The 72089-nt window shown below is 40.0% G+C and overlaps 3 protein-coding genes across 4 annotated transcripts; 2 read left to right on the plus strand and 1 right to left on the minus strand.

The window, feature by feature from the left end:
* The first annotated feature begins 1467 nt into the window (after nt 1–1467).
* LOC118209408 (serine-rich adhesin for platelets-like) lies at nt 1468–20003 on the plus strand. 2 transcript variants are annotated; one of them, XM_035384686.1, is made up of 12 exons: nt 1468–9170; nt 11313–15129; nt 15834–16094; nt 16494–16606; nt 16709–16925; nt 17080–17217; nt 17576–17623; nt 18058–18189; nt 18554–18634; nt 18862–18974; nt 19212–19410; nt 19695–20003. In XM_035384686.1, exons 1-12 carry the CDS (start codon nt 1533–1535, stop codon nt 19916–19918), a joined length of 12981 nt encoding a protein of 4326 aa, XP_035240577.1. In that variant the 5' UTR covers nt 1468–1532; the 3' UTR covers nt 19919–20003. The 2 variants fall into 2 exon arrangements, with proteins under 2 accessions (XP_035240577.1, XP_035240578.1); XM_035384687.1 differs by having other exon boundaries at nt 1468–7742.
* A 3758-nt stretch (nt 20004–23761) lies between these two features.
* Nucleotides 23762–32454, minus strand: LOC118208835 (microtubule-associated protein 6 homolog). Its single transcript, XM_035383759.1, has 3 exons — nt 31232–32454; nt 27372–27588; nt 23762–26452 (listed from the first exon to the last, which is right to left on the minus strand). Exons 1-3 carry the CDS (start codon nt 31972–31974, stop codon nt 26237–26239), a joined length of 1176 nt encoding a protein of 391 aa, XP_035239650.1. The 5' UTR covers nt 31975–32454; the 3' UTR covers nt 23762–26236.
* Nucleotides 32455–36111: 3657 nt separating this feature from the next.
* On the plus strand, nt 36112–44349 carry LOC118209231 (diacylglycerol O-acyltransferase 2-like). The gene is made up of 8 exons (XM_035384401.1): nt 36112–36313; nt 36991–37113; nt 37722–37829; nt 37955–38025; nt 40027–40231; nt 41227–41401; nt 42319–42521; nt 42972–44349. The coding sequence occupies exons 1-8, from the start codon at nt 36268–36270 to the stop codon at nt 43124–43126; spliced, it is 1086 nt and encodes a 361-aa protein (XP_035240292.1). The 5' UTR covers nt 36112–36267; the 3' UTR covers nt 43127–44349.
* Nucleotides 44350–72089: the final 27740 nt, after the last annotated feature.

Consider the following 72089-nt stretch of genomic DNA (forward strand, 5'->3'; position numbering starts at 1 on the left):
CAACTGCTGAACCATCACAATCAACATCCTTCAGTTCCACAAGCTCAAACAGCTACATCACAAGAGGAGAGTCAACATCATTTAGCACAGCAGAAACTATCAACATGGAGCCTGCAATAACAACAGGCGATTTATCAGAATCATCTTCAACCATAGACAAGACAATGCTTCCAACTTCACCTACATTTAGTTCCACTGCAGGCGTAGAAGAAACTTACAGTCATGCACCGAAAACCACCCCATCAGACTACACAGCCCTCCCAATACTAAAAGCTACAACTGACACTTCTGCAGAGTTATTAACAAAAGAGCCATCTTCTTCTATAACTGCCACAACTTTGGAAACAGCAGAAACAACTTCACAATCAGAACCAATGACGACGGTGGACTTTTCAAATGCAGTGCAGGAATCAACAGCTCTGTCATCCATGCCAACTGACCCACCTGACACAAGTGCTCAGTTTAGTATGTCAACCCAAGCTATGACTGAAACACAAAGAGAAACAAGAACGGAAACTGATTTTTCAACAATTAAGACTACAGACATTGATTCCACATCTGTAAATGACCCTTCATCGTCCATGCAAACACTGATTTCTCAGGCTTCAGCAACACTTTCAGTAACTTCAGATGTGGGAAAATCAACAGAAACATCAGAAGGAAGAACTTCAGCCCAATCAGACATAAATAATACAGACCTTCCTGCAATAATCTCAACTGCTGAACCATCACAATCAACAACCTTCAGTTCAACAAGCTCAAACAGCTACATCACAACAGGAGAGTCAACATCATTTAGCACAGCAGAAACTATCAACATGGAGCCTGCAATAACAACAGGCGATTTATCAGAATCATCTTCAACCATAGACAAGACAATGCTTCCAACTTCACCTACATTTAGTTCCACTGCAGGCGTAGAAGAAACTTACAGTCATGCACCGAAAACCACCCCATCAGACTACACAGCCCTCCCAATACAAAAAGCTACAACTGACACTTCTGCAGAGTTATTAACAAAAGAGCCATCTTCTTCTATAACTGCCACAACTTTGGAAACAGCAGAAACAACTTCACAATCAGAACCAATGACGACGGTGGACTTTTCAAATGCAGTGCAGGAATCAACAGCTCTGTCATCCATGCCAACTGACCCACCTGACACAAGTGCTCAGTTTAGTATGTCAACCCAAGCTATGACTGAAACACAAAGAGAAACAAGAACGGAAACTGATTTTTCAACAATTAAGACTACAGACATTGATTCCACATCTGTAAATGACCCTTCATCGTCCATGCAAACACTGATTTCTCAGGCTTCAGCAACACTTTCAGTAACTTCAGATGTGGGAAAATCAACAGAAACATCAGAAGGAAGAACTTCAGCCCAATCAGACATAAATAATACAGACCTTCCTGCAATAATCTCAACTGCTGAACCATCAATATCAACATCCTTCAGTTCCACAAGCTCAAACAGCTACATCACAAGAGGAGAGTCAACATCATTTAGCACAGCAGAAACTATCAACATGGAGCCTGCAATAACAACAGGCGATTTATCAGAATCATCTTCAACCATAGACAAGACAATGCTTCCAACTTCACCTACATTTAGTTCCACTGCAGGTGTAGAAGAAACTTACAGCCATGCACCAAAAACCACCCCATCAGAGTACACAGCCCTCCCAATAATAAAAGCTACAATTGACACTTCTGCAGAGTTATTAACAAAAGAGCCATCTTCTTCTATAACTGCCACAACTTTGGAAACAGCAGAAACAACTTCACAATCAGAACCAATGACGACGGTGGACTTTTCAAATGCAGTGCAGGAATCAACAGCTCTGTCATCCATGCCAACTGACCCACCTGACACAAGTGCTCAGTTTAGTATGTCAACCCAAGCTATGACTGAAACTCAAAGAGAAACAAGAACGGAAACTGATTTTTCAACAATTAAGACCACAGACATTGATTCCACAGCAGTAAATGACCCTTCATCGTCCATGCAAACACTGATTTCTCAGGCTTCAGCAACACTTTCAGTAACTTCAGATGTGGGAAAATCAACAGAAACATCAGAAGGAAGAACTTCAGCCCAATCAGACATAAATAATACAGACCTTCCTGCAATAATCTCAACTGCTGAACCATCAATATCAACATCCTTCAGTTCCACAAGCTCAAACAGCTACATCACAAGAGGAGAGTCAACATCATTTAGCACAGCAGAAACTATCAACATGGAGCCTGCAATAACAACAGGCGATTTATCAGAATCATCTTCAACCATAGACAAGACAATGCTTCCAACTTCACCTACATTTAGTTCCACTGCAGGTGTAGAAGAAACTTACAGCCATGCACCAAAAACCACCCCATCAGAGTACACAGCCCTCCCAATAATAAAAGCTACAATTGACACTTCTGCAGAGTTATTAACAAAAGAGCCATCTTCTTCTATAACTGCCACAACTTTGGAAACAGCAGAAACAACTTCACAATCAGAACCAATGACGACGGTGGACTTTTCTAATGCAGTGCAGGAATCAACAGCTCTGTCATCCATGCCAACTGACCCACCTGACACAAGTGCTCAGTTTAGTATGTCAACCCAAGCTATGACTGAAACTCAAAGAGAAACAAGAACGGAAACTGATTTTTCAACAATTAAGACTACAGACATTGATTCCACAGCAGTAAATGACCCTTCATCGTCCATGCAAACACTGATTTCTCAGGCTTCAGCAACACTTTCAGTAACTTCAGATGTGGGAAAATCAACAGAAACATCAGAAGGAAGAACTTCAGCCCAATCAGACATAAATAATACAGACCATCCTGCAATAATCTCAACTGCTGAACCATCACAATCAACAACCTTCAGTTCCACAAGCTCAAACAGCTACATCACAACAGGAGAGTCAACATCATTTAGCACAGCAGAAACTATCAACATGGAGCCTGCAATAACAACAGGCGATTTATCAGAATCATCTTCAACCATAGACAAGACAATGCTTCCAACTTCACCTACATTTAGTTCCACTGCAGGCGTAGAAGAAACTTACAGTCATGCACCGAAAACCACCCCATCAGACTACACAGCCCTCCCAATACAAAAAGCTACAACTGACACTTCTGCAGAGTTATTAACAAAAGAGCCATCTTCTTCTATGACTGCCACAACTTTGGAAACAGCAGAAACAACTTCACAATCAGAACCAATGACGACGGTGGACTTTTCAAATGCAATGCAGGAATCAACAGCTCTGTCATCCATGCCAACTGACCCACCTGACACAAGTGCTCAGTTTAGTATGTCAAGCCAAGCTATGACTGAAACACAAAGAGAAACAAGAACGGAAACTGATTTTTCAACAATTAAGACTACAGACATTGATTCCACAGCTGTAAATGACCCTTCATCGTCCATGCAAACACTGATTTCTCAGGCTTCAGCAACACTTTCAGTAACTTCAGATGTGGGAAAATCAACAGAAACATCAGAAGGAAGAACTTCAGCCCAATCAGACATAAATAATACAGACCTTCCTGCAATAATCTCAACTGCTGAACCATCACAATCAACATCCTTCAGTTCCACAAGCTCAAACAGCTACATCACAACAGGAGAGTCAACATCATTTAGCACAGCAGAAACTATCAACATGGAGCCTGCAATAACAACAGGCGATTTATCAGAATCATCTTCAACCATAGACAAGACAATGCTTCCAACTTCACCTACATTTAGTTCCACTGCAGGCGTAGAAGAAACTTACAGCCATGCATCAAAAACCACCCCATCAGAGTACACAGCCCTCCCAATAATAAAAGCTACAATTGACACTTCTGCAGAGTTATTAACAAAAGAGCCATCTTCTTCTATAACTGCCACAACTTTGGAAACAGCAGAAACAACTTCACAATCAGAACCAATGACGACGGTGGACTTTTCAAATGCAATGCAGGAATCAACAGCTCTGTCATCCATGCCAACTGACCCACCTGACACAAGTGCTCAGTTTAGTATGTCAAGCCAAGCTATGACTGAAACACAAAGAGAAACAAGAACGGAAACTGATTTTTCAACAATTAAGACTACAGACATTGATTCCACAGCTGTAAATGACCCTTCATCGTCCATGCAAACACTGATTTCTCAGGCTTCAGCAACACTTTCAGTAACTTCAGATGTGGGAAAATCAACAGAAACATCAGAAGGAAGAACTTCAGCCCAATCAGACATAAATAATACAGACCTTCCTGCAATAATCTCAACTGCTGAACCATCACAATCAACATCCTTCAGTTCCACAAGCTCAAACAGCTACATCACAACAGGAGAGTCAACATCATTTAGCACAGCAGAAACTATCAACATGGAGCCTGCAATAACAACAGGCGATTTATCAGAATCATCTTCAACCATAGACAAGACAATGCTTCCAACTTCACCTACATTTAGTTCCACTGCAGGCGTAGAAGAAACTTACAGTCATGCACCGAAAACCACCCCATCAGACTACACAGCCCTCCCAATACTAAAAGCTACAACTGACACTTCTGCAGAGTTATTAACAAAAGAGCCATCTTCTTCTATAACTGCCACAACTTTGGAAACAGCAGAAACAACTTCACAATCAGAACCAATGACGACGGTGGACTTTTCAAATGCAGTGCAGGAATCAACAGCTCTGTCATCCATGCCAACTGACCCACCTGACACAAGTGCTCAGTTTAGTATGTCAAGCCAAGCTATGACTGAAACACAAAGAGAAACAAGAACGGAAACTGATTTTTCAACAATTAAGACTACAGACATTGATTCCACAGCTGTAAATGACCCTTCATCGTCCATGCAAACACTGATTTCTCAGGCTTCAGCAACACTTTCAGTAACTTCAGATGTGGGAAAATCAACAGAAACATCAGAAGGAAGAACTTCAGCCCAATCAGACATAAATAATACAGACCTTCCTGCAATAATCTCAACTGCTGAACCATCACAATCAACATCCTTCAGTTCCACAAGCTCAAACAGCTACATCACAAGAGGAGAGTCAACATCATTTAGCACAGCAGAAACTATCAACATGGAGCCTGCAATAACAACAGGCGATTTATCAGAATCATCTTCAACCATAGACAAGACAATGCTTCCAACTTCACCTACATTTAGTTCCACTGCAGGCGTAGAAGAAACTTACAGCCATGCACCAAAAACCACCCCATCAGAGTACACAGCCCTCCCAATAATAAAAGCTACAATTGACACTTCTGCAGAGTTATTAACAAAAGAGCCATCTTCTTCTATAACTGCCACAACTTTGGAAACAGCAGAAACAACTTCACAATCAGAACCAATGACGACGGTGGACTTTTCTAATGCAGTGCAGGAATCAACAGCTCTGTCATCCATGCCAACTGACCCACCTGACACAAGTGCTCAGTTTAGTATGTCAACCCAAGCTATGACTGAAACTCAAAGAGAAACAAGAACGGAAACTGATTTTTCAACAATTAAGACTACAGACATTGATTCCACAGCAGTAAATGACCCTTCATCGTCCATGCAAACACTGATTTCTCAGGCTTCAGCAACACTTTCAGTAACTTCAGATGTGGGAAAATCAACAGAAACATCAGAAGGAAGAACTTCAGCCCAATCAGACATAAATAATACAGACCATCCTGCAATAATCTCAACTGCTGAACCATCACAATCAACAACCTTCAGTTCCACAAGCTCAAACAGCTACATCACAACAGGAGAGTCAACATCATTTAGCACAGCAGAAACTATCAACATGGAGCCTGCAATAACAACAGGCGATTTATCAGAATCATCTTCAACCATAGACAAGACAATGCTTCCAACTTCACCTACATTTAGTTCCACTGCAGGCGTAGAAGAAACTTACAGTCATGCACCGAAAACCACCCCATCAGACTACACAGCCCTCCCAATACAAAAAGCTACAACTGACACTTCTGCAGAGTTATTAACAAAAGAGCCATCTTCTTCTATAACTGCCACAACTTTGGAAACAGCAGAAACAACTTCACAATCAGAACCAATGACGACGGTGGACTTTTCAAATGCAGTGCAGGAATCAACAGCTCTGTCATCCATGCCAACTGACCCACCTGACACAAGTGCTCAGTTTAGTATGTCAAGCCAAGCTATGACTGAAACACAAAGAGAAACAAGAACGGAAACTGATTTTTCAACAATTAAGACTACAGACATTGATTCCACAGCTGTAAATGACCCTTCATCGTCCATGCAAACACTGATTTCTCAGGCTTCAGCAACACTTTCAGTAACTTCAGATGTGGGAAAATCAACAGAAACATCAGAAGGAAGAAGTTCAGCCCAATCAGACATAAATAATACAGACCTTCCTGCAATAATCTCAACTGCTGAACCATCACAATCAACATCCTTCAGTTCCACAAGCTCAAACAGCTACATCACAACAGGAGAGTCAACATCATTTAGCACAGCAGAAACTATCAACATGGAGCCTGCAATAACAACAGGCGATTTATCAGAATCATCTTCAACCATAGACAAGACAATGCTTCCAACTTCACCTACATTTAGTTCCACTGCAGGCGTAGAAGAAACTTACAGTCATGCACCGAAAACCACCCCATCAGACTACACAGCCCTCCCAATACAAAAAGCTACAACTGACACTTCTGCAGAGTTATTAACAAAAGAGCCATCTTCTTCTATAACTGCCACAACTTTGGAAACAGCAGAAACAACTTCACAATCAGAACCAATGACGACGGTGGACTTTTCAAATGCAGTGCAGGAATCAACAGCTCTGTCATCCATGCCAACTGACCCACCTGACACAAGTGCTCAGTTTAGTATGTCAACCCAAGCTATGACTGAAACACAAAGAGAAACAAGAACGGAAACTGATTTTTCAACAATTAAGACTACAGACATTGATTCCACAGCTGTAAATGACCCTTCATCGTCCATGCAAACACTGATTTCTCAGGCTTCAGCAACACTTTCAGTAACTTCAGATGTGGGAAAATCAACAGAAACATCAGAAGGAAGAACTTCAGCCCAATCAGACATAAATAATACAGACCTTCCTGCAATAATCTCAACTGCTGAACCATCACAATCAACATCCTTCAGTTCCACAAGCTCAAACAGCTACATCACAACAGGAGAGTCAACATCATTTAGCACAGCAGAAACTATCAACATGGAGCCTGCAATAACAACAGGCGATTTATCAGAATCATCTTCAACCATAGACAAGACAATGCTTCCAACTTCACCTACATTTAGTTCCACTGCAGGCGTAGAAGAAACTTACAGTCATGCACCGAAAACCACCCCATCAGACTACACAGCCCTCCCAATACAAAAAGCTACAACTGACACTTCTGCAGAGTTATTAACAAAAGAGCCATCTTCTTCTATAACTGCCACAACTTTGGAAACAGCAGAAACAACTTCACAATCAGAACCAATGACGACGGTGGACTTTTCAAATGCAGTGCAGGAATCAACAGCTCTGTCATCCATGCCAACTGACCCACCTGACACAAGTGCTCAGTTTAGTATGTCAACCCAAGCTATGACTGAAACACAAAGAGAAACAAGAACGGAAACTGATTTTTCAACAATTAAGACTACAGACATTGATTCCACATCTGTAAATGACCCTTCATCGTCCATGCAAACACTGATTTCTCAGGCTTCAGCAACACTTTCAGTAACTTCAGATGTGGGAAAATCAACAGAAACATCAGAAGGAAGAACTTCAGCCCAATCAGACATAAATAATACAGACCTTCCTGCAATAATCTCAACTGCTGAACCATCAATATCAACATCCTTCAGTTCCACAAGCTCAAACAGCTACATCACAAGAGGAGAGTCAACATCATTTAGCACAGCAGAAACTATCAACATGGAGCCTGCAATAACAACAGGCGATTTATCAGAATCATCTTCAACCATAGACAAGACAATGCTTCCAACTTCACCTACATTTAGTTCCACTGCAGGTGTAGAAGAAACTTACAGCCATGCACCAAAAACCACCCCATCAGAGTACACAGCCCTCCCAATAATAAAAGCTACAATTGACACTTCTGCAGAGTTATTAACAAAAGAGCCATCTTCTTCTATAACTGCCACAACTTTGGAAACAGCAGAAACAACTTCACAATCAGAACCAATGACGACGGTGGACTTTTCAAATGCAGTGCAGGAATCAACAGCTCTGTCATCCATGCCAACTGACCCACCTGACACAAGTGCTCAGTTTAGTATGTCAACCCAAGCTATGACTGAAACTCAAAGAGAAACAAGAACGGAAACTGATTTTTCAACAATTAAGACTACAGACATTGATTCCACAGCAGTAAATGACCCTTCATCGTCCATGCAAACACTGATTTCTCAGGCTTCAGCAACACTTTCAGTAACTTCAGATGTGGGAAAATCAACAGAAACATCAGAAGGAAGAACTTCAGCCCAATCAGACATAAATAATACAGACCATCCTGCAATAATCTCAACTGCTGAACCATCACAATCAACAACCTTCAGTTCCACAAGCTCAAACAGCTACATCACAACAGGAGAGTCAACATCATTTAGCACAGCAGAAACTATCAACATGGAGCCTGCAATAACAACAGGCGATTTATCAGAATCATCTTCAACCATAGACAAGACAATGCTTCCAACTTCACCTACATTTAGTTCCACTGCAGGCGTAGAAGAAACTTACAGTCATGCACCGAAAACCACCCCATCAGACTACACAGCCCTCCCAATACAAAAAGCTACAACTGACACTTCTGCAGAGTTATTAACAAAAGAGCCATCTTCTTCTATAACTGCCACAACTTTGGAAACAGCAGAAACAACTTCACAATCAGAACTAATGACGACGGTGGACTTTTCAAATGCAGTGCAGGAATCAACAGCTCTGTCATCCATGCCAACTGACCCACCTGACACAAGTGCTCAGTTTAGTATGTCAAGCCAAGCTATGACTGAAACACAAAGAGAAACAAGAACGGAAACTGATTTTTCAACAATTAAGACTACAGACATTGATTCCACAGCTGTAAATGACCCTTCATCGTCCATGCAAACACTGATTTCTCAGGCTTCAGCAACACTTTCAGTAACTTCAGATGTGGGAAAATCAACAGAAACATCAGAAGGAAGAACTTCAGCCCAATCAGACATAAATAATACAGACCTTCCTGCAATAATCTCAACTGCTGAACCATCACAATCAACATCCTTCAGTTCCACAAGCTCAAACAGCTACATCACAACAGGAGAGTCAACATCATTTAGCACAGCAGAAACTATCAACATGGAGCCTGCAATAACAACAGGCGATTTATCAGAATCATCTTCAACCATAGACAAGACAATGCTTCCAACTTCACCTACATTTAGTTCCACTGCAGGCGTAGAAGAAACTTACAGTCATGCACCGAAAACCACCCCATCCGACTACACAGCCCTCCCAATACAAAAAGCTACAACTGACACTTCTGCAGAATTATTAACAAAAGAGCCATCTTCTTCTATGACTGCCACAACTTTGGAAACAGCAGAAACAACTTCACAATCAGAACCAATGACGACGGTGGACTTTTCAAATGCAGTGCAGGAATCAACAGCTCTGTCATCCATGCCAACTGACCCACCTGACGTAAGTGCTCAGTTTAGTATGTCAACCCAAGCTGTGACTGAAACACAAAAAGAAACAAGAACGGAAACTGATTTTTCAACAATTAAGACTACAGACATTGATTCCACAGCTGTAAATGACCCTTCATCGTCCATGCAAACACTGATTTCTCAGGCTTCAGCAACACTTTCAGTAACTTCAGATGTAGGAAAATCAACAGAAACATCAGAAGGAAGAACTTCAGCCCAATCAGACATAAATAATACAGACCTTCCTGCAATAATCTCAACTGATGAACCATCACAATCAACAACCTTCAGTTCCACAAGCTCAAACAGCTACATCACAACAGGAGAGTCAACATCATTTAGCACAGCAGAAACTATCAACATGGAGCCTGCAATAACAACAGGCGATTTATCAGAATCATCTTCAACCATAGACAAGACAATGCTTCCAACTTCACCTACATTTAGTTCCACTGCAGGCGTAGAAGAAACTTACAGTCATGCACCGAAAACCACCCCATCAGACTACACAGCCCTCCCAATACTAAAAGCTACAACTGACACTTCTGCAGAGTTATTAACAAAAGAGCCATCTTCTTCTATGACTGCCACAACTTTGGAAATAGCAGAAACAACTTCACAATCAGAACAAATGACGACGGTGGACTTTTCAAATGCAGTGCAGGAATCAACAGCTCTGTCATCCATGCCAACTGACCCACCTGACGTAAGTGCTCAGTTTAGTATGTCAACCCAAGCTGTGACTGAAACACAAAAAGAAACAAGAACGGAAACTGATTTTTCAACAATTAAGACTACAGACATTGATTCCACAGCTGTAAATGACCCTTCATCGTCCATGCAAACACTGATTTCTCAGGCTTCAGCAACACTTTCAGTAACTTCAGATGTGGGAAAATCAACAGAAACATCAGAAGGAAGAACTTCAGCCCAATCAGACATAAATAATACAGACCTTCCTGCAATAATCTCAACTGCTGAACCATCACAATCAACAACCTTCAGTTCCACAAGCTCAAACAGCTACATCACAACAGGAGAGTCAACATCATTTAGCACAGCAGAAACTATCAACATGGAGCCTGCAATAACAACAGGCGATTTATCAGAATCATCTTCAACCATAGACAAGACAATGCTTCCAACTTCACCTACATTTAGTTCCACTGCAGGCGTAGAAGAAACTTACAGTCATGCACCAAAAACCACCCCATCAGACTACACAGCCCTCCCAATACTAAAAGCTACAACTGACACTTCTGCAGAGTTATTAACAAAAGAGCCATCTTCCTCTATAACTGCCACAACTTTGGAAACAGCAGAAACAACTTCACAATCAGAACCAATGACGACGGTGGACTTTTCTAATGCAATGCAGGAATCAACAGCTCTGTCATCCATGCCAACTGACCAACCTGACACAAGTGCTCAGTTTAGTATGTCAACCCAAGCTATGACTGAAAAACAAAGAGAAACAAGAATGGAAACTGATTTTTCAACAATTAAGACTACAGACATTAATTCCACATCTATTAGTAAATATCCATCAACTATGAAAACACTAATTTCTCAGGCTTCAGCAACACTTTCAGTAACTTCAGATGTGGGAAAATCAACAGAAACATCAGAAGGAAGAACTTCAGCCCAATCAGATATAAATAATACAGACCTTCCTGCAATAATCTCAACTGCTGAACCATCACAATCAACAACCTTCAGTTCCACAAGCTCAAACAGCTACATCACAACAGGAGAGTCAACATCATTTAGCACAGCAGAAACTATCAACATGGAGCCTGCAATAACAACAGGCGATTTATCAGAATCATCTTCAACCATAGACAAGACAATGCTTCCAACTTCACCTACATTTAGTTCCACTGCAGGCGTAGAAGAAACTTACAGTCATGCACCAACAACCACCCCATCAGACTACACAGCCCTCCCAATACTAAAAGCTACAACTGACACTTCTGCAGAGTTATTAACAAAAGAGCCATCTTCCTCTCTAACTGCCACAACTTTGGAAACAGCAGAAACAACTTCACAATCAGAACCAATGACGACGGTGGACTTTTCAAATGCAGTGCAGGAATCAACAGCTCTGTCATCCATGCCAACTGACCAACCTGACACAAGTGCTCAGTTTAGTATGTCAACCCAAGCTATGACTGAAAAACAAAGAGAAACAAGAACAGAAACTGATTTTTCAACAATTAAGACTACAGACATTAATTCCACAGCTGTAAATGACCCTTCATCGTCCATGCAAACACTGATTTCTCAGGCGTCAGCAACACTTTCAGTAACTTCAGATGTGGGAAAATCAACAGAAACATCAGAAGGAAGAACTTCAGCCCAATCAGATATAAATAATACAGACCTTCCTGCAATAATCTCAACTGCTGAACCATCACAATCAACATCCTTCAGTTCCACAAGCTCAAACAGCTACATCACAACAGGAGAGTCAACATCATTTAGCACAGCAGAAACTATCAACATGGAGCCTGCAATAACAACAGGCGATTCATCAGAATCATCTTCAACCATAGACAAGACAATGCTTCCAACTTCACCTACATTTAGTTCCACTGCAGGCGTAGAAGAAACTTACAGTCATGCACCGAAAACCACCCCATCAGACTACACAGCCCTCCCAATACTAAAAGCTACAACTGACACTTCTGCAGAGTTATTAACAAAAGAGCCATCTTCTTCTATAACTGCCACAACTTTGGAAACAGCAGAAACAACTTCACATTCAAAACCAATCACGACGGCGGACTTTTCAAATGCAGTGCAGGAATCAACAGCTCTGTCATCCTTGCCAACTGACCCATCTGACTCAAGTGCTCAGTTTAGTATGTCAACCCAAGCTATGACTGAAACACAAAGAGAAACAAGAACGAAAACTGATTTTTCAACAATTAAGACGACTGACATTGATTCCACAGCTGTAAATGACCCTTCATCATCCATGCAAACACTGATTTCTCAGGCTTCAGCAACACTTTCAGTAACTTCAGATGTGGGAAAATCAACAGAAACATCAGAAGGAACAACTTCAGCCCAATCAGATGTAAATAATACAGACAAAATCTCAACTGCTGAACCATCACAATCAACATCCTTCAGTTCCACTAGCTCAAACGGCTACATCAGAACAGGAGAGTCAACATCATTTAGCACAGCAGAAACTATCAATATGGTGCCCTCAATAACAACAGGCGATTTATCAGAATCATCTTCAACCATAGACAAGACAATGCTTCCAACTTCACCTACATTTAGTTCCACTGCAGGTGTAGAAGAAACTTACAGCCATGCACCAAAAACCACCCCATCAGAGTACACAGCCCTCCCAATAATAAAAGCTACAATTGACACTTCTGCAGAGTTATTAACAAAAGAGCCATCTTCCTCTATAACTGCCACAACTTTGGAAACAGCAGAAACAATTTCACAATCAGAACCAATGACGACGGTGGACTTTTCAAATGCAGTGCAGGAATCAATAGCTCTGTCATCCATGCCAACTGACCCACCTGACACAATTGCTCAGTTAAGTATGTCAACCCAAGCTATGACTGAAAAACAAAGAGAAACAAAAATAGAAACTGATTTTTCAACAATAAAGACTACATACATTGATTCCACATCTATTAGTAAATATCCATCAACTATGAAAACACTAATTTCTCAGCCTTCATCAACATTTGCAGTAACGTCAGATGTGGGAAAATCAACAGAAACATCAAAAACAACTTCAACCCAGTCAGATACAAATAATACAGACCTTCCTGCAACAATCTCAACTGCTGAACCATCACGATCAACATCCTTCAGTTCCACAAGCTCAACCATCTACATCACAACAGGAGGGTCATTATCATTTAGTACAGAGGAATTTGCCAACATGGAGTCCTCTGTAACAACATCAGATTTCTCCGAATCATCTTCACCCATTGACATGACAATACTTCCAACTTCACCTACATCTAGTTCCACTGGAGGCAGAGAAACAACTCACAGACATGCAGCAACCACCATCGCATCAGATTATACAGCTCTTTCTACTGACACTTCCATCAAGTTTACAACAAAAAAGTCCTCCTTTTCAATGCCTACCACAGGTGTTGAAACAGAAGAAACACCTTCACAAACAGGCCCACAGACGTCAATTGCAGTTTCAATCACAGTGCAGGAATCTACAGCTCTGTCATCAATGCGAACTGACCCATTTGACCAAAGTATGCAGTACAGTACTTTTAACCCAGCTATGACTGACGCACAAACTGAAACAAGTATAACGACTGATTTTTCTACAATTGAGACCACAGAATTGGATTCCACATCTATTAGTAACCCTTTATTATCTATGCCAACATTCATTTTTCAGTCTACAGCCACAATTGCTGTATCCACAGATGTGGAGAAATCAACAGAAACATCAGATGGAACAATTTCAACCCTGTCAGATATACTTATTACAAAGGCTTCAGACCTTCAGCCCCCTTCAGACAGCACAATGCTTCCAACTTCTCTGCCAGCAAGCACCACTACAGCAGTAGAAACAGCTTCCAGCCTAGCACTGACTACCACCTTGTCAAATGAGACTGCTCGTACAAAGGTAACTGCTACATCTGAAATCTTCCACACAGCAGAAACTACATACATGTTGCCCTCAGTTACAACAGAAGACATTCCTTCGCAATTTGCAACAGTGGAAACAACTTCACAGAGAGAACCAATGATATCTCTGACATCTTCAATCACCATGAAGCCTTCAACACCCATAGTTTCTACAACTTCTGTACTTAGTACCCCACAGCTGAATATAAATGAACCACAAACCACAAAATGGCCATCCACTACTCCACAAGCGACAAAAAACAGTACTTCCCAGTTTACACTTTTAGAAACTGAGAAGACACTTAATTCCTCACATTTTACTTCCCCCGCAGAGATAACCTTTTCCTCTGGTGATTTTACTGTAAATTCCCATTCAACTTCAACTTTTCCTATGTCTGCAAGCAGTCAAACATCTGCACATTCTGAAGTTAATTTCACAAAGCAGCCAACCCTTACATCAGCATCAACACGAGCTAATTTTGTCCCCAGTACAGACCAAAACTTGAAAGCCACTGTCATCAGTTCAGCAAGCTCATCCAGCTATACCACAAAAGGAATGCCTGTTTCTTCGTCCAAAACCAACAAACCCTCGGCTACAACAGTGGGAGCTTTGACTACTATTTTTAGAACTGTTAGTTCCACATCTCTATCAAAAACCACTCCTGCAGTTACCACAAAAGGAACTACAGGAACATCTAGCACATCAGCTCGTGTCACAACTAAGAAAACAACTGTTGCTTCTACTACATTATGTGGTAAGTTTTTTTCTGCTGCTTATAACAGATTCATGTTTTCATTTCCATTTTGCAATATGCAGTATTATTAAGTTGGCATTGAGGGGACCATACTTAGTAAAACATATATTAACCTGTGCATTTGTTTTTCAAGTTATTTTGAATGTAGAATCAAACTATTCTGATCTATTTTAACCTTTGGATTATGGTTTGGAAAATAACCATTTATGTCTGAAAAACCCATCAGTGAAGTAGCGTTGTCTTACACATTAACTCATTAAATTAAATAACTCTGAAATATAATTTACAGTACAAAACAAAAAACTGCTAATCTGCTCATTTTAATGTAGTGGGGGGTTGTCATTGCCTGTTGCTTTGTTTTTTGAAAATTGATCAGGTTTCCGCATACAGAATCACTCAGCCAAATGCTACCAGAACTAAAATACAATTGCACAAACCTGTTCACTGGTTTAAAAAAATATTTTTGATAATAAATCGGAGAAATCACTTTCCAAGGCACCATCTGGAGGAGTGCTGTGTCTCTTTCCCTTGAAATCAGTTGGGGAAATGTAGTCATAATCTCTGTTTAAAACTGTCTGCATGCTATTTGAATGTACAGTAAGTCATCTTTCATACATTTAGTCTTGTCATTGAATTTTTGCTGAAACTAAAAGAAAACAATATTTTCATGCTGTATTATTTGTTGTCATTCTTTTATTTTCTAGAGGGCAGCAGAGTAACTCATATCAGGATTGAAGGACTTGATAGCAAGGAGATTAGTGTGAGTTGGAATGGTGACAACCTTAGACCAGAGATGAAGTACGTCGTGAAGCTCAAACAGGGTCCCAACACAAGTGAAGTCACAAATGTGTCAACTGTGAAGAAAGCACAATTTACTGATCTGCTCCCGGGAGTAACATATACGGTCACCATAGAATATTTTTCTTGTAGTAATAAGGAAGAAATTAAGAGAAATATTACCACAGGTATGTACTTCACATAATTTTTCTCAATGTATGCAAATTAAGCATGCTTTATATCTAACTAAATATCCTTCAAGGTGTAGTTTGTGTATACCTGGACTGTCTGATTCTTGTCATGGAGGACTGTAGTGTCTGCTAGTTTTTTGGTATGTTCCAGTACTTGAATAATGAATTTAAAGGTTAACACCTCGTTTCCAAGGGCTAAGCTTGCGAACACTGTGGCCCTTCGAGACCTCAATTTGACACTCCTGTTGTAGATAGGCAAAAATGTTTTCCCTGGAGTTTTACTGCTATACAATACCAAGCTTTTACTATGGTACGATACAGGAAAATAGCAAGTGGTCATCTGTGGTAAAATAAATGTCTGTACCTTTTCCTACAAATTAAACTTTCTTTCTCTAGCTGCAAATATATACGAGTCATCCACCAGAATTCCAGACATTGAGTTTCTTCCCGAATACGACAACCATTCAAGCCCACAATTTCAAACCCTTGTCTCACATTTCAAAGAGGAGGTAAAGTTTTTCTTTCCATTCAGTGTTAAGTAGCATTATAGTAGTTTCATCTGTATGTTTATCTTTATCTGGAAATATCTTTTTTTTACCCTACTGTTTTAGATCACAAAAAACCTTCCCAGAGATTACCAGGATTTAATTAAAGAAAATAACATGAGGGTTGTCGTGACAAAAATCCGCAGAGGAAGTGTGATTATTGAATTCGATTTATTGACAAATACCAAGATTGATCTGCAGACATCCACTGTAGAAAAAAATATTATTAATGCCTTGAACACGTCTACACTTAAAGTTGATTTGGACCAAACAACCGTCAGAGGTAGGTCTACCTTGAACATGATCACTAGATAGTATCCTTAATGGAATGCCTATTATAGTGTGACATTTAATTTACTTGACAGCTCTTTTTATTTTCATGATTGAAACTAGCATTTCCCACTAGTAATTGACACAATTTTCCTGGTTCATTTCAGAGGCAGATGCTTGTCAAAGAAGTAGTGATTTGTGCTCGGAAAATGGTATTTGCACAAAAGTTGGGCCTTCATACACATGCAAGTGTAAGGCAGAATTCGTAGACCAGAACCCAAGTTTACCTGGAACTGACTGCCAAAGTAAGAAAGCAACTCACCTGCCCTCTGCTTTGCTCAGTTTTTCTGGACGTCACAACAAAAATGTTATGGTAAAATAAAAGGCCGAGAACAAAGGCAACATTTCACACGTCTGTTTAATAGGTAATATCTACATTAAAAGGGACAGTTATTTATGAAATGCCATATCAGAAAACACAAAATGTTTTCAATATGATATTTTAAAAAGTGGATTTCTTTTAAAAAAAAATTATATTTCTTGTTTCACAGTTTGATATGGGTTTCCTTCTAATAGGTGCCAACACTGTGAATACTTAATTAATCTTGAAAAATTTCACAAAGGTACAACTAGTGATGCCACGATCTGTTTCTGTGTTTTCAGAACAAGCTTTGATAACAATCTCTCCAACATCTCGCCAAACCACAAGTGGTAAAAAGAAAAGAATGAATGAAAATGAATATAATAAGTCTAATGGCTAGAGAACAGTGATGTCAGTGACTGCTCTTACTGCTTGAATAGGCCTATGTTCTGGAATGTGGATTAAGTTTGTGTTTATTTTCAAAACGACATACAACTTTATCTGAGACAATCTAGAGGAAAAACACTCTTACAATATTAAAGAAAACAGGAAAAAAACATTGTTTATCTCATACAGTAGGCAATATTGAACAAATTTAAGCAATAAGTACAGTCAGTTATACAACTATTTGCACAAAGAATAGTAGCACAGTTGTTTGTAATGCATGTTAAGTAGCAGAGTTAGTTTTTTTAAATGCATGTTAAGAGTAGTATAGAAATTTTACAGTATGAGCAGGGCCAAATTAAAGCTATGTGGTTTGACCAGTTGTCTGCACTTCATCCAGGGAAAGATAACTGTGAAGGTGTGTGTTCCTCTCTTGCTGAGTGCACGGCCATTCATTCTGGCACGTATGGATGCCAATGCTACGCTGGCCTCATCGATGTTAACCCTTCAAACCCTGGGAAGCTATGCAGAGGTAAAGCACAAAAACACCCCCATCACCATCAGGTTTTAGTCTTTTTTCCTTTATTTAACCAGGAAATTCCTTTGAGATTAATAATCTCTTTTTTGAGGGAGACCTGGCCAAGACAGCACACCATTACAAAGTTACTGTTTTTAAAAAACTGAAAAATAAATATTGGGAATACACAGAGCAGACAAACAATATAATAGTAGATCCAGCTTAGGAAAAGCAGGTAACACTCTTCAGTTACACAAACATTGATAATTGCTTTGAACATGCCTAAAGAGACAAGATTATTAAAATGGAGGGATTAAGATGAAGTGTCTGATATATTTAATGAAGTAATACTTGACTTCTCTAAATGTTCCATCTTCAGAGCCTTTTGACTGTTTCAGAGAAGAAACCAATTTGTGTTCACCCAGCAATACATGCCTTCGGCCACAGTCTGTTTGTTCTCGTAAGTACTAGTGATAAACTCATGTTGTTTTTATCCATTAATTATTACATCACAAAAAAAGAAAAACATTACACAAAAGCTACATCACTCAGTAAAAACAATGTGACTATGTGCCTATTTACAATATATTTTAAAACTTCCGCTTTTGTTAATTGACTGAATAAAATAATGAGAACTTATTCTGAAGACTATATATTTATATTATAACCTTGGCTCTACATCCACAGGCAAGAACCTGTTCAAGGCTACAGTGGAATTAAAATCATGGCTATACAGTCCTGCCCTTTACAACACTGAAAGTCAAGACTGGATCAGTGTTTCAACAAATTTTACCATTACCGTGAGTGAGATTGTACACAGTTATCAAATGTCATATTCTACATTGACAAGGCATGCATGCAAGGCAATAGAATGATCTAGGTAATTTAACTATGATACTACAGTAATACTTTACAGCACCGGTTATAAAATATAAATCATTTTTTAATTTTTTAAATCAAGTGTTTTCATGAAGGTATATATTTTCATAAGATCTCAGGCAGAGGTGGTAATATGTTTGTATATGCATTTTTTTCAGGTTATTAACAAAATGAGAACCTTGCTGTTGGACGAGTCCTTTGACTTGACAGTTGTGGGGTTCAAGAAAGGAAGCGTGGTGGTCCAGATGGTGTTTGGCTTTAATGGCGGCAGCCACCTGAATGTGCCAACCTTGGAAACAGCCCTACAGGACGTTGTCCGTGCAAATCTGGACAAACTTGCTGTGGTAACCCTGGAAGGTGCATGTCAGATCAAAACTGCTACTCAAGGCACACACAGGGCTATTCCAAAGTAACAAGTACTGTTAGTACTGTAATCAAGGCTATAGTTTAGCACGAATATCAACTTTGGCTAAAAATGTATATAGTTTTTATTGTAGTAATCTCTTGAAAATGATGATATCGAGGTCAAGGTGGTCAAGATGTTTCGGGCCAGATCGTTGAATGCCTGCTCATATGAATGAATGAATGATTTGTAGATAATGTTGAATATGCTGACAGGATGGCTTCCTTTTTCTTTGCAGAACTTCCTGCAGAAGAGAACTCTGGGGAAGGCTGGCGAGTTGCGACCATTGTTACTGGAGTTCTACTGGGGGCTGCCCTGCTGCTAATAGTGTTCGCTGGCTTAGCCTTTGCTCTGCGGAGGAGGTTGAATTGCTCCAATTCATACAAACTCCGGAAAACTAACGACAACGGAGACCCCGTTCTAGTCAGCACTTTTGGGAACTATATTTGTCAGGATGTGTAGCTCACATTTTGTGTATACAAATTTCAGGGATTGAGATGTATGAAGCCATTGTTAAAAAAACGATTTTGCTTTCAGGGCAGAAAAGGGAAAATAGGGACAGAATGCTCTGCAGTTTATTTTTTTACTCAGTTTGTTCCACATCATTCCATATATATGACAGGGAAATCACTGTAAGATTCGGTGTCTATGCCAAAATGAAGGGGAATGAAAACGGTCTATATTGGAATTGTGATCACATGGGGAACATGGAGCAGAGATAACGATGAGACTGTAATGCTGGAGCTGCCCTGGACCTCATGTTTCTGTATTTCAGTGATCTCATTCTAACTTCATCCTCCCGATAAAAAAAACAATATCCATTCTGCACAGACTATGAAATTGCTTCAGAATTAAGAATTAGGACTACAGAACCGCATCAACAATCTGAGGCATTTTATCCTGAGTGGCTAACGCTTGTGTGCTTCCATTGCTGTTATGTCGTCCAATCATGCCGGTACTTCCTTTCAGAGCATTTATGTATAATGAAAGACACTGAGGCAAGATTCAGGTCAAGAGTGATTTCATACAGAGTGCCTATGGGCATATCCATCATTTATTTGCATATTACATTAGTTAATAATGATTAGTATTGCAGTTATGGAGAGAACCTTTGCAGTTGTGTTTAACTAACTGGAACACACCCATCTCAGCTGAAGCTTAATTTTTACAGAAAATAATTTTACAGAAAATTGTCATGCATACATGTAATGCACAAGACATTTTTCTCAATGACTAACTTCCCTTTGTTTTTCTATTATGCACTTTATCATTATTTTTTTCTCTGGGATGCACATTAACGTCCTTGCACTTTGAAATATAATCACAATAATATAAGATATTACAGTACAGGTAGCTACTCATTGGAGCGATAACTTCACTCATTGATTCAAGTTTATATTACTAGGAGAATACATTTTCTCATCTGTTTCATAGTAGAATACTTTTGATGTGAAGGATACAGGTAATGTAAATGTGCTCCTGCATCTACTCTACATTATATTTTTGTACTGTTACATATTTAAGCTTTTTTCATAAATTAAATGCTACATTTTGTAAGAATACAGTGTCCTGTGAATACATCTTAATATCAAAGGGTGTTAAAACAATGTTTTATGATAATAAGTCAGTGTTTTTCTTAGAAAGTCAAAGGAAAGCATCATTTTCAGCCATACCCCTGAGCAAGGGCGTAAGTAAAATTATAACACTTGGGGTACTAATCACATCTGTATTTGTCTATGAATCATTCCAATAACAATGGCAATGAATTAAGCTATTTTTAAAAAATGAATTAATTTTCTGTAGGCCTAGATGCCAATTAAACCATGACCGTGTTATCCACGCCATAAGGCAGATAGTGTTTCATACTGGGAAATACTGTGGCAGGCCATAGGTTCTAGAGCTACTACTAAACCAGAAAATTCTTCAAAATGGGGATACTGCCTTTGCTTGGTTTGACTTTTTCTGCTGCAATTTCCTTACGGGCATTCAATATTTTATAAGGCTTTTCCGAATGTAATGCTCTCCCAGAAGATGAATTATTAAAGTCAAAAAATAAAAATCAGGATAAGTGAGTTCCTGATCAGTGAAAAGTACTGTACCCTCACTTTGGCCAACCTTTTGTAAAAGTCAGGTTATTTTTTCACAAAGTCAACTTAATACTCTCCTCCGAGTTTAATCTGAAGTACACAGGGGATGAAATGGAGAAAAAAGCTGCTTCTATGCCAGAGAAGTGTCATTACTAACTAATTTCATCGACTCATTCAATATAAGCCTCATATGAACCAAACCTTCTTCCCTGCATGTCCTCCAGGTAGCCACACACTTTATTTTCACAGGTAGGTTTATATAGAGATAATGAGAAAAAGCACAGTTTGTAATTTGCCAATTGCCCAGTTTTTCTTCCAATTAAGCAAGTATGGGATTTCAAGTAACAACGCTGCAGAAAAGACGACTGTCGCACCTCTGACCTGAGACATTTACTTCCTGTCAAATGTGATTGTATTATTGGTGAGCGATGGGAGAGTGGTGTAGGAAGAAACAGTGCACCAAAGTCACTTTCTCTTGCTGTGGCTAGCCCAACACAGCCGACAAATCTCATTTACCCGAGCAAACATTACAGCCTCAGAATTTTATGTCCAGATAAAAAATTAATATCCAAAATGAGTAGCAGTAATTTCTTCCCCTTCATTTCATTATCTAGCAACACTGAGGCACACTGAAGCATCTTTCCCATACATCAAGCCAGTAAGAGTATTTCATACTAAGCTATTAACTCAAAGAATCGTTAAGTAAAACATTACCAAGTATCCAATCAAAATATTCAGTCTTACTATTAATTTGTGGTTATTTCCTTTATTTAAAAAACCCCATTGCTAAGATATCATACTTCAGTTGTGGGCTGTGAATAGTTAGCTGTGACCAAAAATCCAAGCAGGAGACTGGACTTCATCCTGCAGGGGAAGTGTAGCTCATCTGGTAGATTACCAATTGGCTCCCAGCTATGGTAGCAGTTTTGTGCGAGTACTCCGCTTCCATAAATGCAGTGCGCACCATTTATGTTTGCCAGTTTGTCACATTCGCTACTATAAATCCGTTACATAACATTACAGGCATTTGGCAGACGCTCTTATCCAGAGCGACAACAAAGTGTATAACCATAACCAGGAACAAGTGTGTTGAAAACCCTAGGGGGACGTAGCCTACAGTTCCAAGTGCATGGAGCGACCAAGTAGTTTAACTTGTAGGTTAATCTGATCAACACAAACAAAAGCAGCAACCAAGCAGTCTATTCAAATAATACAACTAATAAGTAGGCAGGAGTGCAATAACTAAAATAAACTAAGATAAACAGCTTACCTAGCTACAAACCTAAGCTTACATAGTGAATTAGAGACTACAGGGAGGTAGGAAGGGATGTTCACCACAATAATAAACTGCAAATCACTTAAACATCCACATCTGGTTTCAAACATTAAACTGATTTATTTTAGCATACCATGTTCAATAAACGCAACGTTAGGAGTTAGCTACTAACCATTGTTTGTTCCGTTTGTTTCATATTCAAACTTGAATTACGTCATCCTGACGTGACAATTCTGTGCAATTTTCTTGGAAGCGCTGGAAAAGAAGAATTGGCTATTTTAGACGGGGGAGACCATTAAGTGTATTCGCAGTATTTTCTCACACCCAATTAGATATGTGCTTATTAGATATAAAGTAGCAACTGATAATATATGTATAATGATTTCCATGTGTAAAAATACATATTACCATTTCTTCTGAGATAACTGAATATTGTATGGAAATGGTATAGTCTGGATAATGTAGAGTAAGCAGGTCATTTGCTGTCAGTAAAGTGGCTGACAGTGGTGCGCGTAATTGAATGGGTATACTTCATGTGTTGATTCTTTTGTTTTATATATGTATATAAATGGTTGTATAATAGTTGGGGCCACTTTTGTAAATAAAAACACCCCACTTTGGTTGAGTCTCATCTCCGAAGTTCACTGTAAAATCCAATGACTGGCCATCCTTGTAACATTTACTTTATGTGCATATTGGAGCAGTTTATGTACAGTCCTTTAAATAAATATACCTTTTTAAAAAATGATATTAGTTCCTGTAAATTACATTTGCACGTCCCTATTCTAACATTGACTTTCTGAACATCCACAAAGCATTTTAGCTTTTAGAAGGAGGCTTTTAGCTCTTTATTTAAGGGTCCTGTTATTATTTCCACTCTGGCTTGGACAAAATGATGACATACACACCGTCCATAACCTTCATTTAAGAAAAAATGACACGTTTTTTTCTTTTGGTCTCCTTTTTGCATTTATTAATAATTTCAATAAGAGCAAGCAGAGAACACAAACACGTCACAATCAAATCATACCTTTAATACATGTCCTTCTACGGTTCCCCCCCACACACCCAACATTTTTTACCATTTCCTTTTTTTCTCGTTCGCTTTCTTCAGACCTATAGCATGAGAGAGATAGCACCGAAGGGTGACGTGCTCAGCACATGGTGCGTCCAACCTGGGATAACGGCACCAAGCAAACGCTACAGAACATCAGCGAGGGGACTCATAATGAAGGGCAACACTTACTCCCGGTTGGCTGGCACCACCAGGAGACACACACTGCCAGGTTAGAGAAGGAGAAGTTGTATTTGTATACGAGACAGATGAGATTAGATGGGGGGTGAGGTGAGTAGCATATTAGGTGGGGTGTCACTGAAAGCAAGGAAAGTCTTATACCACACACTCCTGTCCTGTCACGGCAGTTCAGAGGCAGGCTAATCACATCTGAAACAGTTACACACATCATTTACAAAGAAAGATAATACATATGCCAAGATTATATTGTCTAAGTGGCGAGAGTTCTACAGCAGTGAACTGGATTCAATAGCAACTATAGGCAAATTCTGGGTAAATTTAAGATCAAATTTTTTTTGTTTGTTTGTCTGTTGCTTTAACAACTACAAGTGAAACGCTTTCAAAACCTTCCTCCAACACTATACATGCAATTTCCAGGAAAGTCCATCGGCTTTAGCTGATGAAAGAGGCAAGATAAAGATCGAGAGAGAGAGAGAGCACGTGCAGGTGATTTACATGAAATAGGACAAAATGCAAAATGTTTCAGCTTATAGTACTGCTGCACCATTAGAACTTTTAAACACATAATAAAAACAATAGTTGAAGAAAACATGAAGAAAAACTATTAAAACAAAAAGACCGGTGTCCTCCTTTGTGTAACGTAACAGGGTTACTACAGCAACAGTATAAAAGTACTAGATCACTAAAACTATTGTGTGTCCTATATTTCCCTATCAAATTAGGCCTCCAGAAAGAATGAGCAAAAAAGCAAATGCTAGTGACATCATTTTCATAACAACTTCCTTTTCAAAATCTCACATTAGAATAACTACATTAAAACTCCGGCAAATATTCCACATTATTCCATCCGCCTTACATCCATATCCAGTATGGTCTTGCATACTGTACGCCTGTCCACTGAATCGAAATAAGGAATGGCTAGAGCTGCACATATGCTGCACATAAGGAAAGAACTGGCAAATACTTACATGCTGTTATCTGTAGTCCTCTACCTGGCCTTTCTTTCAGCATCAACTGGCTGCTTCCAATGACTGCATAATATGGGAAACTGATCTTTAGTTTGTCAATCAATCAGTCCTGTATTTAAATGTTAATCTTACTTATAATCATAATGCATGGATTAATAAATTAATATTGCTACACTTTTAAACAATTCTTTTCCTCTTTTCCTTTGCATTTGGTACTGCAAGGAGAACACACTGCTCTAGTGCTATTCGCAGACAACAGCTTTACATCCAATAACTGGTAATTGTATTACAGTAACTTGTTGTAGTCTCTTGGCAACTAAACTGAGGAAACCATTTTTCCTCTATTATGTCAAACGATAATTGAGTGAGCTTTACAACAATTAAATCAGTCAAGGTCCAGAAAATGGAGGTAACAACAGTACAGCCTGAAATACTTTGTGGAATGGGCGCGGTTTGAATTTTTATGCTAAATATTTGAAATATAACACCTGGAGGTATTGAGGTAATGGGAATAATGGGTAAAAATAAATAAATAAATAAAATATCAAAAGCAGAAATTTTGTCAAACCAGCTTATCACTCCTAAAGATTAGTGCAGGACACAAATGAAAAGATCAGGACACTCCTGCGATACCGTACTGCGCACTGAGCATCTGCTCCTGTACTGGGGAATCTCCCCAAATTCAGGATCCAGAATTATGATGCGTGAAACCTTTTGAAATGAATGCAAATTTTAAAGCACCTTCATTACCGCTTCTACCTTTACAAAACATCAGCAAATTCAAGAAAATGATCTGCGTGGCTGTAGTTAAGACAACCATACAGATATGTGTGCCGGCAGCTCTGTGCAAAACTAGTTTCCTAACAGAAGGGTCTGCCGCCTACACGAGTGGGTGTGTCACCATGGAAACCTGGAGCAGAGACAGGAATCGATGAACGGCGGAAGGAGTGGATGCGGTGACAGATGCACGCACTCCCCTCAATAAGGTGTGGGGGAATGATGCAAAGCTGAGAGACGGGGAAAATGACAGCCACAACTTGGTGCTCACAGACCCGCAAAGCACAGACTAGATGCATGGAAAACAAAAGCTGATTGAGACAGACACTGGACAAGGGGATAAAAGCCCTCTAATTTAGTCTGAATCCACCCCCCACCCCCCATAACCCCTGCAAAAATCCCCCGAGGAACATGACTTTACTCCTTTGCCTCTGCTAGTTTGTTGTTCGTCTCTTTGCTTTTCTCCTTGCAGCCCTCCTCTGGCCTGGCCTCAACGGTAGTCACAGGAGCCTTTTTCTTGGCACCTCGGACCGAGGAGACCTGTTTATCTTTGGACTTCTTCGCTTGTTTGCTGCGGTCAGTTGTCGCCGTTGTCTTTTTTGGTTTTGAGCGTGGTGTGTTTGGCCTCTCAACCTGAGAAGGCAAAAGCAGAGGTCATTTTTAAACTTACTGGGTGACGAAAATGGGTTGCTGGAATTCCAGCTTTTAACCAACCGTACCTCTTTTCAGGATCTAGTCATAAATTCATGTATGCACATATGTAGCATATGTAGAGTATTCCTTGTGACAAAACCCACATGATATTTCTGGTTTTCCCAATGTGATGTTTTTAACTTGAACATCTATTTTTCCATGTCCTATTTATTACATCCGGACAAAATGTAACTTATTTTCTTAGCTTTACCTCCTCTGTTTTTAATCTGTCAGTATTTAGAGAGGGGGGGGGGATTAAAACAGATGTTTTTTGTGGGGTGGGGGGTCTTGGAGGGGTGTGAGTGTGTGAATTTCAGTTTACTGTAAAAGACAAGTCACATTCAGAATGATTCATTATTTGAGTGCATACATGATAGGCCTGGCAGTAAAAAATACGAGCACGTGATCACAGCACATGCCTGTTTCATGCCTACAGCGAGATATGAAAGAATTTCCTGGTTGCAAATCCTGGATGCCACGCGGTATGATCCCATAATTCTGTGCGCCAGGCTTCATCGCGGCGTTCCTACCTTGCTGAGCTCTTTCCCGGGCTCGTCTGTACAGGCTTTGTCGCGGCGTTCCTACCTTGCTGAGCTCTTTCCCGGGCTCGTCTGTACAGGCTTCATCGCGACGTTCCTACCTTGCTGAGCTCTTTCCCGGACTCGCTGTACAGGCTGCATTGCGGCGTTCCTACCTTGCTGAGCTCTTTCCCGGGCTCGTCTGTACAGGCTGCGTCGCGGCGTTCCTACCCTGCTGGGCTCTTTCCCGGGCTCGTCTGTACAGGCTGCGTCGCGGCGTTCCTACCCTGCTGGGCTCTTTCCCGGGCTCGTCTGTACAGGCTGCGTCGCGGCGTTCCTACCTTGCTGAGCTCTTTCCCGGGCTCGCTGTACAGGCTGCGTATCCTCCGACGGTCCAGCGCTTTGTTGTCCGCGGGCTGCTGCTTCACTTGCTCCCCTCTGTAGGTGGCGCTGTAGCTGGTCTCCAGGCTGGGCTTCTCTCCCGTCAGTGGCTTGTACTGGGACTTGGCCTTGATGGGCTTCACCGGCTTCACGTCTTTGTAGGCTCTGAACTCGTTCCTGAAAACAATACCAAATTACCCGATTTGCATTAATGCTTCACTGGAACGAATGCAAAACAAATAATCCCATGTTATTATTCCGTAAACCTGCATTACACTTCAAAATGGATTTTTGTTTTAGAAACACCCTGTTTCCTTGCAGTTATAACAAAATGACTCAGAAGATTTTAGTATTCATTGATTTGAAATGGAAGAACACTGTAAATAAGGAAGACAACATTATTTGATATCTGCTCAAAATGGCTAGAGCTGTTCCCAGTAAAATTCCTCATTGTTTTGCAAAAACACGGTTGCGTAGAAATGAAGACAAAGGACATGCACATAAACAGAAGGCAGGAACCACGGAAGAAGGGCACTTCGACGACATTTCTCTTGGATGAGTACACAAGGCTTTCAATAATTCATGCTGTTCCCTTCTCTCTACATAGTAGGAGTCTCCTACAACACAGCCAAAACCACATTTTGAACAACCTCGCGTTTACAACCAGTTAACCAGTTTTAACTCTCCTTCCGTCTCTCTCTGCTCCCAAAACATCATTTCATATTTCACTGGTTTCGTATCATCGCACAGGGTATGAACCTGGACTTCTTTGTGGAAGGTTTTTGGTTGGTATTTTGGGCGGGGCAATTTTTAGCAGTGAATGTGAAATCACAGCTTTTCTAAATGGACAATACGGAAATGTAAAGCATGTATGTAACCCCGGTAAAAACAAATAAGCAATAGCATATGGAGGGGTGGTGGGGGGTGGGGGGGTAGTGCTAATATTGTTGCAATCCGAGTCCCTTTATAGCTCATGTGAGGGACTGTATCGATTCAGTAATGCTATAAAAGCAGAATGAGGGTTGAGAAAAAAAAAATCAATACTGCACTGCGAATATGCCCATCTATGACAATCTCTGCCCCAATGTCAGAATCGCAGCATATCACGATGAGCCAGCAGGAAACCAACCAATCTTCCCATTAAGAAAATGTTTCACAGTCTATGGAGAAAGGCTAGAAAAGCTCCAGTAAAACGGGACTGTAATGTGACCTGTTCCTTTGAAAATAACTTTCTGACAGATCAACATCTATATGAGCTTTGCCTTGAGGACTGTATACACCAAGGCACTTAGAGGGACACACAAATAACCAACCGGTGCTGCATCTGTCAAGTTTTACTTTATGAGCCACTGTAACACACCACTGTAGTACCGCACAGCGTAGGAATTAGATGAAGCAGCATACAGGAATGGCTGGCTTTACACAGACATTTTCAACAGAGTACTCAGAGTAACAAACAATCTGATGAATTAATGCATCAAGGATACTGTACTTGAAAACATTTTTTAAATGAATGAACGGGAACTCCAAGATTGCACTGTAATAACAAACAGTAACATTTTCCAGGAAACTTAATTAAATCCTTTTCTGACGATTCAAAACCTGATGCATAACCGGGAGAGAAAAGTTATAGCCTATACAACTGATGATGTGCGTTTATATTACAGCTCTTTCAAATGGCAGCCATTGCAGAATGTAGAGATATAAGGGTTGTTACTTACGTCATGTGCCCAAGGGCAGAAATAAATGTGAGGTTTCCATCGATTCTGAAATAATACTTCTGCGGCAATACGGTACTGGAACACTGAGACTGCCAACATTGCACTTATCACCAGGAACCAACTCAAATAGCATGCCAATTTTTATCAAGGACTTGAAAAAACAGGTACTTGACAGAAAAAGCTGAAGCACACAGAAATCAAATGTACACAACATGATTATGTAACAGAGAGAAGACAGTGCCCCTGGTCTGGGCTATTTTACAGTGTACCACTTCCTGATCACTACTGGTTAGACTGTAGAATGCAGTGAATTATAGACCTTGCTTTCTAGGAGTTCAAGAGTGCAACCCCTCTCTACCATAACCCACCATACAACCCTACAGACTTGCATGGGTTCTCTGCTCACTGATATATAATGCTACTGACACTATATACAGTATAATGCTAACAGTAATTACTAACCAGTGAGGCAGTGGATCCTGGAGTCCCCCCCTTTTCATCACTGCCCTCTAGTGGAGTAAAGAGCTACCTGCAATGACCAGACCGACTCATGGTAGTCTGCAACTGGCTCAATGTATAAGTCCTAATTCCTGACCAGACGTTATTATGTATGCAGGATTATTTTATGGCAATAAGTCGTTAACCTTATCATAGGTCTCAACTTTTTTCCAGGACTAGAAAGAATTGCTTACTTGCATTAGCTTATGCTTTACTTCACTCTGGATAAGAGCATCTGCAAAATGAGTAAATGTAAAATTCCCTTACTCCACCCCTTTGAATTCCAGATCCCCATCTTAGGTACCCAATATTTTTGCAGTGTGCAAAAAGATTAAGTCAGATAACAGCTGACTGCTTTCTCTTACATCAGACCTACATGCACGCAAGTCACTGCAGTTCCAACTGCCCCACTGGAGTTGTTCTATACCCAACACAAAGGTTTGTGTGTATCCGCCTTAGACTTCATTACATCACTGGGCAGACAACTGTCACCTCCCGCATGCACCCACCATGCTAGCTGCACACATACACTGCCCACAAGACAAACCCACCATTTACAACTGCCTTGAGTTTTGCCTCCATCCCCGTACACCCCTCCCCCATTATAAGCAATAATATAACTCATTTCCAATCGTTCGCACATCTATCCATTCCATACAAAAGTAAGAATGCACAACATCAAAACCAATTTCATCAATTCAGTACTGACTGCATATCTAATGTACTGCTCCGTTATAAGGTTTCTTATCATAGGAAACCCCAGACTCCCATCAGGCACAGTGAATAGCTTTGGCTTTCAAACATATTTCTAAGCCAGCAGCTCCACTACACTTGGACACTCGTGGTGAGCAGTTGAAGCAATACAGGGTTTGGCTCGCTAGCAACACGGTAAGGAGGGCCTTCCCAGAAAATGTTCAGGCTGTTTAAAGCCTGAGGTCAGTAAGACAGTTGGAGGCAGCCTTTTCCCTGGAGCAAATAAATCCATTGCCTCATTACAGAGATGGAGCCCTGTGCAGTAGACAAAAAGATAATAATGCTCTGCACAGTTCACAAAGGCCCTGACTCATTGTGTCAAGTAAAACAAGTGACACGATGAAGGAAAAGAGGTTTATTGATTGGTTGCTTGCTTGACTGACTGATATGCCATGCCTTGAATTCCCTTCCAATCACGTCTCCTCCTCAGGTTACCACAGCAAAAGAGAATTTGATAGTTTCCCAGAGCCGTCCATCCCACTTGGCAGATCAGGCACAGCACCTAGGGCCCCGCCTTCTTGTCCAGGGCCCCATTCTCTCACCTTCCTATGACAGCAGGAGCTTTGGAGAGGCCTCCCCAATTTTTTTTTTTTGCCAAGGGCCCCAAAAGACTAGGGACAGCTCTGTAGTTTTCAATCCCTTTTTTTAATAAACATAGGATAAAGATGTATGTTACCTACAAGCAAATAGCTTATTTTGACCTATACTACATGGCACTTCAAACACTGCAGTTTCGAGGTTACTTTGTTTTAACAAGCAGCTTGCAATATTTCCAAACTGGTTCAATGCGTTAAATACACTGTAATAGCGCCATCGCGTAAAACAGACGTAGTTTAATAAATACATACCTGTATGAGCTCCCGGCAGCAACATCATTCTTGATCTGTCGGTTTAGTGCGTCTGCAGCCGCTCGTCCTTTACCCTCCACAGCGACACCTCCAGGTTCTGGTAGCTCTATTTTGATGCTCACCCTCCTCTCGGCTACTTTGTCTTTCTTCACAAGCTTCTTCGTGTCCTTCTCTTGCACCTTGTCAGCGATCACACTTTTCTCCACACCGCTGTCATCCTCTGTCTGCACGGGAGCAGACTTGGGCCGCGGAGGCTGTTTACTCCGGCTGGGGCTGGGGCTGGGGCTAGGTTTGGGAATCCACGGGTGGTCTCCCCGTCGTGCGATCGGCCACGGCTTGAAATCCTTCTGATACTGCGTTTCGTTGTTAAAAGGTGTCTCCGAACGGTGATACTCGTTTTTGGGTTTGAAACTGGGTTCCGGTCGCACTTTCCAAGCTTTGAAATCCTGGCGCATCACAGATGCGCTGGTTGGTTCTCTAACAGCCCTAGCAGCAGCCCCGGTCGCGGGTGGAGCCCGAGCTATAGCCTCATGTTGCCTGTGGGAAGGCTGCGTTTCTATGGCGACCGCGCTGGCCCATGCCTGGGGATGCGGTTGTTTTGGTTGTGGCTGCAAATGGAGGCGCTGCACTTCAGCAACATCGGAATACTTCGTGAAAACCAAAGGTACTGCAATGTCAGCTTTGTCCAAGTCGCTCCAAAAGCGGTTAATGCAGCAAGCCCTGGTGATGCAGGGCCATGCCATGTTCAAATACGAGGATTTAAATGTTTCGTATGCAAAAATAAATGAATGCGGAACACTAAAATAAACCAAACGTATTTTAAACCTATGATCAGCGCAATTATTGACCAGTTACACGATCAAATTGTACTCCACGTTCAGATGTGCGCGGGCCTCGCAAATCCTGTGTGAAATAGATAAATATCAGTGTTGAATCTCAGGACGGAGAATATTAATCCATAGTGAATGGCAAAAAAACAACAGGTATTGAAGAATCGTCCGCTTCATTACACTTTATGTCCGGCTTATTTCAGAAAGGCAGTTGAGCATAGAAAGATGCGTTTCACTTATTCAAACACTCCGCACAGCAATACTGATCAAGGGGTGATAGCGCACGAACACGACCCCACCCTCTTCTTCAGAAAACCGAGGAGATGGCCAGAGTCTGTGCACTGGATTTATCACCTGCTGCAGCGTCAGCGTCTGGGAACCGATATGGGCGGAGTCTAAACCAGTTTAACCGTTTTCTTTCCAGAGCGGAGGAATAGCAGGGGTACTAGGCGCGAACAACTACGGGAGAAGCAAGTTTTGCCCGTAGAAACATGGACGAAAATGACTTGCACCGTGTTAACATAATTTATAGAAAAAAGCATACCTTTAAAATACATCATAAATAAATTTTATGATCCTACCATGAGCGAGCCTACTGACTTATGATTATTTTATAATAATACTTTCCCCATAGTTTTAACCGTTCAATCATGTGTATTCATTTGGTTGTGTATTGACTTTTTAAATCTTTATTTTCTAAAGAAGGTATTTCTGAAATTCTGGCATTGTACTAATGGCTAAATATGGGATTGCAGTTGTAGTAATGCAACCATAATAATTGTCTCCATTTCCATATCCATCGTGCTGAAATTACTGCATGCGATAATGTATCCTCAATGTGAATCTGTGACCTCTGGTTGACCATTTGGAATATAGACGTGCTAAAAAGGAGGCTGTGGACCCTTTTGCCTCTTCAGAAATGCGATGGACTTTTTGTTCATCGACTGTAAGCAGATGGTGTTACTGCATTCACAAGCGGTCAACAGCCTGCAGCCTCCACCCACACACACCCACTTACTGTGTGATCACACCTGCTACTTCATGCAGAGCCAGTAGAATTGCAAATGCAAGGATTTCTTTCATTTCAGTTCACCCTTATTGTGTTTGTGGATCTCACCACTGCACATTATATTGCTGCAATTATATCCAACTGTTCCATTGCCATGTATGTGCTGTGACTACATCTACATCTAACACTTCTGCTGCCATCAAGACCAAATACTGTTCACATTTACTGCCAATACAAACCACATTCTCAATTATTTTAAAAAATCATTAGTAAGAAAATGAATTCATTTGAAAGATGCTCGATAAACAACTGGAGGGGGATGCCGGGAAGCATAACACAGTTGTACGATACAAGGTCAGAATAATAGCAGTGAAGAGCAAAGACCTAGACAGTACTAAACTATGCAGACAACTTTACATACATCCCTTAATATAACATATCCAACATAATTACAACTATGAGAAATGTACAGAACTACTCATAATCAGCTGGACATTAACAGAGAGTTCAGTTTGCAGTACATCCAACAGATTTAGGTCAGATCAAAGATCAGCGAACACAGTCACTTTTATAAGTAGATACTTTTCACAACATGGTGTTTTACTGCCTATGTGCTTCTTACATTTTCATTGTGCCTGTTTTGTAATGACAATTTAAGAAATCATACTAAGTTTAATAAAGTCCTCTATTTCCTGAACGTTGCATGATTAAACTTTTTGTCCAAGTAGGATGATAATCCACATTGGCATTGCAACGTTTGATTCTCAGCCAGTAGGGGACAGAGCTGAGGTGACAAAGGCTGCAGTAAACTTGTGGGCAAAACACCTCTCTCTCTCTCTCTCTCTCTCTCTCTCTCTCTCTCTCTCTCTCTCTCTCTCTCTCTCTCTCTCTCTCTCTCTCTCTCTCTCTCTCTCTCTCTCTCTCTCTCTCTCTCTCTCTCTCTCTCTCTCTCTCTCTCTCTCTCTCTCTCTCTCTCTCCCCCAGATTAAAATGCAAATAAAAAAGAAGGTGGAAGAGGAGGAAGAAAAAAACCCACAATGTGACATTGATACTGCTTACAACAATGACAATGCTAAAAATAATAGTTAAAGTATGATGCCAATATTGCTTAGTCACTGCCCCTTAGACTATGGCTTACTACTACCAGGCAGCTAAAAATGCTGAGCTTCCCTACCTAAGAAATACTGCCAATTTATTGTGCTTTTATGTCAACAAAGAAGATGCCTTCCTAAAATATGTATTAATAAAACCTATTATTCATCACTAGATACAGACTTACACACAGGCATACATTTTGATGCATCTGAATAATACTGACCCATCTCATATCAAAAGCAATGATATAACATAAAAGAACATGATTATCATTAAAATATCTATACATTTTGTATTATAAGAATTCTTCAGCACATAACAACACATACAATATTGCAATTCATACTATAAAGCATATTTTCAAGAAACGTACTTTACTCAATGAGCATACTTGTTCAGTGTAAAGCTATGTGATACAGTTTTTGCCATGTCATGGCCATGTGGCTTGCCAATTACAATTGCATTTATTAAGTGGGACATTAATTGAAAGTTTAAATAACAGCTGCATAGAATGCTTGATCTGCTGCTGATCTTGTCTTAGCTTTATACTGAAACAAAAGCCTCAGAATAAGGGCCTATTGCATGCTAATGCCATAAAAAAATGACACATTGACTGCAGTGCAGTTGAACAGATGCATAACCTGCTGAGACTGGGATATGGCTCATGGAATGTACTGGCCTTGGGCTAAGTACTAGCCAAACACTGATCACTACAATTTTGTTTTGACCGTGTTGTCCTTGGTACCCATGTCTCTTGCTTCTAGCACTCTGTAATTTTTACAACCACTACTATTGTGGCCGGTGTTATATTTTTGTATAATCTAAAGTCGTCCATGTCTGTCCATATAAAATCCAATGATGACATGCCTTGTTTTTCAACTGGGTGAATGACTACACATTAGTTTAGTATGTCACATATGTAAGATTTGCTTTATCTATTTTAGCACTTTCTGTTGTTAATATAATGCATGCATGGACTCAATATAATAACATTGTCAAGTTGTCCTTTCACTAGAGAGTAAGCAGTAGTTTCCCAGGGCAAAATGTAAGATACAACACTCAAAATACTGATAGAGCACAAGGCCAAGGGTAACCACCACGCTACAATGTTTTGTGGGGGGCGCGTTGCCTTCCCTGTTTTTCCCACGGCGTGCATGAACTGGCCCTGTGGGCTATGCATTGCAAATTGTGGTCACTCACTCACTCACTCACTCACTCACTCACTCACGGACGACCTCTGAGAGACGTTTTGTGGGACGCATGCAAAGGTGGTGCTTCGTTTAGTAGGACGCATGCGCAGGTGGTGCCAGCTAAAATGTGTCTACGGAAGGGAGTTGCGCCGTAGGTCTGGATGATTCCGTGCTTGTTCACACTTCCTTGATAATGACTGATTGTTTATTCTTGTTGAATATCTCCTGCAGTCTTTCTCTCATTACAGGTTAACATTTTACAACAAAACAGTTGCACAAAGCATTCCATTTCCACTCTCTCTCTCTCTCTCTCTCTCTCTCTCTCTCTCACACACACACACACAAACAATATTTGTAATTACTATGCTCTTTCACAACCATCATTGGGGTCTATTCTGTGTCCATATACTCTTCACTAGCCTGCAAGGTCTGGATAGTCAATAACCGCCTACACAGATACAATTAAAATACTTATTCCATGTGTTTCAACGGCTGACAGGACTTGCCCATTTAAAAGCTCATAGGAATGTATTCATCACTGAGGAACTTAAATAAATATATACTTATATATTTTGACCTTTATAATGTGTAAAATGGGAGGAAAATGCAAACAAGAGAAAGACACGGCGAAGAACAAAACAGTTGTAATGCAATAATCTGCTGCTGAGTACCAATAACATGCCGTACAAAAAAAAAAAAGAAAAAAAAGAAATTGGCGATACGGACAAATGGAACACTTTTAACATTAGCCTTCCTTTTCGAACATTGCTCCTCCCAGGATATTCCCTCACCGCGCAGCCATAAGATAAAGAGGATCATGCGAGTATAGCGGAACTTTTCAGCTTTGTATTGTCGAATTTACGTGCTGCATTAAACTAGCCACTAATAATTTATTCACTTAATTTGTCTAGTATGGGAATTTTGAAGACAATCCTTGCCGCATACTCCGGTGTCCTACGTGAGTAAACTTTATATTTTGTCTGTTGCGGCGCTCTGGTGTCGTGCAAGGTGAATTAATCTAATTCTGCACGTTTTTTCAGGCAATCCCGAGTCAGCCGTAGACTAACGTATTACTGTTTTTACATGTGACATAAAATGGTTAAAATCTAATATTCATGTTACCAGGAATCTCTTTTCCCAGAATAATTATCAGTGCTTTACTTTCAGTGCTTACGAAAATAACTAACCTAAAGAAATTTTAATTAAGGTAGTAAAGGTAGAGTTAAGGTAAAAAAAAATGTTGGCAGGTAGCAAACAAGTTACTTGCACATAATTAGCTAAATGATTCAGATACAGTATAGTACGGTGCCTATTAATTACTTTGACGTTGAAAGTCAACTAGTTCACACTAGTGATGAACACAGAAGCTGGAGCTGCTGTGAAATATTTAGCCCCGGGAGACTGATTAAAGACTGGAAATAACTTATCCTTGATACTTGATTTAAGGACATCATTGGGAAAATGGCCCAGAATAGTTGTGCTTGAAAAAAGGTTGATGCTTTTGTGATGCAAACAGTAAAGCTTCTCTGTGAGTCGTGACCTCTTCACTTTTTTCATCTGTGAATGGAATTACTACACACCCACATTAGAATCATAAGGGATTTTGCAAGTGCGTGACGAATTAACTCTTCACAGGTACATGGTCAAACTCTGCCATGCAGGACCGATCCACGGCACTCCGGGGGCCCAAAATCCAGCTGGAGAAACACTTACGGGTTATCTCTGTGCTGCAGTGGATACTGTCCTTCCTCATTATGGGTGAGAACATTCATATCTGTTGGTCTTTTTTAAATGCTCACCATCTTGGCAAAGTTAGTCTTTTTTATTTTAAAGTGATATTGACCTGGTAATTTTGACACAGAAATACTCTTTGATGCACAACTGATGTTTTCTTTTTTGCTAACTGTCTGGGTTCATCTTTGATGAATGGTGTGACATTTGTGTTCTATGTTATATTTGAAAACAAAACATTCATATAAAATCATGAATAAATATGTTCAGTACAGTACTACCTGCAGTGTCAACTGGACAGCAGTTATGAGGAGGCTTGTTCACTTGAAGCACTACATTCACATTACTGGGGGTGATATGGACTGTCGACCTGGAGCTGCACACAGTTGGTTTGGCCAATTTGATGCTTGCATACTGTTGCTTTCAAATCTGTCTTGCCATCTAAATAGCTGGAAACTCAAAACCAGCAATAATGTACTCAGTCGATCTGTTGGGGTTGGGGGTTGGGGGTGCGGGGGGGGGGGGGGGGGGGGGGGGGTCTCATGTTAGACTAGATGAAGGATACAGGGAGTCTTTCATTTTAATTTTAGAGGATTATAAATAATAGTACACTTATTTGCTATTTGTTTCCCCAGGAGCTGCCTGCACTGCAGCCCTCATCTACTTGTTTTGTACAGATTTCTGGTTGATCCCTGCCTTATACACACTTTGGTTCATCTATGACTGGAACACTCCTAAGCAAGGCAAGCTGAGTCTAGTCATGAGAACACTGACTGACTCCAGAGAGCCTGTCTCCTTTTGGCATACATTTACCCTGTCTGCGTCATATGATACATGATCTCATTGGTTTATCCCTGTGGTTCCTCAGCTGGCCGGAGGGCTTCTTGGGTGAGGAACTGGACCATATGGACCTACTTCAGAGACTACTTTCCTATCAGAGTAAGTGTGCTCATTTTCCAGTGATGGACCACTGATGTTTCACCAGGCCACATATGGGTGGATCTGCCATTCTTTGACTCAAATCTAAGCCAATCCTCCTTGGAAGTCAGTGAAGGACAGCACATGGTAGGCAGTGTTCAAAGTGGAAAAACTAAATGCTGGAACTAGGGCAACCAGATGGGAAGGGAATGAAATCCCATGAACTATGTAATGGGGGTGGAGATTGCTATCAAGGACCATAGGGTTTGTGGGGGGGGGGAGGCTGTGGAGAAATTTCTATTGTGGACCAGGAGGGGGGGTTGGGGGATTGTGACCTGGGGTGAGAAGAATGCTAGAAAGAAGGAGCGGAATGCTAGCCAAAGTGCTGGTACTCATAATTATGAGCAAAATATCAGTTCCAGCTCACTTCAAGCACTAATGGTAGGCCCAGCCATTAAAAGGTTGCTGAGGCTTCACTTCAGTCACTCAACAATTTAAGAAAATACAGCTGAAAACGTTGTATATGCTAATCAATAACAAATGCCTTAGAGGTACATCACATGGTACACGGTCTTGTTTTCAAAAGACTTGTTCAATGTCCTAAATCAAGTTTAAGGCAAAATGTTGATTAAATCCAAGCTTACATCTTAAATATATTTCAATAATAAGGTTATCATTTGCTGTAGTAGTGATTTTCGTCAAATTTCCACATCACCAGTACCATCTGGAACAGTCACAGCTTAGTTTTTGTGTCCAGTATTAACTTGCAAGCATTGTTGTTTCAAGAAGGTGATCAAATATATAACATAGCACAAAAGGCAACAGGTAATATCAAACATTGTACATTACATAACATTATTGGCATTTGGCAGATGCTCTTATCCAGAGTGACTTAGAATTAGAAAACATGGGCATAAATCAGAATACCTGTCCTGGAGGTGGGAGGTAAATTCTCCAAAACCATGAATGTGAAAACCTACGATTGTCTGTAACCTAGCCCATTGGCAAACATACAAGAGAATTATGCAGTAACAAAACACAATAAAACAACCAACTTTAAAAACTGACAACTAATGAAACCACAGTAACAGATTAAATAAGAAGAAAGCAGCAAAAACACACCGGTGGTTACCAAAGAGATGCTTAGCCTGCTCTAGAAGAAATCCCGCAGCTCCTACACACCTGATAGCAGTGCACCTGTCATTGTACACAAGTAACAGGTTATTTCAAAGCAGTGTTGTTCAAGTTAGGGTAGCAGTTTTACTACAGTTAATTAAACCTTTTTATATTTCATTCAAGCGCTCCTGCCCAATAAAACCCAATAATCCAACGAAGCCTTTAAATAAAAGATTAGATTTTATGTTGACTGAGTTTATCTATCTGAGATTCTGAAAATAGTCACCCATCAGCAACAACTCTCCAACGCACTCACTCCCCCACCAACAACCCTCCCCTCCAGGTCACACATTCTTAACCACATCACTCCCACAAACCCACACATTCTCCCTTCCACAATTCCCTGACTGTGACAAGTTCTTAGCAAGATTAACTAGTTATTTTCTTGTTTATGATTTGATTACTTTGTTTGTGATGTGGCTGTAGCACACAGTATCTGCATTACGATGGCACTGCACCAGTTTCACGGTAAACAGGTTTTCCAGAAATGCTCATACAGAATTCACGAATTGCATTTAATGCCAACAGCAGTATGTCTCACTCATGTGATGAGTTATTATAATCTTGTCATTGTCAGGCTTTATTCATAAACAGTCAGCCTTCCTACTTTGACCTTCAACTACAAAGCTCATAAGTAGCATCAGTGGTATAGGACATCTGCATCTGCAAGCCAAATGAGATTTGTTCAAGGCCATCGGCTTGGTGTACTCTTGTCCATGTCTGATAATTTACATGGACTAAATACTCCCTTTTTTGAATTTTCAAATTCATTTCATGGTCTTGGGTAACATAGCAATATATTGAGACTTTTGTATTAATGCTGCTATCTTTTTGTTTTCTTCCCAGCTTGTTAAGACACATAACTTGTCGCCTAGCAGAAACTACATTTTTGGCTATCATCCCCATGGAATATTTTGTTTTGGTGCCTTCTGTAACTTTGGAACCGATGTTAATGGATTCTTAAAGGAATTCCCTGGAATAAGGCCTTTTGTGACCACCCTGGCTGGTAACTTCTGGATGCCCATAGTCAGAGACTATTTGATGTCTGTTGGTAAGTGGGATATCCTGTATATTTCAGTATGGTTTGCTTTTCTCAATAACATTTTGCAGGTGGACTACAATCACCATGGACTCATCAAATACCAATTTTGATATAGCTACATTATGCCATTACTATGTTGTGGATACTTCTTAAAATGAGCTAATTTTGCGCAAACATAACTCAGTTTAAACCCAACGAGTCTCGACACAAGACCCCTAATTCTGTCAGTCATGTGCTTTTTATATTTTCATGCCTGTAGACTTTATTTGATTTGAATGAGACCTCAAAATTCGAAATTTGGACGCCAAATTGCCTATAGACCTAACATGGGGAAACACAATGCTAACTTACAAACTCAGGCTAGCTTCTCCCAGTTTTAATAATTCCATTGTTCTAAAATGCTAAAGGAATATGAGAACAACAAGAGACATTTGTGTCTATCACTGCAGTAACCGCAGGCAGCAGGGAGACACACCGTCACCGAGCAACCAGTCAGTCATACACTCTCTCTATCTGAAGTGGCAAGCAGTCAGTTAGTCTAACTATAATGTGTCGAATCCAGTAAAGCAAGGGCAAAACGATGTGGCTAGCCAGTTCTATTGACTTTAGGTATCGTATTGTCTTTGCTATCTGTTTGACAAAATTGACAATACACTGTACAGAGAAGGTTTATATCTTAAGCAGTCTTCCCCATGGTGAGCAAATGTTGTCTGAAGTACATCAGACATTTACAGAGTTGTTACAGCAGTTGTTAAAGATCTGTGTTGATGCACCTTGATGGAGAGCAGGCTGATGTTAGCATTAGGGATGATCAATTTCATTTCCTGTCTTTTGATACTTTAGGGAAATTCAAAATTTCACTTAAAACATAGTTTTTTTGTGATTAATTGTGTTTTTGTTTGCTTTGTTTGACATCACTAATCATTAATGACTGTTAATAATTATGGACCATGTGAGAATTAACCCTGTTCGTTATGCAATGACCAGACCTTTTGCTTTCTCAGGTATCTGTCCTGTGACGCGTACCACGATCGACTACATCCTGTCACAGAATGGGACGGGTAATGCGGTTGTTATTGTGGTGGGCGGCGCTGCTGAGTCTCTTGGCTGCACTCCGGGGGTCAACACAGTCGTTCTGAAGAACCGCAAGGGCTTTGTGAAGGTGGCTCTGCAAAAGGGGTAAGCATTTTTAGTTTAGCTACAGCTGTCTTCTGGCCTGCTTTTACATTGCCATTCAGGACATTTATATTGATTTATTCTCATAATACTACCATTTTCAAGTCATTAGTTGTTATGCATGTTTATTATTATATAACTGGTTATATAATGTTATTAGGTAACATTATTTTTCAAAATGACCGGTAGTCTACCTTCTAATAATACAATCAGCAAAGTAAATAGTTTTATCTTGCAGTAAGGTTTGCTTTCACATTAGGTTGCTAACAGAATGGAAATATTTTTATTTGTTCTGTCCTAAAACAAACAATATCTCTTACTGTGCCAGTATAAGACCTTTTGCTTGGATGAAAAATTCCAATGTATGTATCTAATCTCTTTGCTTGCTGTTGAGATAAGCATTTTTGCCATTCTGGCTAAGCTGAATGCTGGCAATAAGGAGGTTTATTTAGTGATCATAGCAAGCTAGAAGCACATTTTATCTGGGCAGTCAAATGTTAGATTTATGAAAGTGTGAAACTCTCTTCTAATAGTTCAGAGTTGTGATCTTTCTGAAAACAGTTATTTTCCTTTCCAAGATGCACCTTTAAGATTCAAACAATTCAAACATTTAAAAAAACAAATTCCACTCACTCCCTCCCAACTGGCAGTAGGTTTGAGAACTTTTTCCACCTTGGAATGAAAATGAACACTTCACTTTTTTGGTTTTATCTGCACCAATTTAATGTATGCCCTTTTGTGTAATATCTGAATTAAATGTCACAGTTCTACTACCTGCTTCTTAGTTCTGTTTGTACCTGGAACATGGTTATATGCTTGCTTGTGGCCTGTTTTCTCCCTTAACAATCACTTAGGAAGATAAAGGACTGATGTCTCAAGTTCGTTAGTGTTTAATGAAGCTCGTTGATTTTTCCTGGCAGGGCGGACCTGGTGCCAGTGTACTCATTCGGGGAGAACGAGGTGTACAGACAGCTGGTGTTTGAGGAGGGCTCGCAGTGGAGACGCCTCCAGGAGAAAGCCCAGAAGCTGCTGGGGTTTGCCCCCTGTCTGTTCCACGGCCGGGGGCTGTTCTCCCCTGAGTCCTGGGGCTTCATGCCCTATTGCAAACCCATCACGTCCGTCGGTGAGCAGTCGACTTTATAGTCCTAGCCTCACCTGTTCACCAGTGGACAAAGTATAATTATTACAGTTGTACTTAGTAATTGTAACCACATCTGTATATAATGTAATCTATTGTAATTATCTCTTGCATTATTGAAAAATACCAGACCTGGGTCAAATACGTATTTGTTTTGGTCTCAAATACTTTTCTGTGCTCTGTTGATCGTGCCTGGTGTAACTGGACCTGCCAATATGACCAGAAGGTGGGGTTTGCACTTTTTGAGAGTATTTCATTGGTTCCAATACACCAGACAAGATCAATAAAGCACAGAAAAGTATTTGAATCCAAAACAAATATGTATTTGACCCAGGTCTGAAAAATACATCATATTTGATCTGAAGAGCATTTAGGTTTTTAGTAAAACTGACAAGGTTGTTCTGTGCTAATTTCCTGAATGCCTTTATCTTTCAGTGGGACAGCCCATCACAGTGCCCAAGATTGAGAATCCCAGTAAGGAGGTTGTGGATCGCTACCACACCATGTACATGGACTCCCTCAGGGAGCTGTTTGACAAGTACAAGACCCAATTCGGCCTGAAGGAGAGTGAAGTCCTGATGATACTGTGAGAACCTGCATGGCCCCAAATGAGAGACACCCATCTGTCCCGGGCCATTGGGCCATAGGGATCAAAGGCCTGAGATAATGCTTACTGGTTGGCCAGTGCACCTGGTCATGTAGGGAGTCCCAGATTAGTTGTTGAGCTGAAGCACGTGGTGGTGTGCCCTGCTGCAGCAGCCTGCTGGGAGTTAGCTGTAAACAATGAGCTTTGCCTGATATCTCTGTGTCCTTTCCTTCTATGTGCATTGTGGATAGATCTTACTAAATATCTACTAGCGTGAAAGGTGTGTTAAGTCACTCAGCTCACTGACTTCTGTTATGGCCCTGCCCTTTCCAGCTCCTCATGGGTTCTCATTTTCTCTCATATTCCCCTGGTGTAAATGCCCAGGTAATTGCTTTGGTGAGCATACAGTATGTGGACCGCTCCTCCCGAGTTTGGCCGTTGCTCTCCTCGTCACTAGCACCTTTTCCTTTGTTTGTTCTTTTGTTTCAGTTTTTGCTCTACACACCTACCCACCTTGCATCATAGTTTTACTTTGAGTATATATATATATATATAATCTTTTTAAAAATTGAATTCTCAAATTCTCTGCAATTTATTTTGATTGCTGACACAAATCCTGGCATGGTCATTTTTATTCAACCACTTGGTGGCACCATAGTTCTGTTTCTGTTGGACATATGCCCTCTAAACAAATTCTGAGTCCATTTCAGGCATGTTGGTGTGGCCAACCATTAGATATTAATTACAGCTGATGATTAATTCTCACATATAATGAGAGAAGACCCTTTTTGATGGTGTGGGTTGGAGATTCAGGAGTGGTGAGATTCTGTGAGCTCTACTGATTTACACCTCAGTCTATTTACTGTGTGCTCTGGGATTCAATTTAAATTTAAATTCACATTTCTGAAATATTTTTTCATCCAGAATTTGTAAATTCCTTTCGGTATAGTACTATAGAACTACAGAAATCAAGATGTATACATGATGATGATGAAGTTGTAAAGCTTGGTTATAGGACTTTTCCCCTTCGGTCATGAGTTGAGTCAATTGTGAACTTACGGTTTATGCAGTACATCTCAGGCCACTATTTCTAAAATCTTAACTTCTTCTATGTACTTTTAAGTGTGATGTGGATTTTCACACTGTAAGTATTGCAGTTGCATGGAATTTCTTTTTTTTTCATTTTTCAGTGAATAAAATACTCAAATAAATTGAAAATGTATACCAGTTGGATTGATAGTTAGCTCATTAGCTGGATAGAATATTTATCACTTATCTGGGCTTCAGAAAAATTTTGTACTTGAGTCATCAAATTGCACAATTTTAGATAACAATTTTAGATAAGAAAATGTACCTACAATATTATGTCTTGCACTTTTAAGCTGTTAGTAGATAGGCATCAAATGATAGAACAGACAGAACAAAGACCTGATAGAATTCTTCCCACAGTGTGGTAATCCCATAAAACCGGACTTCTCAAAGTGAATATTTCCCACTGGGACTGCTTCTGGCACTAGAACACGGAACAGAAAAAGTGTATGAGTGTACAAAAAAAGCAGTAGCACTGTAGAAAAAGAAACATTATTTTGTTGCTTGTTGTTTTTCTCTCCTGTACCCCTGCTGTAAAATGACATAAAATTTCTTAGATTCCCATGTCATTGTATTTCCTTTAATATCCAGTGGGAGTTCATTGGAGACAGCTCTTAACACAATATGAATTAAGGATTTCACCTCCTCAAATTTCCTGCTTGACTAGGTATAATCTGAATAAAATTGTTCCAATAATTAAAGTTACTTCATCATCCTTGGGGGGTTTCAATAAGGAAATAAGTATATTCAGACAGCAGTTCAGGGGACAAATTGTATAATATGAGCATAAACTGTGTTTAAAGCATTTAAACTATTTTTTTTTTGTTATTAGTGTCACAATAATGTTTCAAAGCTCACATATTATTTGAGTCCTGCAACATTGTGCCTATCTTACAACTAGGGAGAGCCACTGAGTCACATTCTGAGTTAGTTTGGATAGACAATGCTGTGAACTTGCCTCTGAATGTCCAAGACAAACTGCACAATTGTTTACACAAATACAGATTACAGGAAAAGGTTTTATAGCGGAAAATGTCATGTTTTTGAAATATAACTCACTTCTACCTCGCTACCAGTGAAAAATGTGTTTGAGGGGTTCACAGACAGGAAAAAACATTGTTTGGCAATGCATCATTTTCACAGATTTTCAGACAAGCACTGCACAAATCAGTACATAACTAGACCTGGGCCTTGATTCCTGTCTTGGAAAAGGAAGTGAACACAATACAAGTCATAAGGGATACAGTGAGCAAGCAAACTTATATACTAACTGCAGATATCTTTAATAAAAGTCAAAATAAATCTTGTCCTAGTATATTTTGGCTATTAAATATTTATATTGTATATCATATCATGAATTATCCCTGCGTATGTGTACTATTGTGATCAACTGGCACTGCCTCATAGCAGCCTGTATATTTTAATTTTATATTTTAATGTCAAAAATGATACAATTAAAAAATGAGATGGGGTTCTCAGCCACAGGACTGTCATTTTAGGGAGTCTTCAGATAAGTTTTAAAACACCTGCTCTGCAGTACACAGCTATTCATCACACATACTTCAGCTGGGGCTGTTTTTTTTCAGATCCACCGAAAAGAGCTGGGAAATTTTCTAAAACATCCAGCTACTATTTCTTCCATAACTAATGATGCTGTGGTGAGATAATTTTAATATCTCCTTGATCATAAATTGGCACTAGTTATGGCTTCCTGAAATATGACATTTGAAGCAATAACAGTAATGTTTATACCCCGCCTCTTCCTGGAAGCTGACGTTTGACTGGCAGGTCGGAAAACAGAGTTTGGCGTCAGTGTCGAGGCTTTGGGGCGGGGGGCTGCTAATCCTAAATAACAGAGGAGGTGATAAGCTCAGCGACGGCGATAAGCCCTTCCTGCTGTGGCTTTCTGTTGGGCTTTTTTTTGCTTCTTTTACCACGCAGCTCGGTGGCTGAGCGGCGCGGTGTAGCGCGGAGGTCGGGCGCTTCTCCGGACGGCTCTGGATCCGATTAGGACCCACGTTTAAACAGCTGGGGCCCAGGAATGAGCCAAAGCCCAGCCTCGGGCCCAAAAAGAGAGATTTGTGCCCGCAGAAAACAAACATCTCTTCCTGCAGATTCCTAAAAATCACTATATTAAAGCATAATCCGGAAATGTTTTTTTTTTTTTTTTGCACCACCAAAGTTCTGAAAACAACCAACGGGGGCCATGTTCACTTTTTCTTTCAGGTGGTCCTGTGCTGCCCGTATTGTTAATACAGTGCTGTGTGTACAGTGCTTATTTTGGCGCCAGGCTATCTTTGAACTCTTCCTATAATGTACTGTTTCATCTGCTACTTTTTCATCTGCAACTACAGCCATTATATTTGATATTATTTAAATACATTTACAGATTTTATTTTATATTTTAGAAGCCAGATGACCAGATGCCAGTCTGTGTAAGTCCAGCTTTTGGATGTTAGACAGAAAAGCTAAAGTGCAAAAATCTGTGCCCATTGGCCCTTGTTAAAACAAAAAGAGTGCTCTGTTTTTAGCAGGAATATCTTTAACCTTAAATTTATTAGCAAGGATGACTCCCTACTGGCCAATATCTCGATGAATGATACTGCTCCTTCAGCATGGGCTCATTGTAAGTTCTGCTAAATTTTATCCCAATAGAAATGATACCAAAGTGTGATGTAGACTGGGGACATCCTTTCCATTCATCATGCTTGTTTGAATAATTTATGTATATACTGCAATGTAGACCAGTGATCAGATTTTCCATTTTCAGATTAAATTAACGAAATCTTTGACATCTTTGATGTTGAAATGAAACAACCTTTCATTTCAAAGATTTTTGAAAGTGTAAAATGGTAACAACAACAACAACAACAACAACAACAAAATGGAAAAAGTTGTTTTTAATTACCACAATTAATTAACATGGGGACTTGGAGACGTGCCCAAAAGACCCATGTTTGTGTGTTTATTATTAATTAAATATTTCATTAATGCACTTTTTAACTACAGTGATACCATCAAAGAGCATTTGTCCACAAAGACAAATATTCATATTTGTATCCTTAAATAGTTTCGAGAGTTTTAATTGAATAAGCTTTTTGCAAATTATTTATTGATGTTGACTCATGTTGAACCCATGGCTCTTTTCTTGAAATGGCAACTTTTAGCTTTTTAGCGTTTGCATGATATCTATATTCTGGGGACCAATAAGCTGTGGGTACCCATAAGGCTTCAGTGTAGGTCATATGACTGAAAGCTATGTAGCTAACAAGAGCTGAATGGGCAGGAGCCTCTCATATGTACCAGTACTGCGTTCAGTAATGACATTGTTAAAAATGTAGCTTGTATAACTATATTCAATGCTTATGGAAATGGAAACAATTTCCAAGTTTACCGTTTGAGCAAGAAGTCATAGCTTCAGGATAATAGCTGAAAGCTTTAAGGTCCTTGAACTTACTGCTGCCACTGCTGCCACAAGTACCAGCTATACAGCAGCAACATTTATCTGCACTTTGAATGGAGGGCTCTGGCTTCTTCATATAGGCCAGCTGCAGCTCTTTAGACTATTTAAATGTGGCCCTTACGAGAGAACCACAGAAAAACGCAGATAATCCTCTCGGTTTACCAATGGCAGTTAGGATGGTAGAGAGAAAGATGAAGGGAAAGAGACCATGGCTCTCCACCCTCTGATCCTCCATGTTACGAAGGCAGCAGTCTCTCCTGACAGCACACGACGACTTTCAGTGTGGCATTCAGTTCATACGCTTCCATGGGCCTATGGCTAGCTTGCCTGTTTGAGGGGTTTAACTGTCAATTTCCTCAATGAGTTTCCAGCAATAAGACTCTTCATAGAACATTCTGACAGACACAGACTCACTCAAACTTCAAGGCTCTTGTGTGCTTTCATGCTCTTTTGTGCCTTTTCATTAAAGAAGACTCTTATAACTACTTTCAAATAATGCCAGACTCTGTGTGGGTGGAAATATAATCTATAATAACCTCAATTTAATAAAAAAGAACAATAGAAAAATGTAAACAAAAACCACAAGAGTGTTTGTGTACTGTTTTGTAAGGCACTGAGAAACAGCCTTGTTGTTGACAATTTCAAAAAATTTTAAAAATTAAAAATTTCGAAATTCAAAACTGACTGGACCCCCGGAAAACAGATCCACAGTGAATCCCTGCACGCATCAACGCAGAAATACTGGTCAGTAATGAGATAAAAACTGGCAGGGAATTGAATGAAGACAACTCAGTAGCTTCTGAGGTGAGGTGTCCCTGGAATTAACAGCTCTTGTCCTTGTGATGGATTGATTTTCCTATAACCATGCAGCAGAAAAAATCTTGCATTCTAAAGAGTTGTATTTTAAATTATTCTCAATGATCAAACAGCAGTATTTTGGGGTATATTTTAACCCTTGATAATAGCACTGCACCTCAAAATTCAGAAGCATGAAATCATGCCACAGAAAGTGAGTCAAGGCAAAATCAAGACATGATGTAACTCGATTATTATTTAACATGACTGACACAAGATCATGCAGAGTACACGCAGAGTTCCATATCTTTCAGAATATTTTTTCATTAAAATTTCATTTATAAAATTTTAACATGGATCCTTTGAAATTTTGCTTATGAACAGGACCCCTTGGTGCAGTTGGTTTTTTAAGTTAGCAATTTGAAACCAAATGCCTTTTGTTTTCTGGTGGCATATTGTCAACTTCCTTGTGTTAAAAAAGCAACCATTAAAATCAAGCATATTTTATACATATATCAGATAAATATTTGCAGCTGTGAAAATAAAACTGGCCTTCAATATTGTGTTTGGTAGTAAATGTTCACTTCAATTTTCCTCCTTTTGTGATTATAGTTGTCTGCCTTTTCAACAAATGCTTTATTCCACTGATTTTTCTGCATTTTTCGTTTTCTTTCCTTTTTTTGTTGATGTATATTGACACAATGCAAAGAGAGGGCCTTTCTGGGGCAATGGTGAGGTGGTATTTGTTTTTTCTTTTTTGTTATTCTACAGTTATGCACATTAAAAATGTCTTAAAGCTAGATCACACAATACAACTCAAACCCCGATTTATGGGTTTGCTACGGTGCTCTCTGAAACTTGGCATGTGCCTGCTGAAATTGTACACTGGCTTAGCCGTTAAGACTGCAGTGTTTGAGGAGCTTACATGCAGTGAACCTGTGAGCTGCATGTCAAACACAATTTCCTAGAATTGGTTTTTGCGGATGAAAAGAACTGCCAACCCAGCAATGAAGAAACATGCAGTGCTCTCTTAAGGTCCTGTGGCTGTTTTCCTCAAGAAGCACTGCCTGAGCCATATAAAAAAAAAGATTTTGTGTGTCCCAGAGAATGTGTTCCAAGTCTAAGATCCACTCCATGAGTGAATACATTTTTTAAGGCCCAGTCTTATTTAAAATGTTGACTTATTTTTATGTCCAGATATGGGGTAAATTAACTGCATTGAGTTTGTGAGACAGTGGGCCATACTCACAGATTATTTGCGGGGCTTTTATAGACGCTAACAAGACAAATGAGTGGCGCACATGGAATGCGCAAATTTAGTGCTTTTACAAAGCAAATAGCTGACTATACAGACCAATCTGACGTATGCTTATTATAAATGCTTGTGACCAGGTAGCTGTTTCTTTTCCATTAACCACTTGAAGCATCCAGAAGATGAGGCTATGTCAACACGGCAAGCAAATTAGCTGAGCAAATTTAACATGAAACATAGCTAACTTCAGTCAAACACTTCAAGTTAAACAAGCTGATGAGTGAAATTAATTTCTTTAATAAATATTAGTTTTCCCCCGAAAGGACACTACATGCACAGGATGATTTCTAGTCCATCTAGTGGTCCATCTAAGCTCCAAATCTGAAGCCCTCTCCATGACCTCCCTGGATACCAACACTCTCATTTTCTCTTTAGATGACCTTCTAAACAGCAAAAAGCTTGTTTTTTGTTATAGCAACTCAGAGGTGGTGTAACTCTAAGAGCTGTCACATTTATACAGGTGGGGACATCACGTTTTTTTTTGGTCACTTAGCATCCAATTCCTGCTAGAATACACTCAAAAAACCATACTAACTTTTCAAAGACAGATGACAGATCCTTAGGGTGGCGGTAGAGAACTGAATTGCACATGTACAAATCTGAAATGACTACGGTAACCACACTGTACATTAAGCTATTGACCGTTTTACATTTATCAAGCGTTACATTTATGGCCACTCTCCCCTGCTTTTTGTAAAGGAGATGAATTTTAAAACACATGGCTCCTTGATCTTGCGGAACAGTTTCCTGTTAGACAATTTGAGAGACGGTGACCCTGCCTGGATATAGTTGGCTACACTGTATGAAATTAAACAACTTTAAATATTAAAATAAATAGTGTTCTGAAGGTTTTTATTTTTATTTATTTATTTTTTTACTAATGAGACATGCTAACATTTAAAGATGCACCTATCCATTGCATCCATGGATCCAGACACCTGTCCAAAACTCGACTTCACCAGAGACGGAGCGATACAACAATGTTGCTTTCCTGTCATGTGCAAGACACATCTTAAATACCGGCAGTGCTTTTTAAATTAACTCACTACGGCTGCGCTCATTTACATGACCAATCGTAAATACCCGACTAAATTGAAAACATGGGACAATACACAATTTCGCGGTACTGACGGTAATTTGCGGCATTCTTAGTAAATACGGCCCAGTGTCTCAGAGTAATGTTCTGCACTTTACAACAAAAGAAGTGCTGTGCTTTTTATAGCCCACTAGAAAATAATACATTTATGATGCTGTGCATGTGCTCATAATGGAAGCCACATCCTGAGGTGATGACACGTAAGGTGCTGTGACTCTTGAAGGTGTGTCTGTCTTTTCTGCATTAGCCAGCTCATAACTTTATAACTATATGCTCATTACAGCACTTCCTGTATGATTCTGTATGTTCAAGGTTGGTACGTTTGATAACGTGTCGTGTTTAGTGAGAGTATTGGTTTTAATCTGGTATTCATTTTAATAAATTAAAGAAAACCTACCAGGAAACTTTGCCTAGCAACATCAATTCTGTAAGATCACTAAGACTGTGATGTGTGTAGCTTCACTCGTTTTTGGGTCCAGGAAGTCTCATTCTCTGCACAGTATTTACCCTCATAAAGTTATGCTGACTGAACTTTTGGCCTAACAGAAAACTGTAGTAGAGGCTCTGTGCTAACCTGATGTCACGACACCCACCTCCACTGATATACATTTGTAAATGTAGGGTATTATTGTTATTGTACAATCTGCACTATATATTTTTTATTTTAGATTTTGAATGGGTCTGCATGGTAGTCTTTGAAGATCCGCTTGGACACAATATGCAATGGAACAGCAGAGTTCAAATCCAATAAATGAGTTGAGCATGTCTACATCCTCCCGAATATTAAAAGTGTCAAGTTCACTTATTTCGGCATATCTACACATATGCCACCACATTAGACACAGGGTGCTAACTATACACAGATGCATGTATCACCCTGTCCACGCAGTGAACTAATCACTATAGGCCAGCCGAGGAAATGGCACTCACAGCTAGAGTGAAACCACAGGGCGTTCACCATTTTGGCTCTCAGCATTCCTTCCATCTACTATGGTCTTCAAAAAATGATTCAAAATAGGTTTACCAATTAATTAATTGAATATATCAGAGAGATTCATGAGTTTGAAAGGCAGTTATCTCGATGTGAAGCAAACAAAAAAGTTAAGGCCTAAAACAGAATGAAGAGCCTTGAGACCCCCAAGAAAAGGCAGCTAATAGGAAATATTCCTAAATTCTCTAACATATAGCCGTAGCATGAACAACATAGCCTCTATGCCATCACCTACCTTAATACCTAAGCATTTTTGTTAAGGAATATGAGCATGTCTGCATGCTTAGAAATAATTCTGGTGCGCAGTTTGCTGAGGGTGAAACCGGCGGCTGTGAAGACACCGATGCTCCAGGTATGGACAAATGGCATTTTGCTGATACTGCTTGTTGAGGGAACCATAACACATTTACTTTCCTCTAAGCGAGGAGTTTTGTGTCTAACGATCGAGAAACGCCTTTCTAATCTAAAATCTAATGACCAGATTATTCATTGAAATGGTAAATTGAAATTTAACAGTTCAATCAATAAAATTTACTGGATCAAACATTTTATTAACGATTAACAGTTAAACGATGAATTTAACATCCCAAATCTGAACGAATCTTTCCAGCAGCATAAGTGATAATTAATTTCACTTAGCTCTAAACCTCATTAGGGTTGCCATGTTCGATTTTGTTTTAAATATCATCATTGATTGTGGATATTTGAAAATCTGTAACCAACTTTGTGTTAAAGTACACTAATTCTTAAATGTATTTGATTTGGTACAATACTGCATGCCATTTTATTTTTCTTTTTCTTTTTAAATGAGTACTATTCCAAATACATTTTCCTCGTTCTTGCATTATATGTAGAAGACTTTGCCGGCTTATTCATGTGTGAGGCAAAACTGTTGGGGTCTGTGACTCATTATTTTGTAACTCAATCCACTTCTAACTTTTCAATTTGTTGTGGAGAGCACTTCCCATTGAAGAGCAGCCCATGGTCTGCTTACAATCAAGCACAAGTGTTCGCTCTCCTGTGGGAACTGAAATATATGGAGGCAGTATTAAAAACACACATATCAGTTAAATCAGGACATGGCTCTTGAGCCTTTCAAAGACTTATTTGCTTCATTAACTCATAACTCTGTTAACCCTTTAATTGACCCACACAATGATTATGCATTTCAACTATTGACATGTCAGGGGTCGTTCGTTACGTAAACATAAAAGCCTTTAGCGTATCATATCGTACATGTATTTGCATAAATCATCTTTATTGATGCATTTCCTCATTCTGGAAATGGGAAGCAGAGCTGGGTCTAGTCACAGGCGATTAGGGTGCCATCCGTCCGGGGGGGGGGGGGGGGGCGCCAGACGAAGGGGAAAAATGTAATAAATCCACACATTGCATCCATGATATTTGGTGGCCCCTCCCCCCGTTAACTCCCACCGCTGCTTTCCCAGAATTTTGATTAGTTACATAGTGAGCATATATATATGTATATCCGTACGGTGCATACACAGTGTACAGTACTTGCAATAGACTGCTGAGGTCTGGGTAGTGTCACAGCAAATCCAGTTAATATTTATGCTGGCTTGTCATACAGTACACTCAAGCGAGAGCAATATCTGTGGTTTGGTGAATCTTTTAGGTCACATTTTTTGTGTCCTATTCACCAAATATCCTGAATGTCAAAGCTTTCAATGCGAGAAGAGCAGACTGGGGTTTGTGCTTGAGTCAGGGCAACTTCCACTGAGGCGAAAAGTATAATAAGGACAAAGAAAACAACAAACATCTTTATACCAAAACCTTTTTGTTTAGCAAATGTAGAGATGAATGTGTACAAACTGAAAACATTAACAATCACATGGCAAAGGCCTTATAGGGATTTATGAAATGTGATTGCTCTTTATAAACAAATATGGGTTTGTAAGGGAAAATGACTAGCTCAGAAGCAATCTTGCTGTTTTTAACAATATAAGGCTTAACTAGACAAAGCTGTGGATGTGTTAGTTGACACATGATGCCACTGATGCTCTTAGAAGGTATCCTGTTTTGTGTTTTGGTGTACATGGATGCTGTCCATGTGTACATGACCTCATAACCGAATGATTTCCGAAGTCCTTTAGTTAATGAAGGCCTATACCACCAACACAATGCTCACATAATCGTCTGGCTACAGAACAAAGGATTAACAGTTATTAAAAATGGCATTAGCTGCAATGAATTTAGGAGGAAATGGATGCAGCGCATGGAAGTACAGAGTATTGAGAAAATGCTTATGGGCTATGTCAGTGGACAGTTTTGTTTAGCCAAAATACACAAAGACTGCAAAAACACATGAGCATTCTATTGATGGTTTAAAATGCCCTATCTGAGTTATATTTTTAAACCATAGCTGTGCCTATGTCTCTGGTTTGTGTCTTCCTTTAGACCCCCGAGCATCTTTTTTGATTGTTCTACTGTCAAACCACTTTATTGTGGAAACCAACCACTGCTGCGCAGACTACTCCATTTACAAAAGGAGTCAAAAAGGACCGATGTGTCTGCAGCTGATTTCGTGCCCGGTCATTGACTGCAGACGTTCAAGGCTGAGTGGTGCATTCTGGACCTCCCTGTGATCTGCACAATGGCTGTACTGCGCAGCATGTGTCCCGTAATAAACAGAAAAACCAGAGCCACCGTGTGTAAGCAGGGAGGTAACCACAGAGGATTAGGGAAAGCTCGGCTCCTGAGTGGCCCAGCGTGAGCCTAGGCTGAGCCTCGGCCTTCACTGTAATAGTCAAACCATGACCAGGAGTCATTGGGTAGGGTGCTGATTGGTTTGGAGTTTTTATTCTCTGGAAGTAGTTACGCCACATGGTATCAGGCAACACTAATGGCATAGGCTGTTTATGTACAAAGCAGGTGTCATTAGGGAACAAAGAGATAGGCCCTTGCAGATAGGATGTCCCAAGTCAAGGCCCCAGAGTGTATTTAAACCAGGCTAGAAGACCAGTGCGGGGAAGATTGCTGTACCGCAAACTTGTGTTGTGTTTCAGTGACCTTCCCGCTAGCCAGTGTAATTACAATAAACTTTTACTTTCTTCAGTAATATTACTTACATTTTTTCAAATCTTTTTGAAAATGGCTCTTCTAAAATGAAAAATTCTGGCCATAGAGGAGGCCTTGTTAATTTTTCATAATACAGCAAAACTAACTGCAGAATGATCACTAGTCCCAAGTGGCTCAGTTACCTCTATACTGCAAATTCTGTCAGGATCTTTACATAGCACCAGATCCAGATTTGATTTCCTTCTTGTAGGCTGATTGACATGCTGTGCCAAAAAAGATCATTTATAACATTTAAAAAATGTTCCTCACTTTTTCCTTGACTTGTCTTAAATTCTCAATTAATAGCAGGGTAATTGAATTCACCCATGATAACAGTCTCACATTTCTGACAAGCTTGTTTTATGTCTCCAAAGAGCATTGAGTTCTACTACTGTCTGAAGCTGGCATCCGGTAACACACGCCTACCGTAAGGCCCTTTTCATGTTCCCGTATCAAGTTAATCTGTAATTTCTGGAATTTCCTGCACATTAAAATGTTCTTTTACATAGAGAGCTACACTCCCACCTCTCTTACTGGACCTATCCTTCCTAATGAGTTTGCACCCCTCTATATTGTTTTCATTCCCATCCTCCTCTCCAAGCCATGTCTCTGTAATCCCGACTATGCCCCCACTATTCATAGCAGCCTCAAGTTCCAAAAAATTATTTTTTATACTTCTAGCGTTTAAACAAAGACATTTCAGATTATTATTTATACATATCCTTTCCCATTCCCTCCCCCCCCCCCCCCCCCCGGCATCCCAAGGCACCCTTACTAAAGTTTTACTTTGAAAAGATTTCATTGGTGCTCATGCTATTTTACAAAGCCTTGACAGCTTCCATCTGGGCAGTTTGTGCCTCCCTACCCACTCTCTAACCTCCCTGCCCCCCAATTCCCTAGTTTATATAATCCTGTGCTACCCTAAGCATAGACTGGCCCAGTGCAGCAGTACCAATTCATGTGCAGCCCGTCACACCTGTATAGGTTACCCCTGTTCCAAAGGGAGTCCCAGTGCCCCAGAAACCAGTACCCCTCTTTCCTACACCAGATTTTTAGCCATGCGTTAAACCTCCAAACAAAACCTTGCTTCCCTCTGCTTGCATGTGGTTTCCAAACAAAACTAGCATGGAGGTTCTGCTCCTAATCTTTTCTGCTAGCTCTGCAAATTAGTCCTACAGAACCTCAGACCTACCCTTACCTATCTCCCTATGTGAACCATGACCACTGGATCCCTCCCCATAACATTTCTTTTCATTAATCTGCGATCACATACTCGTCAAACAGCTTTTGAAGAGAAAATGAAATTATGCTAACATTTAATTGTGAGTCAGAGTTAAGGACCAATTTTGACATGAATCCAGAACTGTGACCCCAGCAGGAAATTCCAATTATCAAATGTGTGCTATACTAGCTTAAAGCCTGGACCTGGGTATTTTCCCCATTTATTTGTAAGGTTGGGTACATTAAAAATTATTTCATGGGTAAATGAGATTGCAACTCTTACATGCAGACATAATCCATCTTCTATTACATTGCAGGCTACTGCAGTCTAATTATAACTTTGATGTGTTTCATACTGTAGCCAAGCAGCACCATCCTGAACAGGGAGGTGCTATTCACTAATTACCAGGCAAGACCACCTGTTTCAAGCATTGCTTGAATAGGGAGAGCTCATAAAAAAATTAAACTGAGCTTTGAAATGTATAGTAATTGGTGTAATTGGCACAATGGCACAAAGGAACATTACTTCCTTTTTTTTTAGGTGCCGAAGTAATGAATAACAGATAATAAAGATGACCTGGTGGAAGTTCACCTTGGTCCTAGCCCTCGGTCTTCCTCTACTCTTCAGCTTTCTAATGGTTGAGGACTTGCACAGCTGGCTTGGATCAACCCCCCCTTTGTCTGCAGATTAATTCTTGTAGTCGGCACATTTTTCAGCATTTGAGATGTCTGCAAGAGGGATACGTTTTCTAATAACATTAAGAAAAGGTTTTATTTGTGGTCATTTCAACATGATTGGTTGCCTTGTCAGGGGCTGCCTAGAGATAGCCTACAGACACTGTTCTTGAATGAATTTGGTGGATAGTTGGGTACTTATTGACCCCTCTTTGCCTGCAAATAAAACGCAAGCCCATCAAAAACATCAGCTCTCTGAGTGGAAAATTTATTTTTGATGAATGAGTCATGCTTAGTGGCTGAAATGGGTGTGGAGAGAATAGCATGCCGTGTCATGTGACATGGCTCTGTATATCCTCTGTCTAGAATTAATTACATATGATAATTGTTTTACATAGGAGTCAGGGAAACCAGGATGAGTGTGTCATCATTGGACAGAATGCAGCACTGTTACTGACTGCATGTTATTTCTTGTGCAGATGACCAAGGCAGCTACAAACCTTATAATCCTTTCATGTTGCCCATCACACCCAGACAAACATGCAGGCACGCACACACACACACACACACACACACACATGCATGCACGGACACACACACCTGCACATACTTGTACATAGGCTTGCGTACAGATAAACGAGTGCACATACTTATGCAGATGTATAGTTGATCATACTCTATGCGTGCGCACAGAATGATCATGTCTTTCTTTCCTCCCGTGTTTGACGTTATCGGGGAGGATGAGGCATGCAAGCTTGAGAAGCCCGTAGTGATGCGTGAAAAGCCACGACAGGAGAGGAGCGCCTCTCCTGCTGGATTTATCTGCTCAGAGTGGCACTGAAGACTTCAAGGTGCTGCTCCAAGACTCACCCCTTTCTACCACCATCCCATTGAAAGAGGTGCTTCAGATGTTCCCATATCACAGGGTGTGCACAAAAGAGGTCAATAAGCACTTATCCACCCACTTATTATAGACACAGACCCCCAGGTGTTGGTGAACAGGGCTGGAATGTAAGAATGACCTATCCACCAAACCTCTTGTGCAGCATTTATTTGTTTCCCCACTGGGCAAATTCACATTTACTCTCTCAAAAGACGTGTCAGAGATACGAAGGAGAACATTCACAGAAACTGCAGAGAAACCAAGATTGCGCAGGAAATGGGGCCAATCTGAGTCCTGGGGGTGAGGTGATGCTTGAAGAACAGTGTTAATGCACAATCATTTTTTAATAACAAGATTAACCTGTCGGTTGCTTCATCGGCCACTGAGACACTTACGTACACTGATTTCATGTTACCAAATACTGGCCTGCAAGGTACAATATTTCAATTCTAAAAGTTTTGGTTCTTGCAAAATCACTTGTCTAAGGCACAGTGTTTTCTTTGAATGGTTCAAATAAAAATACTAATTCAGGCCCATTGTTAGGGAAAACAAATCTGTATGTCTATAGATTTAAAGTAGAACTAACCATATGATGAAGTGCATGCACTTTATAAAAAGCATATGAAACTTAATTTGGTTAAGTTCTTTTATAGAACTGAAAAAAATCCTGTTTTTCTATACAATTGGTATATAATGTTTCTGTGCTCTTAATATTGATGTTGAACAACTGGGAATATTCTAGAGGTACCAACCCCTATAAAATTATGAAAGGTATGCAAGGTCAGCTGATTTCTATTGGCTTTGCAGTACACCAAGGGATCTAATAGCTACAGTATATAATATTAAATTCTTCCCATCATTGGCTCAAAAGAGCTTTTTCCTTTTTTGATTACGTCTGGGAAAAGCCCTCTGTAAACTGCTGTCTGGCAACCTTACTGGAAATGGTGGTACTGAAAATAAAACGTTTTTTTATTGATTCGCAATTACCAATGAAGGAACTCTTTGGCAGTGAAAATGAAATATGTACCCCTCCACCAGGGGAAAGATGTCTGTGTTGAAGTTTGGCAGAACCGAGTGACCGATGTTCTGGGACACAAAATTCTTTCATCCACTTTTTGGGATCTCAGAAAGCCTTCCCTGAATTCCTTGAATTGAGTAGACTTTCTAACACATTGCACTCAGGTTAATGCCCAGCCAAGCAGCTCCAGCATGTCTGATTCGGGGTAATCCAGATGTCCTGTGCATGAGTACGACCAGATGAAGTTGATTAAAGTCCTGCAGTGCCCTGAAGCTGTTTTTCCCCCCTAGATGCTACACAAAAAGGTTTGTCCTGAATGGTTGAAATATTGTGGGTGTACCAATAGATCAATACATTGGCAAAGCTTTAAAGACTCAATTTCAGGGTGCTCTGAATCCGTCAGTTCATTGGAGGACGAGGTGCATGTTGGCGGATTTGCAGATGGGGGGGGCGTAGTTCCGGTGCTCAAGGGATTTGCACGGTGTATCCATGGAGTCCTCCCCCGGAGGACTTCCCAGCAGACGCCTGCTCTGAACTCGTCTGGCTGCACAAAACAGGCATACTTCTGCAAGGAGAGTTATTATTTATCACAGGATGTCCCGGGAAGAAGGGGGATCCAATTTTTCATGGATGGATGGGGGAGGGCGGTTCCCCGGCTGCCAAGACTGTTACATCAGTGGTCAAGTTTTTATATATGACCGATATGGTTTCACTCCGCTGCAATGATCTGAGATGATGTGGTGACATTGATGGGCTGTACACACAACCCATATTGGAGATTGCATCATTTGACATAGAGTGCCATTATATGTTGACGCACACGTTCCATCCGAAATAAGCACAATTTACTATTGATAATGTGCAGGTTTCTAAAGCTGAATGGATACAAATGACTGTATTTTGTACAGAGGGACTTGTTACATTAATGGAGTGTCATTAAAGCCTTCCTGGTTCACCTTTGGTACACTTACAGTAATACCATATGTGGTGGAAACTCAGGGAATGACTCAATCTAATGCTGGGAACCATAGGAAGTCCCAAAGACAAAACACATGCAAATTGAGGGCAGATACAAGTAAAGCCCAAGTGTGAGTAAAGCCTAAGGATTTGCAGGGCTTTTATAGAAGCTAATTAGTTAAATTTTTCCAAATTTACTAAGGTAAATTTAGTCATGTCATGCTGCTGTGAACGTCTAGGCTACAGGGCCAAGCATGAGCGTGTTGTGAGAGGGGGTGTCTACTGAGCAAACGATCACCACTAGAGGTAATAGAATCCAATCAAGTTGCTTACACGGGATCAGCGTTTAGCTGATAAGAGATAAGAAATGAGATAAGAGCAAATATAAAAGCATTTTTTAAACATCAGGGCATACAGTAAATTAATAAACGGATGCCTCTCACTGAGGATATCAACATGCTGTGTGCAGTTAAGTAAAGGTACACTTTAGCTTTATGGTTGCATTTTTCTAGGTCTAGAATTGCAACATAAAGAATTTAACCTCCATACTGACAAATGAAAGCTTTTACATCAATGGCTGCTGGCACTGTTTCTACACATCAGAAATCATCACAGTCTCCCAGCTATCATATTTCATTGAAGCTGGGCTATGGGGAACTTTTTTTTATAGTGAATTGATGACAAGATGAATGGTGCAATTGTATAAACATCCCGGCCTATAAAAGCTTTAGAGCTCAGTTTTATGATGTACAAAAAGCAGGGAGGTAGCGCTCCATTAAATGAAGACAGACATTTTGAGTATGATCCACATGGTGCATGGTTCATGGTGCATGTGGGGTGAAATCTGGTTCAGTTTTTTCATATTAATTAATTAAATAATGAATTAATTTTACTGCATGTCTCAGTGTTCTGTGAGTCTCTTCAGTTTCAGAATGACTGAACCAGGAGGTAAGAATGTCTCGGGACATTAATAATGGTGAAGGAACTTATGTATTATATATATTTGATACACACACATATGTATATGTGTGTGTATCAAAAGCGCATGGCAGAATTTATATGTTGCGCATATCGTGCTGCATATATTCATCAGCACTCTATGGTATTGGTATCAGGGGAGCATGTTCTCAATGATTCAACAATCGTTTTTACCTGCAGTTTGTTTTTTAGACACCTGTATGTCTTTGGGGGTAAGAGTTATAAAGATAAATGTTGATTGATCACAGCCTTGGTTTGGTGCATGTGGAGATGGTGCAGCTCATGGGAAAAGGTGGCAGGTGAGCCATAATAACAGGATGAAGCTCAGTGTTGGTGCTTGGGAAAGAAGCGGTCGCCTTGTGTGTATGGAGCTGAGCCACTGCCCCAGGGCCAGGATTCGTGAACACCAGGATTGGAATCAAATGCCTTTCATGGCCTCTGTAATCATGAGGTCTAAACAGCAACCTTTATTGGAGTTTCTGAAGTGCAGAATGGGAAGTCACCTGCAGCTTTACAAGTGGACTTGTAGGCACCTGGTGTACCCCCTGGGGTTTCTGGTGCACAATAACAGATTGTCATCTCGGCTGACTGTACTTTCCCTCTCCTGGGTGATGCCAGAGCAAACTGTGCATTGCCCGGCGAGGCTACTAGCCACAATGGGCACTGGCAAGGTAGTGACTCATACCCTGGAAGAATGCCGTAACAGGATGGGCCACCCAGGAGCCCACCCAGAGCCTTTTTATAAACAAGCCTAGAATAGCCTGCGCTGATTTCACTCAGAAAATTCAGCAAAGTGCCGATGAGCACAATAAATAGATCCAAGTACCGAATGCGGGCCAAACAGATCTGTATTCACATAGTTCCAGTTTTGTATGATATGATAGTACATGCAGCATGTACCCAGTGCATTACTGTTATGGAACCTTCCAGGGATGCCTTTGTTTCCCAAGAGCAGAGCAATTTCAGTAGTGTTTTCAAATTCTGTGTGTTACCAAGGCTGGTATAGTAAATTACACATTTAGGGTTTTCAATTGATATGTTAATTTGGCATGCGCATTTAATGATGGAGATACAGCAGTGGGATAATGTATACATTTTGGATTTATCTTGTGAATAAATTGCATCCAAAAGTTACCAGGTGTGTGCATTCTCACAAATTCCAAATGTGATAGCCAGGATGTGACCATGGATTGGCCCATGAAAATGCCCTCGGTATTAATTCTCGATATTACTTCACTTGATATTATTATTTCAGTGCCCCTGAAGTCATATCAAAAGAAGTAAAACCATGTACAATGTTCTTTTGCTCCTGACCAACTCTCAACTATTACGTTTTGACCAAACAATTAGAGCTGAACCCAAGGAAGCAGCTGACCGGAGGTGACCTCACAGGTCAATTTAAAGTGATTCACCATCAGAATGGTGAAAATAAAGCAATGAAGCAGAAAATGCAATGCATGCAATCACTCCAAAGTTGTTTGAGTTGACTGAGAAAAAAGAATTGTTACAATGAATCTAAAAAAAATTAAAGTAAAAAACTGCTGCCATTCCCAGACATGCTTATGATTCACTGGATAAACTGTATTCTTTAGGACAGGTTCCATCACGGGCAAAGAGTATGCAGGTTTTCTTTTCTACTAAGCGCTGAGTGCACCAGGCGATTTTACTATATTGTGGATGATAAACCAGGGAAGGAGAGCCAGTAAGTGAAATCAGCTGGTGTGGAGCTTGGTTGAAATGAAAACCTGCATACTGTCGACCCTCTATGGCACATGGTTCGACACCTGTGCTTTAGGGCCATTGCTCAACTTGAAACCAGCCTGCTGACAGCCGTCCATGAAAATTGCAGTGGAGAGCCAATCGAAGCATGAAATGGAGACCTTACCTCCCTCCTGTATGCAGGGAACAGAACTCTAAACAGTTTATTAGGGGGGGTTGAGTGTAGGAAGTATTGAAGGAAGGTTTTCTGAAGCATGGCTGTGTTGCAGGATTTATGGCTAGTTACTGATACCTGTTTGGGTGAAAGAGGATATGAAAGTAATCCTTGGCCATTGCAGGACAGGTCACGGAAGAGTTTTCTTAGGCCACCTTCCCCAGAGGCATTAGGGAATGTGGAACCAGTGCTGGCAGCATCTGAAGCTTAGCTCTGGCAAATTTTGACATAACAAAACTGACTAAATAATTTTGTTTGAGTCTTCAAATGTCAAATGGGCGGAGTGTAGCACAGTGGGTAAGGAACTGGGCTTGTAACCGAAAGGTCGTAGGTTCGATTCCCGGGTAGGACACTGCCGTTGTACCCTTGAGCAAGGTACTTTACCGAAATTGCTTCAGTATATATCCAGCTGTATAAATGGATACAATGTAAAAAAAAATGCTGTGTAAAAGTTGTGTAAGTCGCTCTGGATAAGAGCGTCTGCTAAATGCCTGTAATGTAATGTAAAATGGGTCCTGATGACTGTGCATCGGATTAAAACAGCTTGTAATATAATTGTTTCAATTTAAACTGCATCATAATAACAAGCAAACAAAGCCACCGAACATCAGAAACTGACACCAGTACTGAAAACCAAAATGCCACCAACACATCACCACAGATATAAACAAATGTAGGTTACAGGTTATTGGCCTGGACATGACAGAGGGCAAGCTAAAGCAGGACCTGCAGAAGCTTACTACCGGGATCTTTAAAAAGCAGCAGATGGCTTAAGCGGTAAAACTACTGGAAGACAACTACTCTAACCAAAGCCTAACAAAAAGTAACAAAAATAAAAATAGCAGCAGCAACGACTACAACAAAAAAAAGAGCTAAAGAAAGAAAAACAACACATAGACATCGAAGCATAACCAGGCCCAGGACCACCTGGCCATAGCATGAACCAGAACCATAGAGAGCACGTCAACAAGAAACAGCAACGTGTTGCTGAGGATGGGCTGCTTCATCTCCTGGAATGGAGGTACCCAGGTGTGCTTCATGAACTATGAGCAGCCTGCCTCTGCAGCGCCACCTGTAGGCAAAGGCAAAAAAAAAAATCACAGGAGCAGAAGCGCTTAACAGACTACATAAACATAAAGCTGTACTACTCAAGGAGCAACTGGTATAAATAGACAGGTGAAGAATGGAAGGTCTTCACATTGTTGTTTTGTGAAAATTGGCATTGGCACAATGAAATGTGTCCTGGCTGTCACATGTACTGTGTCTGGCTTTGTATGCTGTAGATAGACTGTTAATTATGTAATGTTAATGCTTATCTGTTCTGTCCAGCTTTCCCATGTCAGACAGGAAAATTCATCAGACTGTGCGGTAGAGGGGCATGCTGTTTGTGTATTTAATTGCTACAAGATAAAAATGAATGTCTGATGCCAAGTAAAATGGAAGGATTGACACATGCACTACCACAGTAAATATATACAGTACAATGATTCTTTTCATTTACGTCCAAAGATTGTTATATACTCTATCAAATTGGACTTTTTTTTTCTTCCTGTGGACTTATTCTTGGCTAATGAATTTGATCAGATATCTGGTTTCCCTGCATGTCCTGAGTTGATTGTAAAAATTAAACATGCATCTTGTATTTAATTGGACCATGCACATTGTCAAAAACTGATGCTGGAAGGCTGCCAAATTTGTACCCAGGGGTAAATGTGAGGAAGAGGGGGGGGGTGACTTGTTTAAAGTAATTAATTGTCCTAGTTGCAGGGCGTATCCTCTGCTATAATAAATCGTATCAGCATAAATTTGAGGTCCAAATGCTCCCCCCTCGCTCAAAACCTATGAAATTTGTCCTCTCACATTGCATACATTCAGCAGCATCAAATTAACAAATTAAGCAGATCCCAGTTTCACTATCACTCAGCATGCAAACATATGGGACCCCTATGAAGTATCATACCTTTATGTAATAGAGAAACATTTTCCTCTTCACAGAAATATGTCTATTTCACTTGTTTCTCGGGCTGCACACTTCCGGATCATCATATTTTGAAATAAACCACGGAAACATGTAATTTCAGTTGCAGAGTTGCTCTTTTCCGTTATTGTAACTGTCAAATGTCAAGAGACAGCACTGAGAGGGAGAGACTTGCTGGACAATGGGAGATTGGCAACTCTGGTTTCCACTGGTGTTTTATGAGTGACTTGAGGTACTTGGCATTTGGTTTTAACCAAACATTTCTTGTGAATGCATTTAAATAATAAATATTCAGATGCATAAACATTCAATCATTCAATGCATTCAAGCTGCTTTCAACTTTTCAGCTATGGTATTCTTTTGATAATAGCTCAATATGATTGTGAAATCAAAATGCATATATTATTAATGTTTCAGAGAGAATATTAAAATGAATCATTAGGCATTCACTGGTAGCAGTCTAATAAAATTTGAATTACAGCTCATATCACAGATTCAGATAATTCACGGGAAACAAATTCTTCTCATAAAATGGCTCTACACAGTAAAATGTTCACTGTTAAATCAACTCAGAATACATGTTTTACTGTGATCCTGGGTGACTCACATAAACCAATGAGGTTAATTACCACTGAACATTTAATCTGACTGTGTGCATGTATACATGGCATGACTGTTGATACTGGGAAAAGTTGCAGACAATCATTTGTAATTTAATCATAGTTCTTGTGATGATGGTTCACTTACATGCACATCAACAAAAATCCATCATCATCATCATTATATAAACACAAACATTTATTATCAAGTAACCATTAAAATTCCTGTAAAAAAACTGAAAACATTTTATTTAAATCTTTACCACATTCTGTCAAAATGCAGAGTGGCTGCATTTCTTGGTTTTTTTTCTGGTTTGAAGATCGAGTGTAAGTTAAGAGAAGGGTCAGCTTTTCTATTACACGCATGAAAGAATTGGGAACAATGGTAACATTTAACAATAAGCTGGCAATACACACAGAAAATTGACACTGTTACATAAGAAAGTTGTTACATAACTGGCATTATTTAAATTCTATGTGAATACACAGAAACTAATGTAGAAAATGTTTTGATGGTTTCTATAATTACGCAGTCCCACTCCTAGTTCACGTTCTTCTCAAGAACTTTCCGGTATAGAGCATAATTCAAGTATCCCCACACCATCACATTACCACCACCATGTTTGACTGTTGGTGTAATGTTCTTAGTGTGAAAAGTTGTATTTGTTTTATGCCAGACTTGTTTTATGTTTAATGGGGCCCATGTTCTCCAAAGAGTTCCACTATTGACTCATCTGTCCATTAAACGGTATCCCAAAATATCGGGGATCATCCAAGGGCTTTATTGCAAATGTAAGATGAGCATTGGTGTTTCTCTTGGTTAGCAGTATTTTCACCCTTGCTACTCTCACATGAATCCCATTTTTGCCTAGAAAAAAGGCTTAAAAACATAAATAGCTCCTGAACTTCTGGGTTCTCTTATCTATAGTTTTTGAAAACCGAAGTGAAAACCTGGAGTTGATCTAGCATTCTTTTTTTTTCGTTTTTTGCTGTTTTGCTTTAGCATCCATTTCCATTTAGAACATTTTGATATTTTGAAGGTTTGCCAATGCTAAATAGATTTCTTTGAAGATTTTGATATTTTGAAGGATTGCAAATGCTAAATGGATTTTTAATAAAGGACTCTTATTTTAATGAAAGAATCTTCTGCTGGGATATTGTGTCTGCTTTCATTTAAACTTGTCAAATGATGGCAACTATTTTGAAGCAGTAGTGTCATTGTTTTGTGTAAAAATATGAGTTACTTACTTAACTTCAAACTCGTGACTCTAGTGATGGAGCATATATTTCAGGAACATGAAATGTGGTCCCAATTTTACACTGATGAGATGCAACTACAATATATCTTTACATATTCAAAGTAAAAAAGAAAATGAAGAAAAGAAAACATACATTCTTAATTAGCTTCATTTCAAATACTGAATTATTTGTGACATATTGGGTCAAATACCGATGTAATCCCAGAGAGACTGACAGGGGATTCCAGTGGGCAGGAGGTGCTGGGAATCTGCGGTTCTTGGTTACATCACTGACACTATAGCTCTGTGATCTTCATTCCTGGTCCTTGTTTTTTCTGCTGTTTTTTGCTGTCACTTAAAGATGCATTAAAGCAGTTGATTTCACAGTAAACTCACTGCATCTGGTTTACTGAGTCTGAATTAATAGTTGATATTAAGGCTAAAAAGGAAACCAGCAGACCCTGTGGCCCACTGGGACCAGGAGTGAAGATCACTGCCATAGCTGCTTATCCACTTTGGCCATAGGGCCCAGGAACGTTGGACCAGGAACAGTAGGTCATTGGTATTTTTAATTTTTAATAGTTGGTAAAACACTTTCTCATAGCATTGCTAACAAGGAACAAACTATTATTTTTACTAATCACAGACATAATTAGCATCATTCAGAACATAAATTATACAGAACACAGTGTCTATATCAAAATTTTCTTTATCAGGGTATTGACCAGAAAAAATATCAGACATAATAAATTATATTTTCACTAGCTCTCTACTTCAGCAGTTGTAATGGTATGGTAATTACCCTTTGGTGAATGTTATTTTTTCAACTAAGGAATTACGGTGTGTTGCACGAATACATCACCCACGTCATGGTATTCCAATGAAATGTATGCCTGCCAGCTATAGTCATAAATAATTTACTATGTAAATGAAAGAGCTCAAATACCTTTCAGAAAACATTCACTTGTACCAATGAGAGGAAGGCACATCATTCTTCATAACTCTGGAACTGCCAGACCATTCACTGCGAAATGGGTCACGGAAACTCAGTGAGTGTGCACAAATTCGAGGTTTCTTTGGGACACCGGTGCTGCACAGACAACGTCCTCAGCTACTATTTCACCGATCCAGAGGATTCGAGTATTAAATCCAGCTGTGAAGTCAGCAGCAAAGTGCGCGTACAGCTGTTTGGAATACGATGTACTCGTCACACCTGCGAGCCATCCAGAGGTCGAGCGGGAATCCGTGATCCGAGGGTACGGGTGCCACGTACGCGCCAGTACGACCAGGCCGCGTCGCTCAGATCGCACACAAGCAGCCAGGCAGCGCTGCTCCGATCGCACACAAGCAGCCAGGCAGCGCTGCTCAGATCGCACACACAAGCAGCCAGGCAGCGCTGCTCAGATCGCACACAAGCAGCCATTAAGGCGTTGACATCGCTATACCCCTGCTTCAAAAGGCCTGTAACTCGAATACACTCAGCTTCCCCAGTGATCTGCAAATGATTATCTGAGACTGGTTTCCCCTTTGTCTGAAAATTTTAAATTTAGGGATGTGGCATCCATGCCGCTGATACCTATTGTTGCGTTGTGCGTTGTGCATGATATATTGTGTGGCCAACTGGAATGAAATTCTTAACATTTTGGAATTACAGGAACTAAAGCACACAAATATGAAATCAGGTAATTTGTATTATGACAATTAATTTGCTTTTCTGACATAGGACAAGGATTAATTAACAATATGCTTATTTTCTGAATTTAGCGGTTCCAACAGTTATTGCACTTGTTAAAATGTTCAGCACCCTTAATACAAGCGATATTGTGTGCTAGAACCCCTCACTTAACCTACATATAAAATAGATTTTATGTGATTTAATTGAACAATTGTTGTTGAAAATGAGAATTATCAATTAAATCGTTGAACTCATTGATAGGTCAGCCTACAGTAAACTGGTGGAATCAACCAACAAGTCAAAACAAGCTCTATATCAGGTAAGATTAAATAATTGAATTCAATACGAAGCAGTCAATTTGATTAATGAATTGAAATCATACATTCTTTATCGACTGCAGGCTCACTACTTCTAAATTACAAAACAGAAGACATACGAAACATTAAACAATTAATTTGGAAATACCATAAAAGAGAGAGAGACGGATAAACCAGACCTTGCCAAAGTGTTACTCACTTCCAGCTTAAGCACCACAGGAGGAAAGGAAACCAGCCAAAAACCAGCTTTGATGCTTGTGGAGGGGAGGGCCGGCCACATTCTTAGAAACAATATAATATTGAATACAATTTGTTTGCCTCTCTAAGGCCATAATCTAAACACTAGATATCTGACAATGCCAATCATCAAATTTATGTAAAGCACAGTTGCCACCCTCAGACAAGATCACGCAGACAGACCTTAGCCTCTTGCATTCATATTGACCTGCCATGTAGACTTGCCCTGTAGACTGATATTACATGTGATGTGTGGCTTGTTTTCTGGACTAGAGCAATCAAACTGTGCTGAGTGACGACCCAGCAGAAACATGCCAGACAACCACATGTCTTTTTTTCTGAAAACAAAATAATGCAATAAGTTCCTCCTAGCAAATTCTGTTTATTCTGGTGGTTTTATCTGTGGTTGTATTAATGCAACAGTATCATATTCCATTGGTGCCAAAATGTAACCACATAACTACATAATAAAATGTTTAGAGTTGATTCAACCAAAGAAGAGTTTATGCGTGCCCCTAAGGTACACAATGCGCTCTTTCAGATTTAAATGTGCTCCATCAGAACTGATTTAACACTAAGGGCCATATTTACAAAGGATGCCGCAAATTACCATCACCAGTGCCACAAAATTCTGTTTTCAAGTTTGCATGTTTCGCATGTTTTCAAGTAATGGGGTTTTTACTAAGACTGGTTATGTAAATGAGCACAGCCACAGCGAGTTCATTTAAATGCGCTGCTTGTTTTTAAGATGCTTCTAGCGCATGGCAGGACAGCAACATTGTTGTACCGGTCCATGTCTGGTGAAGTCGGGATTTGGAGAGGTGTCAGGATCCGTGGGTGCAATGGACAGGCAGTCACCTTTAAATCTTGACAGGTCTCATTAGTAACTTTTTTCTTGCTAAGTGAAGTAAATCTCCTGGTGTGGTCCCAAGCACTACATATTTACTAATGGTACATAAACATTGGCAGTTAGGGGTGAATGTACTGGTGCTGTTGTGGCATAGTGCTGAGCTATGCCACTGTAGTCTGACACAATGGTTGCATGCTCAAATCCTGTAAGTTGTTAATGAACATGGCACTAGACAAAAATCATACCGAGGACTGCAAATAATAATAATACGCTTCATTCCCTGTGGAAAAAGGGAATGATCACTCACTTGAATGCTTTTGCTCTACTTTTTATATATATTATGTACATATCTTATCTATATTGCATGTCAGCATTGCTTTATTGTGTGAGTGGTATGCTATACTGAAATGGCCAATTTCCCCTGGCGATCAATAAAGTTATCTGTATTTGTATCTCTAAATGTATTAGAAGGTGCATCTTGCCGATTTCCTTGTTCTGTGGTGCTGCACATGGATCCATGCATTTCTGTGCATAAGGATATGAACTCCCTGTGGGCCAAAGCCAGGTGTACAGTATGTGCAGAATAGCCTTAGCATTGCGTGATCCTCCAGGATTAAAACAAGGCAGTGTCCCAGACTACCGCAGGACAACCTGCAAACAGAGCATGTCATGGCTAGAACATTCAATTTACCATTAACTTCACAAGGATTTCACTAAATGATCCATGGTCCCTCTTTCATATTCTCAACTTAACCCCCCCACCCCCCAATTGAATAAAACTACAAAACAGTGCTTTTCATTTTAAATTAAAACTGCAGACAGACCTGAAAAAGAGTACCTCTGCTTTCACCCAAGGGCAACAGAGTGTGTGCCAAATCCATTGTCACACTTGTATAAAGTAGACTGTGCATATGATTTAAAAGGTTAATTTATGTTTTTTTCATGCACTATGGTCATCCTTGCATCTGTCATTGTCTGTTTATCATTTAATTCTCTTCCCAGAACCCCAAGGGCCTGGGCTGTGCTTTGACAAGCAGCCAGGCATTTGGATTTCTTGCACATGGTTTCAGCAGTCATTGATCACTACAAGAAACCCAGCATGTGATTGTAGATGAAACAAAAACTGGCTGAACTAGACTTAGGAAGAGCTAGACATTTCAGTGTTGTTTCCCAAAATCTATGGTGGACAACTTTAGGAAAGTTAAAGGTTGCTGAGTTCAGTTATTGTTCCATCATCATTAAGAAAAATTAAAAATAGGAATAAAAGCATTATAGACCAGTGAAATATTAAGAAAAGCGTATTTGGTTGTGTTCACTATGTTTAAAGAACATTTCCACAGTCCAACAACAGAGAAAAAGAAAGCTAACACAAATTGTTCCATTAAATGTATATGCAATCCTCAATACCAGAATCGCTGCTGTTTTCAACATAATACAAAACAAAAAAATTAAACAAAACAAGAATAATAAATAGAAAACACTTTTAATTGTACAGTGGTTTAGGGTTTCATTTGGTGCTGCTGCCGATAAAGATCTTCCCGGCAGAGGCAAACTAGCATTTTTTCCCCACAGAAACTACTTATATTTCACACAAAAATTCAAAGACTGCTCCAGTTTGTTTCCCCACCCGGAGTCCACGGGATCGCTCCTGCCCTGTCCCTCATTAAGTGGTCATGGACCGCTTCAGCCCTGTTCCTCCACTGCCCATGCTTTGATGCAGCCTGGAGCTCGGGATATATCACCCATCCCCTCTAAACTGCACTTCACTGAACTATACAATTTGAACTTCTATTATTCCTGTTAGCTATTACCACAACTGTAACCGTTTTATTTTCTGTAATAGATCCCATATAAAATTTCTGCTACATTACATTCTACCGCTACTTTACACCAGGTCAGTCAGTGGAGGATGGGCTACCCTGCTATAGCCAGGTTCTTCCGGACATTGCAACCCGTTGGGGGGTGTTCATGCCACCGTTTGAGGGTTTTCTCCCCAGTGGAATTAAAAAAATTTTTTTTTTACCTTGTATGTTTGCTATTTGGGAGTTGTTTGGTGTTTGCTTTGGTTTATTCTTTGCTACTCTGTAAAGTGTCTTTGTGACAGTTCTCTCTCTGTAAAAAGCGCTACACAAATAAAATGTAATTGAATTTCTGCAGTGTAACTCCCTTCTCTAGTGTAGCTCTTTGGCCATTGGAGCCCTGCAATAAACATTCTGTACAGTCAGGACACTTGGCAATAAGGGGGATTCCATCTGTATGCATCCAGCACAAACAGAACAAAAAAAATGCTGCTTTTGAATCTAGACCACTGCACCATTATAGCTTCTTTTTTATTTTTCTTTATTTTTAAGCTTTGAAATGCCTGTGTAAACATGGGAGAATGACAGACAGGGTTGAACAGAGACAAAAAGGTTGTGTGGAGACAAATGTTATATGTGTCAATGGCTCTGGCATTACGGCCAAGCATCCTGCCTTCCCAAAGCTGTATCCAGAGCTCTCTGTTTACAAGAGGTTTCAGAGGACACAGGGGATTTCATACCATGATGAACTTAGCATGTACAGTGCCCTGTCCACCCACACAGAA

Source organism: Anguilla anguilla, chromosome 12 (assembly GCF_013347855.1).
Source record: "Anguilla anguilla isolate fAngAng1 chromosome 12, fAngAng1.pri, whole genome shotgun sequence".
In the NCBI taxonomy this organism is placed as follows: Eukaryota; Metazoa; Chordata; class Actinopteri; order Anguilliformes; family Anguillidae; genus Anguilla; species Anguilla anguilla.

Excerpts from the sequence above, each read along its gene's own strand:
- LOC118209408 (XM_035384686.1), top strand. The coding sequence starts at position 1,533 with ATGGAGCCTGCAATAACAACAGGCGATTTATCAGAATCATCTTCAACC. Across the intron at positions 15,130-15,833 it reads TGCTTCTACTACATTATGTG|AGGGCAGCAGAGTAACTCAT; the intron begins GTAAGTTTTTTT and ends TTTATTTTCTAG. Across the intron at positions 18,635-18,861 it reads GCCACAGTCTGTTTGTTCTC|GCAAGAACCTGTTCAAGGCT; the intron begins GTAAGTACTAGT and ends CTACATCCACAG.
- LOC118209231 (XM_035384401.1), top strand. The coding sequence starts at position 36,268 with ATGGGAATTTTGAAGACAATCCTTGCCGCATACTCCGGTGTCCTAC. Across the intron at positions 37,114-37,721 it reads ACTGTCCTTCCTCATTATGG|GAGCTGCCTGCACTGCAGCC; the intron begins GTGAGAACATTC and ends TTGTTTCCCCAG. Across the intron at positions 41,402-42,318 it reads AAGGTGGCTCTGCAAAAGGG|GGCGGACCTGGTGCCAGTGT; the intron begins GTAAGCATTTTT and ends TTTTCCTGGCAG.
- LOC118208835 (XM_035383759.1), bottom strand. The coding sequence starts at position 31,974 with ATGGCATGGCCCTGCATCACCAGGGCTTGCTGCATTAACCGCTTTTGG. Across the intron at positions 27,589-31,231 it reads GCTGCCGGGAGCTCATACAG|GAACGAGTTCAGAGCCTACA; the intron begins GTATGTATTTAT and ends TATTGTTTTCAG. Across the intron at positions 26,453-27,371 it reads CCGGGAAAGAGCTCAGCAAG|GTTGAGAGGCCAAACACACC; the intron begins GTAGGAACGCCG and ends TTGCCTTCTCAG.